This window comes from Eupeodes corollae, chromosome 1 (genome assembly GCF_945859685.1).
Source record: "Eupeodes corollae chromosome 1, idEupCoro1.1, whole genome shotgun sequence".
In the NCBI taxonomy this organism is placed as follows: domain Eukaryota; kingdom Metazoa; phylum Arthropoda; class Insecta; order Diptera; family Syrphidae; genus Eupeodes; species Eupeodes corollae.
The window spans coordinates 74,550,005-74,622,093 of NC_079147.1; the positions used below are offsets into that span (position 1 = coordinate 74,550,005).

Sequence of the window (72,089 nt, forward strand, 5' to 3'; positions counted from 1 at the left end):
ACCTTACCTCGTTGTAAGTGACATGTGACATATTTATGAATGAATGATTTTACAAGTACCCGGCCTCCTATGATCCAATGCGTTTGTCGAATGATCTGCAACATTAAATGCACACCTTCATGTAAAGTTGTGCTATGTACTTCAGCAAACAATCATATACGATAGTTCGGCTTCTATCGATAGGATAATTGGAAACTTTTGACTCGCATCCAATGTCGACCGTTTGATCCGGCCACCAAATCGCAAAATGATGCCTTCATCGAGAAATGCATTCAATGAACTGAGTGTGCTGGAGCCTGGTAAGTTCTTCACCTGATTGCATGATTCTATATCACGTTTGTACCATTGCCTTTGATCTAAACGTGTCAATACTTGCATTGCCTGATGTAATCGTTCCACGCTGCAAATGTCGGAACCGTATGTTATTCGCTTCTTGCAGCCAGCATAAAGTGCGTTAAGAATATGAACCATCCTCCGTTTTATCTTCGTGAGGGAATTCGTTCGATCCAGAAAATTGATCGCCAGACCATCTCGGCGTCGGGTCATGAACAAGCCGTATGTTCTATGCGTGTATGAGTCACAACCGGTAACCTCTCTTCGTGTGGTAAGTGTTGAAGACCATCTTGTGAGTATAATGACTTGACGTATAATCACTTGACGTACTTTATAGATTACATTGTTGAAGAAAACCAGGGCCCGTCCACCAGAGTGTATGAGCCTGAAGCTGCGAAGGTGTTGACCCTCGACTAGCACAATCTGCTGGATTATGTGCCGTAGTAATATGATGCCCTCTAGACGGTTCACTATGCGTTGTTGTGTTGTGCGTTACTCACCCTGTAGCCATGCCAAAACGATTGTTGAATCAGTCCACCGAAAATATTCCACATTCATCATTTCCATCGCCTCTCGTGTTTATTGTTGTCACCAATAATTGAGCACCACAAAGCTCGAGCCTAGGAATTGATATCGTCTTAACCGGGGCTACTCGGGTTTTGGATGCGAGCAACCGGACTGTCACCTGGCCAAACTCAACGATGGTACGAACATAGATAGCTGCCCTGGATGGATTCCCATATGTCGTGGTATTGCCAGATTTACCAACTGGAACAAGTCGTGCCGAAAAACTGACCACTCTTGGAGGAGCTCATTTGGAATCTCTTGGTCCCAACCAACGCCTGCCGACCATAGCCTCTGCATAAATATTTTTGCTTTAATGACAACTGGTGCTTACAATCCCGTCGGGTCATAGAGCTTCGCAATGTCGCTGAGACACGTTCGTTTTATGCGTGTCGTATCCTCGTCTAAACTGATGTCGAATGACAACTTGTCAAACTCACTATCCCATTGACAGCCTAAAATAGAGGATTCTTTTTGCGTTAATTATTAATGGGTTCTTACCTGAGTCGCTTTGACTAATGATTGCTTGAACGACTGCTTTGTTGTTACATTGCCAATTTTGAAGATGCATGCGGCCTTGTTGTAGAAGCTGGAGTGGGAGCACTAGAAAGTTAGTCATCAACATACAAATCTTTCTCGATGCTATACCTTGCTTCATTTGCCTCTACTTCTTGCTTAATAATAATGTCATAGTTGTCTTGAGCACATTGGTGTAGAGTGCGCAATGCCAAGTATGGTCCAGCGCGGGTGCCATATGTCACCGTTCGTCAATCGATTAGTGTCGAGTTGATCATTCGGATTCTCTCACCATAATATAAGCTGCCACTTTGGTTGATTTGGATTCGCAAAAACTTGACGGATCCATCTAAGTGGGAGGCTTAGATGGTATCAAAAATGTTTATTTGAAAAACCTATAGCAGAACGGAACTAGGTACTTAACATTTATACTCAATTTATGTCTTAAACTTCAATATTAAGTTTATAAGTTATGCCTATTTTGGAAGCTGGTAAGCCTCCAGATGTTTCTTTAAGCTACAGACCTATTATGTTACTAATTACAGCATAAGCAAAATATATGAAAAAGTCACAAAAAATCAAATTTCAAAGTTTGTTCCAAATTTAAACCTCCTTTCTGACGAGCAATTTGGTTTTAGAAGTTGTTACAGCACATCAAATCAAATACAAAGAATTTGTAACGATGTTAAAGAACATCGTTTACATGGGCAGTCAACAGGAATGACAACAATGATAACAATCAATTGCTGCACATACCCCAGGCAGCATAATCGTTCAAAACGATGCTTTTTCGGTCAGTAGCACGTTGCTCTTCAGCTCGTTAACTTTCCCCCTAATGATTGACTTTGCCAAATAGCTTACATGGTTATGGCCACAGTTTGGCGCCAAACAGGAAGTGATCCGAGCCAATGTCGGTTGATCTGTAGGTACGTACGTTTCAAGATATGATAATGTACAGATTAAGTTTTTCGGTATCCAAAATATATTTTCTGGAAGTATTTTAAAATTCTTGCTTGATAGTGTCAACCAGCGCTGATAAAGCTTAGGTTGTGGAATTTGCCCTTGATACGGAACGTCGTCATCCTCTCGTTAACCTCTTGGAAACTTAAAACTCTTAAATTTGCACCGTCACTTGTGTTGCTTAAATTCCTGACAACATTACTCGCACACAGGAATGGTTGAGAGTTGTAACTCACTAGGCCCCATTTCTCAACGGACTGTTGCACCACCAATTTTATATATACTGTTTCATTTTTTAATGGTCAATCTAACTGATATGCCCCAAAGTTGGATAAAAAGGGTTCGACCTTCAACACATGAGTGGTATCGTAGAGCTTTGAGTTTTATGGACCACAGATGACCTTTTGTTAGGATCTTAAATATTTTATTTCGATTATAACGACGCTTTTTTTGGATCAAATGTAAGAATTTTTCACACTTTTCTAACCTGGCTTTAATTTAAAGGGTGTTTAAATTTTAAGGACAGATGTTAGTTTTGAAGAAAACACAAATTTTCAAGGAAATTACTGTCATTTATTTTTATTATTGTAATATTGGTATGGTTCAATTTTTTATGGAAAAAAATATTGTCCAAATGGCCTCCAACTGATGGTCTAAACGTACATGGTCTTGGCGGCCAATTAACATCGCCACCACGTGAGATAAAACGGCCATTGAATTTATCCTGCAAAACCACCATTGTTATCCGAGTGGTAAGTGGCACCGTCAGGTTGAAACCACATATCGTTCACATCCATACCCAACTCGGGCCATAAAAAGATCGTTATCATCCCTCGATAGTGAACACCATTCATAGAAACTGCGATGATGCTGCCAGCCCATAAACCACATCAAACAGTCACTCTTAGATTTTCGACAATCAGTCTTGGATTTTTATTCTTATTTACCAATCCACTGAGGTGAAAATGTGCCTTATCACTGAAAATGATTTTCTTCAAACATTGATCATTTCTTGAGCCAAGTGCAACTTGTATGCAAGTAAACATAGGTTCTTATACTTAGTGGTTAATCAACGACGAGTGTGAGAGGTTGGGTTCGAGGACGCGACGATGTGGACGGCTATCCAACCAAACTATCACGAAGTGTATGTTTTATTTGAACGCTCATTTTCATAAGAAGCCTGGAAAACTTTAACGCAATGATCGATTGTGTATCTTTTCATTGTTCAAATTAAGTGAGTCTGAAATGGAGAAATGTCAAATGAAATGGAGAGAAAAAACGTGACGTTTAAGTGTTGTTCAAATTCAACATCGGCCCTTCAAATTTAACCACCCTTTTAACTCAAAAATTCGTACAGACTTGGAGAAAACTCTCAAACACCCGGCGGCGGTACCAGAGTGCTCCTGCTTCTATTATTATCATTTCGAGGGTGTCTAAATCATCTTAATCCTCCATGGAAACATGCATAACTTTGGACAAGTAGATTATATGGAAGCCATCTATTTGCCTAAGTTCATAAACCAAATCTCTAAATTGCAATCAAACATTTACTTTCTATCTGTATCCGTATTAGAATCAACAAAGATCGAATAATTCCGCTGCACATAACACAACGTCCGGGCTATTAATCTTCAAACTATCTACACTCCATATCTATAGCACCGCTGATTATTTCTGATCACTGCACAGAGCAAACAAATCCCAATTCAGACTTTCAGTGTGCGTCGATTCGAGCAATTGAATCCCCAAACAAAATGCCTAAGCGTTGTTCATAAGAACGCCACCACATCAACCGCACGTGCAAGGATAGAATAGTTACTATAAATAGAATCTAACAAATGATATCAAATGTTTTGGTCATTTCTCAGGAAAAATGTTTGCTCCCTCCCTTGGGGCTATTTAAAGAGTGTGCGCTGCACGCCATCATACCTCACTAATCCTGAACTGCTTGCTATAGCCTCATCTATTACGGCCGTAAACTATTGTTAATCAAATCTCTCATTTGTCCAGTTGTCCAGCTTGACTCCACCATTCTAACAAACATCCAACACCGAAGACCGAACGATGAACACTGAACACCACCTGGAGGTTGGAACTCACCACCCTGCCGTTTGAATGGTGTACTCAGTTGGGGATTCATGGCGTTATTTGCTGACCTTCTGATCGACCCTCGAGGAATTTTCCAAACGTAAATGCGCTGTAATGAATGCTACAAATCAAGGCTTCCATATTGGCCAAGCTCGGTTCCACAGATATTCTTTAGCGTCCTTACGTCTTGGTTGATCAATCCGAAACAAACAAAACTAACAAAAACAACGACAAAGCTTTGCTGTGTTGTGTTGATTTTTCGATCAGCGAACAGATCAAGAACCACGTTGATGTTCTTGGCCATTGAATCTCCAGCCAGTCAACCAGCCAGCCAGTTAGGCTTATGTGCGCTTGAAGATCACATCGAGTTCTGGCAGAGTCATCCAACGAGAAGTAGAAGACGAAAAAGTAAGTATTGCAGAAGATTTATCATTTTCCGCGTGGGCATTGGAACACTGCCAACTGCCATTGAGCATAGTGAAGGAACAAAGTGCCAGGTAATGGCATCAAAATCAATAACCACAAATCATAGTTTGATTATCGTGATTTGCCAGACTGATAATAATAGTTCGGTCTTCAGTTTCGGTATAGAATGAAATGAAGATGATGATGTGTGATAGATATGCCATTGAATCTTTCGACGCATTTGTCTGACTGGCTGAGTTTACCATAGTTGAGTTGAGTCAAGTCGAATCGTCAAGAATCGTCTGGTTGTTTGCACGTTGTGTCGGCAATTGATGATGGGACGTGCTGTGGATTTATTTATATTCGATTGAAAGATTTCTTGAAAATTATTTCTACGAAGCTGGTCAGTCCTTAATAGACATCAGAGTTGAATAAGGTGGAAGATAGAGAATTGAGAAAATTAAGTGGTTTATGAATATATCGGGTTTAAATTTCGTTTCTTACACACTGCAGGATAATTTGTAGAGAAAGAAATAAAAGGATATTGAAAGTGATCAATTATCTAAAAAGCGAGTTAAGTACGAAAACAATCGGTTCGAATACGAGTAAGTCTGTTTCAAAAGAAAGATATAACGCTCAATTTATAATGCTCTGCCTTGTTATTGGAGAAAATAATTGTCTTAAAAAAAAAAACAAAAAGTCAGAGCTGGCAAAATTTTTTTCTTTAAAAGGAAGTGCCATTTTTGAAATACTTATATTTGATTCCAACTTTTAGCCTTCTTCATAATATACGCCTCAGGACAATCACTACCGGTGTTTCTTTAAATATAAAGGGAAATGAAATCTTGCTGTGGATAGAGATTTGTCTTTTTAAAGTATTGAAAACAATTTTCGAGGTTTTATTCTTAGACTTTGGTTCATGTGACGCTTTTTTGTACGAAGCTGAGGTTGGCTCGTCATCGGTGTCCAAGTTTTTTCCCAAAGAAGACAAAAACCTTGTGTTTAGTTTTCGAACTCCGATTTGTAACCATATCGTTATCGTTAGATTCTTAAAAGTTAAAACTAAGATGACAAGGCATTTCAAACACTTTGTTTTGCTTAATGTGCATACACTCTTCATCTCTTTCACTCTAATATCGTGTTATATTAGAATAAGTACGTGGCAATAGTTATAATTGTATTAATAAACACTTGTGTAGGTCATTTAGAATAAGGGGCAACATCTAGTGGTTAAGAGGAGAATTCGCTTCGTTAAGTATAGAGAACATTCAGAGCCTACAAGAACCTAGTAGTTTCCGAATCAATTTGAGGGATATAACACTAACAAAGGTTAGGGAATGATAAGCAGTGCTCTCAGACAGAAACCCCGGAATGATCGGTTGGGATTTCGTTCCCTGTCCCTAACAACAAACAAGTGAATTACCGGTAAGCCTAAGACTTGTCCGTCATGCACTTAAAAAAAGTGAACTGTGGAATAAACAGGGCTGAATTCCCGTCGTCCACTTGATACCAAACCTTAAGATAATCGATGTTTTGTTTTGGGATAACTAGATATGTCCGTGACAGTTGGGACAAAAGACCCGGTCCCTAGCTGCAAACTAGAGAATAAACGGATGGTCTAAGCCTGTACGTTATACATTTAGAAGCAAAAATACTCCATTTACCATGATGGAAATCTTTCGTACGTTTCACTCCCAAAACCTGATTGTTAAAATTTTTGTATTTGTAATTTTGACAATTAGTCCATGAATAGATTTGAAAACAAACAACAAAATAATGCGGTGGCCTAGCTGCACTTTGCAAAGCAACAACAAAATGGGGAGGTGAAAAAGTTGTTTATTTTTCAGATTTTTCTTTTTATGTTTTTCGATGAAAAAGAGAGTTTTAAGCTTTACTTTTGTAATAATTTTGTTGATAGCGAACCAATGTACATTTTTGTCTTAAGAAAAGCATGTTCAACATCAGTTTATTATAATTAATTCACTGATTATCAATAACCACCACTAAATTCTTTAAATTTCAGAATTCACCTCGGATTATTGTATCAAAGGGTAAATTCACAAACGTCAAACTTTTTGGTAGTGATTAGGCATCACTGCTTTTTTGCGATGCTGATCGTTGCTCAGCTGATTACGATGCAGTGATGATTGGCAAAAAGTTTTACGTTTAAAAACAATTCTTTTGCTTTGTGATGGATGTTTTACTAATAAAAACTCTCATTGATAATAATGAATCGAAAAATATTACATTTCTTCAAAAAATGCGGATTTCGAGGGTAAAACGTCTCAAGAGAATGCAAACATTCATACAAATTTCATCCAGGAGGAATATTCCAAAGATAAAAAACTTTTTCAAAGTAATTGAAAAATACCCGAATGAAGTCTTCCAAAGCCATTTTCGGATGGATCGCTCAATTTTTAATGTAAGTTCAAACACGTTTTAAATTTACTTAACTATTTTATTTATAATTTATTATAAATTTGGACGATCTGTGCAGAGCATTAAATCATTTTTGGAATTAATCTCGCACTGGCCAAATCGGATTTTCTTTAGAAAAATGTTTACGCATAACTTTATGGAAGCTTTGCAATAGCAGGGTTAGTTTTCGAGCACTTTCAGATAGATTTGGGATTGGAAAAGGAACTTCCTATAACATTGAAAACCATTTCGTCAATCGGTCTAATGAAAAAGGAGATAACCTGGCCTTCCGCTGCAGAACAAAATATCACTATGGATAGTTTTGCAAGGAGCAGAGTAAACCCATTCCCGTTTGTTATTAGATGTGTGGACAGAACGCATTTCAACATTCCCCCTCCCAAAAGTGACACATCCAGCTACTATGACCGTAAAGGAAACTATACAATTACCATGCAGGTATAATCACTTCTAACATCTTGTGGACAATGTTTTAAAATAATAATGTTGTTAAAGGCTATCTGCGACAGCAACTTTCGATTCTTAGACGTATACGTATTCATTGGGTTTCCAGGAAGTGTGGGTAAATAGCCGAATATACAAATCACTTTTGAACAACACAATCGAGTTAGAAGAAGGTTCTCATATATTAGGAGACAGTGCATACCCACTATCCAAATACCTTATCGTCCCATATAAGGATAATGGATAGTGAAATTCATCAAATTAATTAATTTATAAACAATTTAAAATTCCATTCCATACTTTCCATTCTCCTTTTCCGCCATACTCGGCATCAAGTTATTAAGAAAATTCTTGATGCTTTTTTTTTAATATTTGCGCATCAGTTTATCCAACTTTGCAATAATGAACATTTGACATTTTAAGTGATGCCAATTATTTGCGTTTATGAACGTGATACAGGGATGATCGCAAATCATCTCTGCAGTGATGCGTTTGTGAATTTACTAAAAGATGCGATCAAAGAATCATCAAGCTAAGGGTGCGATCGCAATTTATTGAATTCCACTTAATTTTCGTTAATGAACGGCCGAAATATTTGTTTTGCAAGTAATGGGTCCGATTTGTCAAATTGAAAATTTTACATTTCTCGACGTTTCAAGCTTCCTAGAGTCGAAACAAAAGATTTTTAGAAAGATGTCTGCGCGTGCGTGTGTACGTACGTTCGTACGTTCGAACGTTCGCGACGTTTTTTTCGTCGTCCATAGCTCAAGAACCAAAAGAAATTTCAAATAAATTTTGTTAAACAGATAATAAGGCAAAAAGGAGCAGAAAGGGCTCTCAAGTAAATTGCGTGGGTGGTTTTTTTTACCATAGCAGTTTGAAAAAAAGGTGAAAATAATGGTAAACCCTAAATATCTTACGAACCAAAAACGCTAGAGATTTGAATTAAATTGTATATAATATATTGTAACGTGATATCAAAGAAGTATATGTTTTGAACAAAATAGTACATACAGACAAACTTTTAAGCAAGACATATCGACAGACGGGATGGGAAGTTATTAGGGTGGGTTGACATTTCTCGACGTTTCAAGGTCCCTAGAGTCGAAATAAAAGATTTTTAGAAAGATGTCTGTGCGTGCGTGTGTACGTACGTTTGTACGTCCGTACGTTCGCGACATTTTTTTCGTCGTCCATAGCTCAAGAACCAGAAGAGAAATCGACTTCAAATAAATTTTTTTATACAGATAATAAGGCAGAAAGATGCAGAAAGGGCTCTCAAGAAAATTGCGTGGGTGGTTTTTTTACCATAGCAGTTTGAAAAAAAGGTGAACATTTTGGTTAACCCTAAATATCTTACGAACCAAAAACGCTAGAGACTTGAATTAAATTTTATATAATATATTATAATGTGATACCAAACAGGAATATTTTTTGAAAAAAAAATCAATATAACGGTTTTTTTATAAACCAATAAAACTGAAAAAAAAAATTTTTCACCTCCAAAATTTTATGACTGAAATATGATTTCATCTTTAAAACAATTTTGTGCAACGAAGAACAATGTTTTTGACATCTGATAAAATTTTGAGAAAAATCTAATTGACGGTTTTTTTTACAAAAAATAAAAACCTAAAAAAAAATGTATAAAAGTTGGTAAAAATTGATTTTCGACTCAAATTTCTTTTCAAAACTTTGAGATATTGGCTTTAATTTACTTTTATCTTTCAAAACATCTTGTTGTTAACATTCAGTTAAAGTTTGAAAAAAATCGATTTGACAGATTTTGTACAAAAAATTAAAAACCGAAAAAAAAATTAACAAAAGTTGGTAAAAAATGATTTTCGACTCAAATATCTCTTAAAAACTTTGAGATAATAGGTTCTAACTAATTTTTTCTTATAAGAAATATTGTTTTCAACATAAGGATAAATTTTGAGAAAAATCGAATCAACAGTTTTTTTACAAAAAATAAAAACCTGAAAAAAATTTATAAAAGTTGGTAAAAATTGATTTTCGACTCAAATATCTCTTCAAACATTTTAAATACTAATTTTATCTTGTAAGAAATATTGTTTTCAACAGTTGGTAAAATTTTTAAAAAATTCAAATTGACAGTTTTTTTACAAAAAATAAAACTCTAAAAAAAAAAACAATACTAAAACTTGGTAAAAATTTACTTGACAGTTTTTTTACAAAAAATAAAAATCTAAAAAAAAAACAATACTAAAACTAAAAATTTACTTTCGGCTCAAATAGCTTTTCAAAAATTTAAAATATTGGCTTCAAACTTATTTTATTTCAGAGAAAATATTGTTTTCAATATTCAGTAATTTTTATATAAAAATCCAACAGTCCGTTTTTTCATAAAAAATAAAATCTACAAAAAATAGTGCGCAAATTTGGTAAAAATATATATAGACAAACTTTTAAGCAAGATAAATCGACAGACGGGATGGGAAGTTATCAGTGTGGGTCGCATCCCAGCCTCTTTTTGTTGTTTAAATTTCAACCCCGTTTATGAAATATTTTGTGAAAGTCACTGTGAATTAAAATTAAGTGAATGGCTAAAGCTATACCATATATCGCACCTTTAAAGAAAGTGACCTAAGCCAAACATTTTTTGAAATAAAGTGACTTTATTTAAAACTGTTTATATTTATAGTTTTTTTTTATTTAATATCAATTTTTCCAATTTTCTAGTAAGGTCACTTTCATTCTAAGGGTGCGATATATTCCTTTGACATCTTAATTATGTGTATGCAAAGTGGTGCTGTGTGTTTCTCCAATGAGTAGTAGAATCAACGTATATTTAACTTTTTTTGTATGCAACGGATTTTCTAACAGGGGCTTGACAAATTTAAATTTAATTTGTGAACACACCCTCTTAAGAACTTTTCCAACTGTCATTGTCAATTTATTCAGTAAATTCACCATTTTAATCATACTGAAGTACACGACGAGCAATTTCTGCAATTTATTAGCTGACCGCAATTAAAGATCTTTAACTCGTATTTCTCGCCTCATAGACAGCCAATAAAAAGTTAAGTGCAAAAGATGTAGTTTTCAGATATATTTTGTGATTTTTCTGTGTCAATTGGACAACGGGTTCATCAAGTTTCGAAAATATCGCTGCCGTAGCAAGCGATCCAAATAAGTCAATTCAATGGCATTCTCAAGAATTTGGCATCGCTAGACCACATAATGGCGTATTTTGAGTAGAGCCTTGGCTTTCACGCATGATTCAATGGATGGACGTAAATTGTATTATTGTGTAAATTCACAAAAGAATCACTACAGAGATGATTTGCGATCATCCCTGTAGCACGTTCATAAACTCAAATAACTGGCATCACTTGAAATGTAAATTGTTCATTATTGCAAAGTTCGATAAACTGATGCGCAAATATAACAAAAAAAAGTATCAATAAAAGCGCAAAAGTTGTTTTTAAATGTAAAACTTTTTGTCAATCAGCATCGCATCGTAATCAAAACAGTGATGCCAGATCACTACCAACAGATTTGACGTTTGTGGGTAAATTCATTGTTTTATACTTGCAAACAGTTACTGTCAACAAAAGTCACAACAGTTTACCGCCGGTAGCGCAATCTTTTGAACGTGAAAATGTACCATTTTACTTAGACTGTAATCTACGAACAAACCCATTTGCTTAAATTCTTATTCAAACTAACTGCTTACCCATTCATCCAAAAACAGGCCTCATGGCTAAAGATTTTTGCAATAAACTTGAGATCAAGTTCCAACTGCTCCAAAATGATAGTGTGCGAATGTAAATAATTCGTGCAAATGCAAGCACAACTTTAAAAATATTTGAATATTCATTTTGTTTTTAAATTCATTTAGTTCATTTTAATAATAATAAATACGTTCAACAAATTGTTAAATAAGATGAAAATGTCATTTGAATGTCAAGATTATATAAAGAAATTAATGGATTGTATATATGTTGTATTGTACACTAGGTCATATGATAAAATTAAAGATCATTCTAAGTACAAATTTGAACAAGACAACGTCTTTTCTTTATAATATTTTTAACCAGTCTAATTTATAAAACTTTGCTAAGTCTTTAGTTGAGAACATTTGGTCCTTCGAGCCGGATTTGCAGATTTCCCATGTTGGGGACAGACAACAGACTGATGCTGGGCAGAGACAGACGCCCGTGTAAGCATTTACGAGTCAGGGTTGCGGTTCATGAGGGGCTGGATAAGTTCCTCCTCTAGAATGACAGACAATGAGACATATTTAGGCACTGAAATATTCGTACACCCAATGCAATGCAGTGTTTAAACTTGCATGTAACTTGCCATGATAATTTGTCTTTAGTGATAGATTAAAAGAAAAGATTTTTTTTTTGATAGAAAGTAAAAGAAACAATATGGCCGTCACGAGCTGTCACAATCTACCCGACCCTATTGGAAAACCTTTATATTTTATTAATTAAACAATCTTGTTTCTATGTTACAACTCTAAAAAACGTAAAATATATTTAAAGAACCAATTTTTATTTAATGTCAAAAATATTTAAAATTTAGGAAAACACTTTTACCGAAGTTAAAATCAGCTAAAGTATTATTGCAACTGCATTTCTTTGTCGCATCATAGCGCACCTTCCTCATTTTTACTTCAATGTAGAAAATTGTACTTTCCTCTCAGTAGTTGCAACAATCAAACTCCTACGCAAACAAAAAGAATGAATATACCTTTTGCTAACTTACAATTTACAAACTCTTCAGCACTTCTTTGATGAGGATAGACGCCATGGCTTTTACCTTCAGCATTTGCTGGCGGCGACATCTATCCATGCTCAAAGGCAAAAGACAAAGCAGCACAAAACGGATGCAGAGTAGGTATAAAGTAGATCTGCGCCTTGGTGAAGGCGATATCTTGGAATCCGCACAGTGCAGTGCAGCCCTCGTGCTACATCAAAGGGGGAATCGGGAATGTGTGCCTACATAGCTCTCGTAGTTGCACAAAAGACCATCACCTGGTGATATGTGTTGCACATTCATTTCAGGTGTTAATTGTAATCTTGTTAGCGATGAACCATTTTGAGATTAATCGCAACTCGATTTGTGTGTCTAAGCTTTAGCTTAGGATTGGCAGAGGAGCTGGTGGTCCAGGTCGGTGGAGAGCCAAGCGATGGAATAGTTTGGCGTGTGTTTCTATCCTCTATGTGGGGGTTTGCTCTGTGGAGTCTGGAGAGTGTTCAGTCAGAACATGATGGTGCTACTACTGACAAACAATTGTGCGCATTGATCATGTCCTACGCGATTTGTAAGGAGCCGCATTTTCCACGTTACGTATTATATCTATATATGTAGGTGTAGAGGGCTGCATGCAGCACAGCATTTTGCTTAGCATCAAACGCAGAGTACACTGCAGGTGGATGTTGCTTTGGGGTCGTTATGTAAGACTTATCCGATGTTGCATGATGTTCTACGTGGGCGGCAGAGCAGTGTTGCAGCAGCAGCGACCCGACTGGAGCACTGGTTGTAAAAACAGCAAGGAAGAGATTATTGAATTAGATGCATCTTCATTGCAAGATTTAGATCGCCATGTAGCTTCTATAAAAACTCACTGGCTGCGATGTAATTATATACTGATGCATCAGTACATCAGTATGGCTGGAGTTTCTCGTTCTCTTAATAGCCCCCATGAATTTACACATTATATGTGTATTTACTTCCTGCTTAAGGACGTAGACGGACTTTTATTTCGAACAAAGTAAGAAGTAATTATTTCAAGTGTAGAATGACTTTTAATTTTGACATACAACCTAAGAGTGTCTCATGTGAAAATCAATCCGATTGTTTGACAACAACTAAATCTCTAAAAATATTAATCTTAGTGATAAACTTTGAACATGTTGTCTCTCGAGATAACCTTCTATTCTGGTAAGACTTGTCTTAACTTTGACCCAGCTATGTGTACCACAAATATCTACACATGACTTGATCACTATTCACATGATCACGCATTCCCAAGAATACCAATCAGTTCATTTCGGAAGCAGTACTGGGAGCTTTTTTTAAAAGGCTTTGCCCAATCTTGTTTTCTTTATAATTTCGTTATTCAAAACTCTAAAACCAATATGCGAGGAGGTAGCCTTTCTTAAATCCTTATCTATTTTTCTGACTGTCCGTGAAGGAGTAGGACCTGAGGAATTGTGAGAGCATAATTATGTTTGTGTATTTGAGATCGTTATAAAAGAATTCTCCTAGGTAGATTTTACGTTTTTGTTTCCCACTCTTCCTTGTTCATACAGTTTCTGCAAAAGTCATTCAAAAATATACTAAGATATCAAGCACTTTGCCTGAACGATAACACTTCCGACAACAGATTCAGCTTCAAAGATTTTGCTGGGGGGCGAAACGTTAAGGTGACCAGTGCGCGTACCTCAACATCCACAAAAGAACTTGGAGTTCTCCAGATAAATCTACCGTCAATCAGATTGACTCTATTCTAATCAACGCCAGACACGCTTCCAGTATCATGGATGTCCGAGCTTTCCGAGGAGCTAACATCGACTCGGACCACTACCTTGTTATACCAAAGGTAGAACTTCGGGTTTCCAGACCCAAAGCAAAACAGGGAGGTGCTGGGAGAAGGTACAACGCCGAACGGCTACAATCGCCAGAGATCGCCAAATCCTTTTCCGACCGAGTTACAAGTAACCTCTCTCGAAGTTCTTTGCTGCCAACACAATGTTTCGAAAACCAGTGGCAACATTGCCAAAATGCAATCAGAAAAGCGGCCTCTGATGTGCTGGGTTTTAAGAAGCCACCAACAAGGAACCTCTGGTTTGAAGAGGAATGTCGGCAGTCAAATGCAGCCAAACAACAGACACGAAAAGTGGCGCTGCGTAGAAGGACGAGAGCGGTTCATGAGCTGTATGAGTGAGAAGAACAACGACTTCTCAGATGGAAAAAGAGAGAACATGAGAATCGTGCAGTTGAAGATGCTGAGAGGTTTAAAAGCAGGAATGAAGTTCGAAAGTTTTTTGAACAGGTGATATACGTGAAAGACGAAAATGGAAACATTCTAGTGGAACCGCAGTCAATGATGGATATATGGAAGGACCACAGACTGTTAAAAGGCGATGACAAACTAAATTCCGGTGGCAGGCAGGATGATTCATTCAACATAGACAATGAAAGCCAACAATCCCCGTGCCCGTCCTCCCTACTTAGACGAAGTAAAGATTCCCATATCTAAGCTGAAGTCTAATAAAGCCTGAAAAAAAGGAGACTCTCTAAACTGCACCAACTATAGACTATAGTGTGGTTTTAGACTATAGAGTGGTTTTAGACCAGGAACATTCGATCAAATATTCACACTACGGTAGATCCTGGAAAAAACCCAAGAACACCAAATCGATGGACTCACCATCTTTTCATCGATTTCAAGGCCGCATATTACAGCATCTTCAGGGACGAGCTGTATAGAGCCATGTCAAGTTTTGGCATCCCTGCTAAACTGGTCCCTTTGTCTCCGTTGCTCTTTAAAAGTTGGAAACAACTTAACAGAACCTTTGGATGTTAAAGACAAGGTGATGCCCTGTCATGCGATTCTTTTAACGTCGAACTTGAAAGAATAGTACACAGCTACCACGTCAACACTAGAGGCACTCTGTTTCAAAAATCTGTACAATTACTAGCATAATGCTGATGAAATTGACATAGTCGGGAGAACTCAGCGTGATGTGAATGGGGCTTTTGTGAGTTTAATGGTTAATGAGGCCAAAACAAAGTACATGCTATCGTCAAGAAAGGATCAACAACACCGACGTCTTGGTCAAAACGTCACAATCGACAGACGTAACTTTAAGGTAGTCAAGGACTTTGTCTACCTAGGCTCCGCTGTAAACGCAAAAAACAACACCAGCGCTGAGATCAAAGGAAGAATAACTCTTGCTTATCGCTGTTTCTTTGGACTAAAAAAGCAATTGAGTGGCAAAGTCCTCTCTCGAGGGACCAAAGTGTTGCTATAGAGGACCCTTATCATCCCCGTCGTGCTATACGGTGCAGAAGCATGGACTATGACAAAAGCGGATGAAAGCACCTTGGGTCGGTTCGAGAGAAAAGTTCTTCGTGTCTTCTACGGTCCCGTATGCATCGAAGGGGAGTGGAGGAGAAGATGGAACGACGAGGTGTACGGGCTGTACAGGGACGTAGACTTAGCCAGAAGGGTAAAAGTCCAACGACTAAGATGGCTGGGTCACGTAGAGCGTATGGAAACCAATGCTCCGGCCGGAAAGGCTTTGAATCCACACCCACAGGACAGCGCAGTAGAGGAAGACCGCGGATCAGGTGACGCGCACAAGTGGAAAGTGACCTCACCCAACTTGGAGCGTGAAACTGGAGACATCCAGCTAGGGACTGAGCTAGATGGAGAAGTTTGTTGGGTGAGGCCCTAGTGCACATACGACTGGAGCTCCACCTTAAGTAAGTAAGTTAGTATCAAGCACTTTGGTTGCTTTAAATCTAGAGTAGGCCAAAACATCCAGCGAAAGTGAATGTTTAACTGCTGTGCCACTGACTGACAGTTTGTAGAGACAAAATCAAAAGATTTTAGGACAGCTTGACTGTCTGGTAAAATCTAGATATTCGTTCTGCCCGAAATCTGTTGCAATGGTTGGGAAGGTGGAATTAGAGATTTAATTTTAGTCGTTCAGATTACACTCTCCCACCAACCCTCTCACTAGTTTTTGATTCATCTGAATTTAAGTGGATTGATTCGTCTTCCAGATATTCCCTATACTTCCAAAAGGATCTGAAAGGTATAAGGGTTTGAAAGTTGCTATCGAACTTTAGTAGGATGATGGTGTAGTCTCTGTGATTTGGAAGCTATTCTAAATTTTTAGAAATTAGGGAGTGGTCAATGGTTTTATTAGTCTACTGTGATGAAGCTCTGAGGTGAATACAAAAGTTTGCAGAATTGTAGCTATTTGTTTGTTGAGTATATTTAGAAGTGTCAGATGGAGCAATGTGTACAGTACAGTAGATGGAGTCTGTTGTGATCAAGATAGTTCTTGACATAAGTCTGAACAGACCTACTGCACCGACAGGCCATTTTATATCATCATCATCTGTCATCTTCTTTTGATTCTTTTATTCTTGAATCATCTGGCAAATAATTAAAACGTTTTTTATATGATCTTTTTTATTTTTCTTTAGTTTATACGCGGCATTTTGAGGACGAGGCTGAACGCCCCTGAACATAAATACATACTATGGACGCCGCCAAATTTAGTCAATTTCTCCAGGCAATGAAGGAACTGCTACCCCAACCTGCTGCTGCTACTGCTTCCGCCACAACAACTACCATCATGGCTGCAAATTTTGAAGTTTTCAACGCCGAGGAAGAAAATTTCCAGCAATACGTCGAGAGATTCGATAGCTATTGTCCATTAAAATGCATAACCGACGAGGCAATTCGGAAAAGAACGTTCCTCCTCAATTGGTCCTAACCTGTACGCCAAATGCAAATTCTTAATTGCTCCAAGAACCATCGACTTACGGCGATATTGTGAAGGCATAGCAAGTTCACATTGCTCCTTCAGTAAACCAACTGGTGGGTCATCATCGACTTCTCATGAGATGAGGATACAATATTCAAATGAGAATTGCGCAGGATACAGTGCTGCTCTACAAAATATTGTGGTTAACTGCAAACAAAATTGTGCTTGTGATAAATCTTTAGCAAATTTGTTCTTATAGAGGCCTCAAAGACGAGCATTAGAGAACAAATGTTACAGGACGATTTAGAGTTGAATGCCATCGACCAAAAAGCTATTGCATCAGAAACCGCCAAGCTAAATGCGCGGGAAGTAGCTGCGCCTCCAGCTCAACCAGTGCATTGCATACGTATATTAATAAAATTTCAAGATCCAGACATCACACAGATACAAAGAAGTCAGCCAGAGGTCGTTCATTTTCAAAAAGCAAAAGTGCGTCCCACGGCAGGAAGTCCAGTGTGGATTTCCGAGACATCAGCATCACCGATCTGTGCATCAAGTGCGGTAAAAACAATCGTACATCCTCAGAAGGCAAAATTGATTCCCACAAACTTAAATGATTGTCGTGTCAGAAACAAGGACATGTGTCAACAGTTTGCATTTCGGCTCTAGTACAAAACAAAAATGCTTCGTCATCGTCAAGCCAGTCAATTTCCAGAAAAATTTCAAATGTGACAATTTTTTAAGATTTCAAATCAATATCAAAAATTTTAAGAAGACTCTGGATCCGGATACACTTTGCTGCCCAACAACGAGTTCAAACTCTTAAATTTAAAAGTTAAGTCACATGATTCAGGACTCGTGTCATCTCTAGGAGTTGTCAATGTACCGGTGAGATACAACAATACGGAGTCCATTCAACAACTTTACATCGTGTCTGATGGATTTTCAACTTTATTTAACAGAACGTGTATTCGTCATCTAAAAATCAGCCTTCAAGAAATCGACAAAACCAGCCTAGTCCAAATGAACTCCAAAGTCAGTGGATCACTTTGAGAAATTGTTTCCGAAAATATTCGAACAATCCGTAGGGAAAATTCCAGGCGTCAAATGCTCCTTACAATTGAGAAGCAATTTCAGTATTTATTAAAACACGTACGATCCCTTTTGCCATTAGAGATAAGGTCAAACATGAGCTGTCTATGCCTTAAAAATACGGAATAATAACACCTATTGACAAAAGTTGATGAGGTTCACCGTGCCCAAAGCAGATGAGAATGTGAGGGGGAATATACCCTACAAGGTAATATTTTGTTTAGAGATTCTAGAGCTTGCATCCCAAGGGCACTGCGACAAAATATATTAGAAGAACTTCACGTATCACACCCGGGAATCGTCCGAATGAAGAGAGACGATATTGCTACTGGCCGAACATCGACTACTCGGACATCGAACAAACTGTCCGCTGTTGTCAATCCTGTCAATTGAACCAGAAGTCTCCAGCCAAGGCACCTGCACACCATGGGAGGAGCGCAAAGAGAATTTTTCAAGAGTGCATATAGATTATTCTGTCCCAAAAATGGTATCTTTAACTTCTATCTGATAATAGTAGAGGCGAAATCAAAGTGGCCAGAGATAATAGTAGTTTCAAAAGCCCCGGACACATCAACTACCTTGAAGCTTTTGGAAGAAATATTTTCTCTCCACGGATACAAAAATACAATGTTCAAAAGGTTTTGCAAGGAACGGGGAATTTTAAAAATCTTCACTGCACCAGGTCACCCTGCAACTAATAGTCTCGCAGAACGGTACGTACAAACCCTAAAGTTGAAATTGAAAAAGATGCATATTGATAATTAACCAGTTCATATTGATAAAGTTCAACAGATATTACAATTGTTATGAGCGACATCTTTAGCTTGTGGAAAGAGCCCAGCAGAGTTATACCTACACGTACCATAAGAATTACAAAGTATAAGGAATTGCGAAAGGCTGTTCCACAACATGGGGTTCTTGGAAATCTCAATGTGGGTGAACGCGTAACAGCTTGGGTGTATCGAAACAACAAACCAACATGGGAGTTTGGCTCAGTCGTCGACAAGCTTGGTTCAAACGACACATTGATCAACGTAGACATGTAACTATTCCAGCCCCTAAGCAAATAGACCGCATAGTTCCACCAATTCCGAAGCCAATTGTACACAAACCTAGCACTGTATCATTCGTTGATCATGACGTGATCGTGAGTCAACCCGTTGATGAACCAGGTGTTTAAGTACCAAATCAGTTTTGTATCGGTTGACATCTAATCCATACCGATCAGCCAATTTTGTGAGCTGTTTGTAAGAGTTCTTCAAAGGTATTAAAATCAGCATTAACACTCACTCTAAACCCTCCATATCCAAACTAGTCAGAATTTCGTTGAGGTTAGAGAGAAGAGGGAACAGCATCGTGCCTCCGCTGACAATTCTTCTGGCTTCCCTTGGTTTTGAGTTATATATTCTGCTAGTCAGCATTTCAAGAATTAATTCCCTGAGAAAACTCTTTAAGTTTAGAGTTCTTAGTGCGGATGTTATTGCGAATGTGTCCACGTTTTTAAAGGTGCCTTCAATGTTAGGGAAAGCAATCATGGTATATTCCTTATGATCAAGAGAGTATTCGATGATGCGGACTCGGGTTTTACCGATTAACCCTTACAATAGGCATGTTGTGACTTAGAGAGAAATCTTTTATCAACCTTTGCTCTAAATTGGATATCAATCAATCTTTCTAAGGTCTTCAGAAGTAATGCTGGTAGACTTTTAGGTCTTTGATCTTTCGGTTAACTTGCAAGCATTTACCCGCTTTGGATGACACATGTTATAACTGTCTATTAACTGTCAAACAAAAATGCACATTAGCGACTTAACATCACAAATGCTTTATAGGTTCATTTAATTTTGTTTTGAAACCAGCATATCTTCATTTTTATCACGCTAACAATTTGATATGAAATCATCATATTTTAGTTACTACTCGTATAATTGTCTTAAAGATAAATAAATAAAAATCATTTTCCCCGAACTGATTTTACTTTTACCAACTGTCTGCTATTTTTATCCAATACACTGATGATATCCAATGCAGTTTATGCATTTATATTGTTATTTTCTGCTAAAAACAAAAACTCGATTAAGTTGTTAAACATTTTTCCACCTTCTTCCAACACCTGGCTGAACTGAAAGTGAAAACATCACTTTCCAAAACAAAATCAAGGCACAACCAAACGTGTCAACACGCCTGCTAACATACAACAAACCACATCGACTCACCATTGCAGCAGTGTCGCGTAATTTACAATCAAGATTCCAAAAGCCAAAGTCCCAGACATCCCCATTCAATGCAGGGTCCGAAATGTTTTGAAATATGTATTTTTGTTCGTAATTGAACTCTTCGACCTTTGCCACTTTCAGTGGCAGTCATTTCCAACAACCGTCGTCGCGGACGCCATCACTGACCAACACCGTTATAATTCACCAAATGGGAATTACCTACAGCTCTGTATCAATACCTTCCTTTGTAAACGCACGCCATCGACAAATTTATGGGTTTTTGTGGCGTTGCGTAAAGGGCGCACGAATTCATTCAAGTTATGGTTTTATGGTAATTTTTACCAATCATATACTTTCGTTATACCGCTCCACAACTTTGATTGAGATTTACGGGTGATACTTTTGCTGTAAGTTGAAAATCCAAAGTAGAGTGTGGAAAACTCCCGTTTTAATGTCAATTAATTGCACATTTTGGATATGTCAACGATTTATATAAAAACATAAAAAGACTACATCAACATGAAGATCCCTCGGGAGCGTTATTTCTTACATAATCTAGCCTAAAGACACAATGGCATCATATCCAAAGAACGTGAAAAAAGAAAAACACAAAAGAGAGAAGAAAAGAAACGATCGAAAAAATTCACATTACGAATTCCGCGACATCTCGAAGATAGTTTCACCGCATGTTTAGCGATTGTGCCGAACATGTAACCTAACAAATTTCCTTCAATTGTTTTATCTCAAGAGTACCTACATACCTTACCTTTTACAACTTTTCCCATTCACCCTGATCATTCCCAAAATACATAAAAGACTGATATCTTTGCTCTAGTGTTGTTTAATCGATTCCTTATAGCATCACACTTTTGTGATCAACACGGCATGATTTGAGGGAAAAATCAATTCCCAAGAGATGGAGAATTCAGATAAGACAAGAGGTGTATTTTGCCAAGACTTACAAATCGTATTTCCTAGAAGTTGCAAAAACAGAATTTGACAACTTATTTTATTTGACAGAAAGTAGACGCCATATTGTCTATCCTTCTAACAGTTGGCTTAAAATTAAAAAAGTAAGCAAACTTTATTTTAACTTTGACACTTATGAATTAAAACAAATTCAAGATAAACATTAAGAACCGCGAAGTAATTTGAAGTTATACCAGATTTATCAAACATTCTCATCAGTTTTACAACTATGTACTTTTGGAAGACAGGATGAAGTATTTTTTAAGCTGTTTTTTTTGTACTTCTTCTGTAGAAGTTTTAAGTTTTTTTATGATAACGTTCTTATAAGCCTTCGCATTATGAACGCTTCATAAACTGTCAAACTCAAAATTGCCTTTTTCGTTCAGAGGCCGTGTTGAAAAGTACTAAGCGCTAAAAATAATAAGTGGCCACCTTGCCAATCTGCATACATGATCTGTCATTTTATTATATATATTCATTTTGTGAATTCATCAGAATGAATTGACATACTTGTCATTCCGAAATAAAACGTGGTGCAATCCAGTTGGATTCTTCTTTTCATTTTCTTTTTTAACTCTTTTACAAAGTATTTTAACATTTGGCATCCCTTGCGGGGAACTTTAATCCTCCGCGTTATTAAATTAATTTGTAAAGAGTTTAATTTTGATACTAATGGCGCTGGCCAAAGAAGAATCTCTTGCAAAACTAATTTTTAACTTCTCAGCTAACACACAGAAGGCAGGGAAAGCGAAACAGACTAAAGGATACCTCGTGGGCAGAAGGAAATTGCTAGAAGAGTACTGGACCAAATTCAATGAGGCTCACGACATCATCTCATCAATGGATTCAACAGAAATCAACGAGAAAGATCTGCAAAGGCTTCTCTCGGATGAGCGTTTTGCCGAAATTGAATCTGCGTACTGCGAAGCCCTTGGAGATCTCAATGAGATAATAGACGAGCTGTCTACAACTACACATGAGCCGATGTCTCATTCAACTCCGACTCGTCTTGTCGTGAACGAAGGCATCAGCACAGTTAAGTCGACGCTACCACCACTGCAACTACCCACTTTCGATGGATCGTTTGAAGAGTGGCTGAACTTTAAGGATATGTTCACCAGCTGTGTCATCAATGACAAAATGCTGTCTGATATACAACGCTTACACTACCTTAACTGTAGTCTCCGTGGTAGTGCTACAAGTGTCCTCAAAAACATTCGGGTTAGCGAGGATAACTTTCAGACTGCATGGGACATCTTAAAAGGCCGCTATGACAACAAGCGAAAATTGATTAAGCATTACCTTTACGACATTGTTAATTTGCCAACCTTGGCGAACGAATCACATGTTGTCTTACGTCAAATACTTGATGGAATTACTGAAGCTGTTCGTGCTCTACAGCATCTAGGACGGCCAACAAACCAGTGGGACGACTGGCTGATTCTACATGTGACTCAAAAACTCGACCCTGTCACAATCAAAGATTGGGAAACGTCACTTGACAGTCCGAACTCCATCCCCACCTACCTGCAGCTAGAAAAGTTTTTGAAAAACAAACTACAAGGCCTGGATGCTATGGCGGCATGCTCTAGACCAAAACAAAATGAGCCCAACCAACAAAAGGCAATTAAGGCACAGCCAGTTCGAAGTCATCAAGCAAATGTCAATCGGTGCCCTAAGTGTTCTGGTAAGCATGTTCTAATGTTTTGTTCTGATTTCAGAAAAGCAACACCAGCACAGAGAATGACATTCGTGGCGAAAGCAAAATTGTGCAAAAATTGCCTTAAGGCTGATCATGCACAACAACAATGTCGGTCAGACTACACCTGTTTAGTATGTCACCAAAATCATCACACGATGCTGCACAATAGCATTCAGTCTCAAGAACCCCTCGTCAACATCAACACAAATCATCTGCGAACGAACTCCACTTGTAATCCAGCTCACCCTGCAAATTCAAGGTGTGAAAATTCCGATGGCGAATCATTGGTACAACTAGAACCGGTTCTGCTGGCCACAGCTCAAGTTGGAGTGCAATCTGCCACTGGGCACAAACTTAAACTCCGAGCGCTTTTGGACATCGGATCGCAGGCTACGTTTATTAGTGAGTATGCGGTGCAACAACTTCACCTTCGACGAACCCGGCTATTTATGCCGGTGACTGGGGTAGGAGGCATAAGTGTTGGAAAGTCAACAGGTCTGGTTGACATCCCTGTGAGCTCTCTCAGAGACCCAGACTTTAATATTAACTGCAGAGCTTTAATTTTGCCACGTTTGGGTCCTCTTATGCCCACTCTTCGTCTTGATACTAAAGGGCTTGGTGAATTTATGGATTTGGAGCTGGCCGATCCAGACTTTTGCGAACCGGGATCTATAGACGTAATTCTGGGAGCCGATGTTTATGGCTCTCTCCTATATGGTGAAATTTTGCAATCGTCTGCTGGTGCACCTGTTGCACAACACACCCATCTAGGATGGATAATCTTCGGGCGCTTACCCGAGTCTACAACTAGAACGCTCTCAACAAACTTTTGTGCATTTTCACAGTCTGAGCTAGCAGATTTGGTTCAGTCTATGTGGAAATTTAATGAGAACGAAGACGTGGAATCTTCTTCTAAGATGACACAAGATGAACTCTACTGCGAAGAATTCTTTAGGCAAACGGTACAACGGACCTGTTCTGGACGCTATGTCATCAAGTACCCGTTTAAGAATTCCATCGACCAAACAACCTTGGCGGATTCGAAAGAAGATGCCTACAAGCTCTTTCACCATCAACTCAATCGCCTAGAGAAGGACCCAAAAATGAAGACGATGTATGATGAATTCATGTCCGAATATCTAGAACTCGGGCATATGGAACTTGTTCATGAAGTCTCATCTCAACCGACTTGCTACATTCCCCGCCATGGCGTATACAAGGAGTCCAGTTCGACAACGAAATTGAGAATTGTCTTCAACGCATCCAGGAAGTATAAATCAGGTAAAACACTAAATGATTGTCTTCATGTAGGTCCCAAACTGCAGAGTGAATTGTCGGCGATTATCCTGAAATGGCGTACTCATCGAATTGGATTTATGGCAGATATTGAGAAATGCTATAGACAAATACTGGTGCAAAGAGACGATGCGGATATGCAGAGAATCATATGGAAAGATGAAGAAGGACGACCAGCTGTCTACAGATTGCTTACTGTCACTTATGGTTTAAACTGCTCTCCGTATGTCACCATCAAAGTTCTCCATACTCTGGCCAACGATGAAGAGGCTAATTTTCCTCAAGCTGCTAAGGTACTTCGTGAGTCATTTTATATGGATGACTGTCTCCACGGTGCCGACTCTGTTGAGGCAGCTCAACAATTACAGCTGGAACTGCAGAACTTACTACAACGGGGAGGTTTCCTGCTCCGAAAATGGAACTCAAATTCTACCGAGTTTCTACAAGGAATAAGCGTATACGATAAGTTGAGTGAACAGTGTTGCGATCTTAATTTGGACCGTGAAACCAAGGCGCTTGGGATCTATTGGTTTTGTCAAACTGACTGCATTGGTTACAAAGTGAACGTCACGAAACTCTCAACACCAATCACCAAACGCCAACAGCTCTCCGATGTGGCCAAAATCTATGATCCAACTTGTCTACTGGCTCCAGTCGTGATTACAGGGAAAATTATGTCACAACAACTTTGGCTTTCTGGTATATCTTGGGATGATCCACTTCCAGAACCTCATCAAAAGAACTGGATCCAATTTCGAGAAGAGCTTCCATTGATAGAGAACATCAAGGTTTCAACTACATGTTTTTTCCGATGCTTCTACTTCTGCTTATGCTGCTGTCTCTTACCTGCGAGTGAAAACATCTGATGGTGAATATAGAGTGTCACTTCTTATGGCAAAAACTAAAGTGGCACCTTTGAAGAAAATTACCGTTCCCTGCTTGGAACTCAATGGTGCACTTCTTGCTTCAAAAGTTGCGTCCAAAGTTCTCGACACCTTACAGTTACCATCCATCACCATCTATTGCTGGTCAGACTCGAAGACAACTCTGAGCTGGATTCGATCAAACCCAGGAAAACATAAACAGTATGTGGCGAACCGAATCACCAAAATCCAAGAGCTGACAACTATCGACTGCTGGAGGTATGTGCCAACTAAAAGTAATCCAGCTGACATAGCTTCTCGAGGCGTCTACCCTTCTCAGCTACATAGTCTTGACTTATGGTGGTCTGGTCCAACATGGCTACAAAAAGATGAAGGAGAATGGCCTGAACAAAAATTTGTCGTCAGTGATGTACAGGAGGTGACAACACTTTTTGCTACTCATAGCCCGTCGAAGTTAACAGAGGATAAGATGGCACTGGGTCTTCTCTACAAATATTCTGACATCAACACATTAATTGGTGTAACATGCTGGTGCTATCGTTATATTGCCATCAAACTAAAACAACCACATGCTACCTCATCCTGGTGCACAGCTTCTGAGCGACAAGCTGCCTTACAGTTTTGGATAAGGTATGTTCAAAGAATACATTTTACTAATGAAATTTCTTGTCTCTTACAGGGTAAACCTGTCAGCTCAAAGAGCAAGCTAATGAAACTCAATCCAATGATTGACGATACTGGCATCGTACGATTGAATGGCAGATTAAAAAATGCCCTATTGCCTGTGTCTGAACGGTTTCCTATCATTTTGCCTAAGGAAAGTAAACTTACGTCTTTGCTTATTGATCAAGCACATAACGCCACTATGCATGGTGGCAAGCAAACGACAATTAACTTTCTTCGAAGGCGCTATTGGATTATCGACTGTTTAAGCATTCCGGACTAGACTATGCCGGACCCTATGCGATTCGTACAACAAAAGGCCGAGGTCATCGAAGTTACAAGGGATGGGTCGCTCTTTTTGTCTGTCTGAGCACTAGAGCTATTCATCTACAACTCGTTAGTGACATGACAACTGAGACATTCCTTGCAGCCTTACGACGATTCTTTTCTCAACGAGGGTACAGCTCTAGCATCTATAGCGACTGTGCAACGACGTTTGCAAGTGCAAATGCAGTTCTGAAACAAGACTTTACGGCTTATCAAAAACAGTTGGAAGCAGGTGCACGATCCGTGTCTTGCCATGGTGTATCTTGGCACTTTATTCCACCAGGCTCCCCAAACTTTGGAGGCATATGGGAGGCTGGAGTCAAGAGCATGAAACACCATCTAAAGCGGACAATCGGGGAAGCAACGTTAACCTTCGAGGAGTTTTACACAGTCATCAAGCAAATTGAAGCTGTGCTGAACTCAAGGCCGATTTCAGCCCTTTCAGATGATCCTGGAGATTTTGCTGCCTTGACCCCTGGGCACTTTTTGGTGGGCGGTCCCATCACTGCCACTCCGGAACCGGACTTAATTGACATCAAGACAGGTAGACTCTCACGTTGGAAACAACTCCAACAAATGCAGCAGGATTTCTGGAAAAGGTGGAGCTGTGAATATTTGCATGATCTACAAGTAAGAAGCAAGTGGCAAAAATCGAAGGCCAACATTAAAGTGGGTGATCTGGTCCTAGTGAAAGATGAACGGGCACCGCCGACCCAATGGCTATTGGGCCGTGTTTTGGAAGTTCATACTGGAGAGGACGATCTAGTGCGGGTTGCAACCATCCGTACACAGTCATCAATAATAAAACGAGCTATTTCAAAGCTGGTCGTGCTTCCTGTCGACAACGACTCTGCGGATGAACACGGTGGGCGGCCAGATGTTTCGTCGCAATAACTGGACGAGGTGGGCGGAATGTTGAAAAGTACTAAGCGCTAAAAATAATAAGTGGCCACCTTGCCAATCTGCATACATGATCTGTCATTTTATTATATATTCATTTTGTGAATTCATCAGAATGAATTGACATACTTGTCATTCCGAAATAAAACGTGGTGCAATCCAGTTGGATTCTTCTTTTCATTTTCTTTTTTAACTCTTTTACAAAGTATTTTAACAGGCCGGCTTTCGAGTATTCACAGTGTGACAAAAAAATGAGCGTTCTTTTCAAACGGAAATCTAATAGCTGTTTCTATTAGATTTTCTTAAAACGTCTTTCTGAGGCCAATTGTTAATGTTCAATTATTACAATTACTCTTGGAGAACTCGTCAATTCCTAGCAGAGGCAGTACCCGTGAAAAAACTTTAGATGGCACACGAACAATCATGCCACGGGTACTACTACGTAAAAATTGTACGTATTCTTTGTAGACTGCAAGGCGGCTTTTAATTGCATAGACAGAAGATCTTTGTTTATCTTGGAGTCTCAACAAGAATGTTCCAAAAACTATACGAACAAAATTAGTTGGCAGTTTGGGATAAAAATAATATTTCAAATTGGCTAGAACTATTATTAAAAAGGGAGGTCTATTGAGTCCACTCTTCTTCTCAATTTATTAAATTTATTTAAATATGGCTCCTCTTGGAAGATTTCTTTTTGATTAAATGCCCATACAATTATAACTCTACGCTAATGACATTATTGTACTATCAAAACAACATTCTCCAGATTATGATAAATAAACTTCAACATTACTGCAAGCTGAAGAACCTACAAATAAATACACCAACATCAAAAATAATGGCGTTTCGAAACCGGGCCGTCGTTTCGTACGGAATAAATTTGAGAAAATAAAAATCTGGAAATTGTAAAGAAATATAAGCATTTCGGACTTAGAAAGTCCGTATATTTTTCATGATTTTTAATGTTGTCAGATCCGGATACTCCACCGTCGATCACATTTCAATGCTTCGTTCGGTTTCTAACTCGTTTCTTTCGAGGAATATGAAACTATTTGGATTTTTCGTTGATTTTAAAGCTGTTTTCGACAATGCCCTATTTTGCAAGCTATTCCAGATAGGAATATCGCTTAAGTTAGGAACAGTATTGTAAAATTTACACAAGGCTGCAAAGCTACAGAGTGGAATGGCCAATGTTTTGGTGTTTAGAGTGGTCCTAAAAAGAATCGGGAGTCAAACAGGGTTGTGCACTCAGTCCAAGTTTTTTTTAACTCTTCACTAAAGATATAGTCGAAGCATTACCAGCAGGAATCGAGTATGCAGGCGTTAACATTATAGCACTATAATGGTGAAAGAATAGAGTTGGTGAAAGACTTCAAATGAGCATGGAAAAACATCTCACTGACAAACTTGTTAAGGCGAAAACAGCTAAAAAAGTTCCATGGAAGCAATGTTTTAGTATTAATAATAAGGAAACTACGCATACCAGAAAGCTCAGGGTCTTCAAAGCTGTATCAGAATCGGTTATGTTTTATGCGGCGGTACGTCGCGTCGGAGACATTTCAACAAGTGGAAAAACTGCTGAAATTTTACATAAAACGGATTTTCTGCCTCCCTTCGAGTACGCCAAACTACATGATCATGTTGGAAACAGGTTTATCTTCTTCATTCATGAAAACACTTGAACTGCAAGTCGATTACATCATAAAAGCTCTTGATATGCAAAGTTATCGTCTTTCAAAGAAAGTAGTTCTTTAAACAATCCAATCCCGAAGGGGATGGTTGAAAGACTTGATGGAACTAGCCGAGCAGTGGATGTTGACCTGAACTTTATATCGCTTATTAGCTAGTCTGAATGAAGCCTCAAGAGAACAATACACGAATCAAGCCAAATGTTCACTCCACCGTATGATTTACAGCAGACTAGACTACGATCTCCGTTTTGGTAACTCAAACCCCATTATTTAAATAACATTTATAAGAAAAGCTTAAAGAATCCAAACGCACTATAAACTGCTTATATTAAAAAACTGTCTTCTGCAGCCAAAATGTAGCTCCAAGTAAAAAATACAGAATTTTTGATGCAGTCGTCAGATCAATTATGTGTTATTATGCAGTACAGGTCTGGGGTATTCTCGAGTTTGAAGAAGTAGGAAAACTCTTATGATTTTGTTAAAAAAGGATATACAGACTATTGGAAATCACACCAACGTACATGTTGCACCTAGAACCGACCGAATATTTTGAATCTACAGGAATGAATGAAGGTCGAAAAGCACAAGGATTAACACTTTTATCATATTTTCTTTTAAAAAGCTTTACTTCCGTCGAAGAAAAATTTCTTCTAGATTTTATGAATTTATTGTGCCCTTACAGTATTGAAACCTTATGTATCGATTACGTTTAAATCATTGATAAATGAAACTTAATTTAAGTCCATTTACATTTTATAAAAAAAAAGGTTTTACAATTTCAAACTTCTAAATACAAAATATGACAATTGCTATGTCAAAACGTATTTCAAAATAACTTTAAGTGACCTATAAACACCGTGGATGGCGTTTAAGTTCGAAAGCCCCTAACACAACATTCAAATACGCGCTCCTCGGCTTCTTACGGTGGCACAGATCCAAGTGATCCAATTTCCAATGACTTCTGCATAGATCCGACTAAATTTGAGCGATGGCCTGTGTTATTGTCACCTTTAGAGCATAGGTCGATTTATTTGCACAGACCTGCTACTTCAAGAAAACTCACACTAAAAAGTCTAATCGCAAGACCTTGGTAGCGAATTCACATTACGCCTGCGAAAGATAAACTCTAAACCGTTCGTGCAAAATGTCAATCGCGGCGTACGCACCAATTGCGCCGCCGCCGGCCCAAAATCCACATCAAACGGTAACTTTTTGAGGATGTCGTCCCATGTAGGGCAATTTGGCTTCTTAATATAGCCAATCATTCAAATATGTGCCCAGTCAGCGAACAAACGGTGTTGGTATGGTCATGAACTTTTAACTCCTGGGTCAGTTGGATCTTTTACGGGTGCAGGTTTAAGTAACGACGCAAAATTCGCCAAGTTGAAGTATGCAAAAGGCTGAGTGCACGGCGAAGAATAGATTGCCTCGGGTTCTGCTGTAAACTTTCAATAATCGCTGCTATGTTCTCGGCCGATCTTGCATTCCTTGAACGTACTGGTGTAGCTTAATTCTTTACTGAACTAGTAGTCTCAAATTAGGCCACCAAACGTTGAAAAGTCGACTGTGAAGGGCCACATAACGTCTGCCGTAAAATGAGCGCAATGCGCGCAACGTTTGCGTTAACCAACACTCATTTCGTTAATAAAGTTTTATCATTTTAACTCGCATTAAGCATGAACAACTAAATAATAATAAATTAAAGATTTGACAGATGTCATGTAAAGAAAATGTCCCCAACGGGGCACCAAAATCTACCAGCGTCAATTGAAGAACCCTTTAGATACTGGGTTTGCACATAAGAGCTACCTATAGGTATTTTAAAGTTGGGATGACTTTATATATACGGATGTAAGTGTTCAAAAAACTTTCAGTGTACACTTTGAGCACAGCGTGTTCTGTATGTTCTTAACACTGAGAGTTTGAATCTCTGAAAACAACTACCATCCAGATGATTGAAATATAAAACTAGATATAGGATCAGCCATCCTCCTCTTCCGGAATGTGTCGTATTTCAAAAAGTCTTTGGAGGAAATTATCATTTAAAGCTCCCTGAAGGATTGTCTTTTACTTTCTTAAATAAAATTTTAAAAAAATATATATTTTTTACCGGTGAAATTCTTCCAAAACCTCCAAGAACTACATTTTTACCACAAAGACAAGGAAACAAGAGCACGATGAAGACAGAGGACAATAATGAGGACGACACACAGAGAGTTGCTCCTGCGCTAACTTCTTGGTGGAGGTGAAATTGAATGTCAGCGAACTCCTTGCGAATAGCATGTTCAAAACCCCTTTGACCTCTTCATTTTTAAATGCAATGTTTCTGGTGTTGGGCTAGAGAGAAAAAAGATAACCATCTTCTAAAGAGAGGCTTGATTGTACTTTTTGTTGCTGTTGTTATTGTTGCAGTGCTATTACCAACGTTATAGTTGTTGCATGATCTTAAAACTAAGAATGGGAAGTCTATTTTCGGTGGCAGGAGTAAGTTACATGGTCTAAGATTGAACAGGGACATGTTATTAGTCTGCAAAGAATGAGCTTTGTACATTTTACGTCTGTCCAAATAACAACATGACTGGCGAGAATTGTTTGTTTTGTCTTCAAGTCTGTTTGTGTTGTTTTTAATTTGCTCCAAAGGTGATCGAATAAATTATTGTGGAACAAATGGCACCTGTGCTGCTGGTTGGTGCTTGTTGAGATTTACAACATAGTGGTATGTTGTAGTAAAAATAGTCACCAAGATCTCTAAAATGTAAAGTATTTTTATGCGCTTAGACAATCTTAAGGTTTCTTTTATTTGTTTTTGTTTATTTGTTAACAAAAATACATACAATTGTTAACATTGTACGAGTATATTTATTTTCGCCTTTGATTTTGCTTATGTTATAAGAACGTAAATTAGAAGAAATGATAAAGTGGTTCGGTGATCGTCAATACTGTAACTTTGAAAGTTCCTGACAATTTTACTACTATTCTTTTAAATTCTTTGTGATATATGTAGCTCCAAAAATGAGAGTTAAAATTGTGTGCGAATTGGATACATTTTGACACTAGCGTGGTGAATAAAATGTGTTGATATGCATTCTGCTGTTAAGATTGTTAAATGTTTACAATAGTGAAGTTTCTGAAGATGGAGCGAGTGGCCAGTTTAAATTTGTTTAGAATTTCTAAGAATTTGTTTAGATAGATTGACAGAGCAGGAGAATGAATCATAACAATTCTGTTCTCAGATTTCTAACAGCAAAAGTGAGAAATTTGTAGAAGAAAAATTGTTGCAAATGTTAGAAAATGTTAGAATTTCAAGTAAATTTTCTTAAACTATTTTTATGAAAATTAAATGTATTATTATTATTATTATTATTATTATTAAATTATTATCGTTCCTATAAAATACCTTATCGTCAGTTTGCCGGAATCCTACTCTTGGATCGTCACCGCACCCGAAGATCGAGATGATGCCGATTTGACGATTGGAAACGTCACTGACAAGATTCAAGATGAAAACTAAAGAAGTTTTAAAAGCAAAGAAGATTAAGTATTCAATGTGGTCTAAACAAAGAAGAAATCCGAAGCCTACAAAACCGAAGAAGACGGATGTAAAAGAAGCAAGGATGTGCAACAAACTAGGCATCAAACTTAGATTTTCTCTCGTCTGACGTTTGTGATAAAGTAAGACCTGAGTGTGGTGCTTCGTACATTGACTCTGGAACTACAATCCATATGACGAACAATACAAATGTCTTGGAATCGGATATGGTTGATTGAACTGCCTAGTACCTAATGGCGATAGCCAAAAGATACTTCTGAAAGAAGTGAAATATGTTCCTGAGCTTTCGGTTGTTTTCGAATAATATGCCTAGTCTACACTGGGACTGGATCCCGAGTTATTGCTTAAGCAAAGCGAACTTACAGCTTTTACAAGTTGTAAACTGGAAAATCTAGTAACTGTCCTGTAAAAATGATATTTCATTGTGCATTCATTAATGGCATCGTCAACTTGGTTATAGTCGTTATCAAGAGGCTTGTGAAAGAAGTTCTTTCAACTGGCGTTTATCTAGGAAGTGCTCTGAGAAGATCATTTGGGAATATTACATTAAAGGCAAGCTGGTACAGTCAAGGTTTCTTTTAGGCAAAATAGGGAAAAGCAATCTAACAATTAATTAATTCTGTTCTATGCGGTCCTCTTCAAACATCAACTCCAAAAGGTAACCGATATTTCCTAACATTAAATGACGATTTTTCTAGTACATTTGCTGAAATCGAAAGATGAAGTACCTAGTGCTATAAAAGGCTTTGTCAGACCTATGTTCAACAAATTTGGTAGAAAACCTGCCATTCTACGAACCGACTATTAAAAGGAATGTACATCTAAAGACTTGGAACAGTTCTTTTAGACAGAAAGCATTCATTATAAGTATACTATTCCATACACACCACTGCAAAATGGTGTAGCAGAAAGCAAAAAACCGAAATTTAACAGAAGCAACGAGAATATGATACTTCATGCCAAACTTCCAAATCGTTTTTGGGGAAAGCCGTAATAACATTAGCCTATTTGCAGAAAAGGTTACCCAGTAACAGTCTTGAGAAGACATCAGTTGGGTTGAGTCACAGGAGAAAACCTGAGATACATAAATGTGCTTGGATCAAAATAATTTAGAATTATCGAAAATGAACCTATGAATCCAAAGCTACCCAAAAATATCCAAGAATCTAGAACTATAAACTAATATGAAAAGCAAGATGCTTCTCTAAAAAGAAATTCAGAATACGTTTCAGTAAGAATGGGAACATTTGATAAGCCGATTGTCATCGAAGAAGAGCAAGTAATTCAAGAAGATGAGCCTTTCTTTATAGAAGAGCAGTCAGTAGCCCAGTAGCCTTTTCACATCGAACCTAAAACCTGGTTTTTGCATTTTCAATTTTGACTGGAAACCTACATCAAAAACTCAAGTCTTTCTATACATTGTTGGTAAGCCACAAGTTTTGTATAAAACCTCTCGAAAACTAGTAGCAATTTAAAGTTGAACTAAACGAACAAACCTTTAGAAACATTCAAACAAAACAGCTGACGGCTGCTGTAAAAACAAATATTTCATTTTGAAAAAAAATTGGTCGATGTAATCAATATTATTTATACAATTTTCCTACAAAATAAGAATAATTGATTTTTTGTTTTTTATTAACAACATTTGGATGAGAAAAAAAAAACTAAAAAAAAGAAACTTTAATGGAGCAGCGTGGCAACAGACAAAATTGCCAACGTCGAGAATAAAATTCCCGGTGACTATTCGTGGCACTGGTGGTTCTTTTATGATCCTCCAGAGTTTCAAACGGTCTTTGTTAAGCGAGGAACTAGAATTCATTATGGCTACTGGCATGACGACCCCAAGGACAAGGAAGACTTGTTCATAGTTCGTAATGATGTTTCCAATGGATGCGTCTTCGAACACGTTGCCACAAATATGTTCGACGCTTGCGCTTACTACCTGGAGAAAGACTTTCCGGTAACTCCGTGCAATTGTAAGGAGAATAAGTGTGAAAGAAGGCTAAGGTGAAGGCTAATTCGCAGTGGGCTAGGAAAATTTGCGCCAAAACATTCCACAATGTGGGAATCGTTGATCCAGTGAATAAAACCGTAACAGTGGGCTATAGTCCCTCGATGGACTACGATGCCAACATCAAGAAAATCCTCAGTGCTTTGGCAAACCAGGCTAGTCCTTAAGGGAAGAAGCCAAATAGATAGTCATGGAGAAATTGCATCCCATCATAACAGCCTCAGTGATCGTTTTAGATGAGTGTGATTTTGGTACGAACGTTGAACTAGGAATTGACCTTTTCCACTCCGGCCATAAGAACCTACACGAAATCGTTCAGAATTTTCTCAACCCCACCTATAAGTTGCTCAGACGGCCACAATATATGTATTATGTATATATATAAAATTAATTTATATAGAATTCATTTTTATTCTAACAGTTTTGTTGTTGATTCTATGATATACAGTTCATCACAAAAGTCATGGGACAAGAGCAATTACATTATGTATCCAGCAATCTTATTAAAATTAGTACAAAATCAAAGACTATAGGCAATCGATTTACTGCTAAGAAGTAGCTAAGAAAGGCAAACAAAGAAAATTGGCAATTTATTAACTAACGGGAAAGTTTCAGCATGTAATATAAACAAGTACAAATTGTTATCTCACAAAAGTCATGGGACAAGACTAGAAATAGCGGCATTTTTTGTTTGTCTTAGATTGTTCATTATGGTTACTGCATTTTGCTAAACCCATATTGGCTAGCTAGTTGTAAAAGAATAATCCGGTGCTCAAAAATCAATTTAATAGTGCAGTTTTTAATAAGCAACATGTTGCGAAAAGAAACATTGGAAGAAATTCAAAATATAATTGTTTTAAATTACGAGGACATTAAAATTGTTAGAGAAATAGCAAGTTTAGTTAAAAAAAGTCATTCGACAGTTTTCAATATAATAAAATGATATAGGGAAGAAAATAGATTTGAAAACAAATCGCGTAGTGGCTGACCAAAACTGTAAGATGTTCGTGATGAAGGGAAGAATCTAAGAGAAATTAGACAAAAAGCAAGAATAAGTGCAACGAAACTAGCAGCGAACTTAGAGGAAACAACGGGAATAAACGTGAATCCGGAGACTATAAGAAAAACTATAAGAAAGGCAGGTTACAACGGTATAGAGCAGCAGGAAAGATATTGTATGTCACCGAAATAAATAGGAAGAAAAGATTGCAATTCGCTCAAACGCATACAAATTTCGATTTTACCTATTGGCAGAATGTCATATACGCAGACGAAAGTAAATTTAACATTTTCGGCAATGATGGGCGCATTACAGTATGGAGAAAGCCAAACGAAGAATTTAAAAAGAAGAACCTAGTTCCAAGTCAAACATGGAAGAGGTGGAGTTATGGTCTGGGGGTGTATGTCGGCTGGTGGTGTTAACGAATTGTTTTTTTTTTTGAAGAGACAATGACTCAGTGGGTGTATCTAAACGTAATGAAAAACCATTTGCACCAAATCGCTGAAAAATGGGACTTCGAAATACATTGATTTATTACCAGGATAACAATCCTAAACACAAATCGTTTTCTGTTCGGTCCTGGCTTCTATGCAATTGTGCTAAGGTCAGCTAAACACCACCTTAATGCTCAATCCCCGAAACTTAACCCCATTGAACATCTCTGGGATATTCTTGAGCGAAAAGTAAGGAAACATACGATTAATTCTTAGGCCGAGTTTAATGGAGGAATGGTCCCTTATTACCACCGAAGAGAGAACCAATTTAGTAAAATCGGCCAAGGGAATCCCCACGAAGTATTAAATAAAACCATTGATCATTATACTTGTCCCATGACTTTTGTAAAATAAGATTTTGTACTTGTTTATATTATATGCTGATACTTTCCCGTTAGTTAATAAATTGTCAATTTTCTTTGTTTGGCTTTCTTAGCTACTTCTTAGCAGTAAATAGATTGCCTATAGTCTTTGCTTTTGTATTAATTTTTAATTAGATTGATGGATACATTATGTAATTGCTCTTGTCCCATGACTTTTGGGATGCACTGTACTTTGTAGACAATTAGCTTCTCCTTAGTGAACTGTTTGGACAGGTTGAATTGAACAAAAAGGATAGCTGCAGTCAAGTGGTTGGTTCATGTCGTGAGCCCATTCCACCCGTCCCCAGAACTTCAGTTGAAACTCTTCTTCGAGACAAGCTAGTGTAACGGCCTTTTCTGCGCTGATATGCTGCATAGGAAGGATCATCGACTTATGGGTGTGGACGGCAAAGACAAATCCTTATAGGAGAATCTTTGCACTTCAAGAAATTTCAAAAAACTAAATCTTCACTGTGTGATATGAAGTACTTGCATATTTTCATTTTATTCGCATCCGAGATGGAAAAAAGTCCTGGTACGTATCTGCATAAATTATTTAGATATACAGTCCCCGGCCATATTATTCGAAGCACTGCAAAATTTTTATAATTATTAAACTATTTGCAATATTTTTAACGTTGAAGAATGTATGGCTACATGTTTTTGCACGATGGAGCTCCATGCCACACAGCCCGGTCCATACAAACATGTTTGAGGAAAGAAAACATCCCTCTGTTGGACTGCCCGGGAAACAGCCTTGATATCAACCCAATTAAAAACGTGGGGGAGCTGATGAAGAGGGAAGTAGCTAAAGCTGCGGTCACTTATTGAAAGAGTAATTCACGTGTGGAATCACCACCCATCTATCTATCAAATGCATTGACAGTATACTTACTTACTTACTTACTTAAGGCTACAGTCCTGTGTGAACTAGGGCCTCACCCAACAAACTTCTCCATCTAGCTCGGTCCCTAGCTAGATGTCTCCAGTTTCGCGCTCAAAGTTGGGTGAAGTCACCTTCCACTCGTGCGCGCCACCTGATCCGCGGTCTTCCTCTACTGCGCTGTCCTGTGGGTGTGGATTCGAAGCCTTTCCGGGCCGGAGCATTGGTTTCCATACGCTCTACGTGACCCAGCCATCTTAGTCGTTGGACTTTTACCCTTCTGGCTAAGTCTACGTCCCTGTACAGCCCGTACAGCTCGTTGTTCCATCTTCTCCTCCACTCCCCTTCGATGCATACGGGACCGTAGAAGACACGAAGAACTTTTCTCTCAAACGGACCCAAGGTGCTTTCATCCGCTTTTGTCATAGTCCATGCTTCTGCACCGTATAGCAGGACGGGGATGATAAGGGTCTTATATAGCAACACTTTGGTCCCTCGAGAGAGGACTTTACCACTCAATTGCTTTCTAAGTCCAAAGAAACAGCGGTTAGCAAGAGTTATTCTGCGTTTGATCTCAGCGCTGGTGTTGTTTTCTGCGTTTACAGCAGGACCTATAGGTAGACGAAGTCCTTGACTACCTCAAAGTTACGTCTGTCGATTTGAAGTTTTGACCAAGGCGTCGGTGTTGTATTTCCTTTCTAGACGACAGCATGTACTTTGTTTTGCACTTAACCCATTTTTGCCGCCTCTGCTTCAATACTCACAAAATCCCCATTGATATCACGCTGTGTTCTTCCGATTATGTCAATGTCATCAGCATATGCCAGTAATTGGACAGACCTTTGAAATATAGTGCCTCTAGTGTTGACGTATGAGCTCTGCACTATTCTTTCAAGCATGATGTTAAAAAAATCAATTGACAGCGCATCAACTTGTCTAAAACCTTTTTGATATCGAAAAGTTCTGTTAAAATGTTTCCAACCTTTTTGGCAGCGTGAATTCTATATGGTCAGCGATGCCAAAACTAGACATGGCTCTATACAGCTCGTCCCTGTAGATGCTGTCATCTGCGGCCTTCAAATCGACGAAAAGATGTTGGGTGTCGATTTGGTGTTCTAAGGTTTTTCAAACATCCGTCATGTGAATATTTGATCGACTGTGGACTTTCCTGGTCTAAAACCACACTGAAAAGACCTATCAGTTTGTTGACGATGGGCCTTAGAATTTCATATATTACAGCAGAGAAGATTTTATAGGCCATGTTAAGTAAACTGATTAGTCTATAGTTAGTGCAGTTTAGAGGGTCTCCTTTTTTCAGGATCGGGCAAACAATACTGAGGTTCCATTCATCGGGCATGCTTTCTTCCGACCATATCTTACAGATAAGTTGGTACATGCTCCTAACCAACTTATCTCCAGCTGCTATAAAGAGCTCTGCATTCAATCCGTCCGCTCCAGCGGCTTTATTAGACTTCAACATAGATATGACAATCTTTACTTCGTCTAAGTCGGGAGGACGGGGTTGTTGGCTTTCGTCGTCTATATTGAATTTATCATCCTGCCTGACAGCGGAATTCAGTTCTTCGTCGCGGTTATACAGTCTGCAGTTATACAGTTATACAGGTTCTTCCATATCCTCAGCATTGACATTCCACTATGATGTTTCCACTTTCGTCTTGCAGCCTTCGGTTCTAGGTTTATGTACCTGTGAATTTCGTTTCACCTGTTCATAAAACTTTCGAACCTCATTCCTGCTTTTATACCTCTCAACATCTTCGAGTGCACGCTTCTCATGCCCTCTCTTTTTCCTTCTGAGAAGTCGGCGTTCCTCTCGCCTCTTCTGCTCATAGAGCTCACGAGCAGCTCTCGTCCTTACAATATTCGAAAACCTGATTAAAATAGCTGGAGATTAAGATTTTGCATAAAATCTAAAGTGCGTCTAATAATATGGCCAGGGACTGTATAAGTGTATATTAGAGTGACCGCAATAAATCGATTTTCGGAATTGGGTCGGGGGAACCCCATAAAATGATCAGTCCTTGCAGATTTTTAGATAGCCAAAATTTCAGCTCGATTGGATAACGGTAAATGGTGCCGACACACGCCCAAAGTTTCAAAAAACTCTCTCTTTTCTCTGTTTTTCGAAGTAAACTAGCCCTAGCTCCCAAACAACTGTCCCTATTTAAGTTAGTACTGTTACACATAATTCACATGCTAAATGTTTTTACCGTCACTTACAACAATGTAGTTAGTAACCAAAAAGCTTTCAAGTCGTTGATATTGTTTAATTAGCAAAAGTGCAAGTTCGTATATTTCAATAAAAAACAAACGCGCTTTTTATTCGCTTATTATTTTTAATATACAATAAATTGACTGATTAAAAATTGTGAGTGTTATTTCTGTTGTGTTTTCTACAATATTTTTAGTCATTTTAAGGATTTTACAGATATTTATTCCGTTCTTTGATATGGCATCCACATCAAATATAAAAAGCCGAACCCGTGCAAAAATATTTCTTATAGGCTATGCGTCTCATCAAATAACAGGTTGTAAATTACCCTCAAATCGTCAAGTTTTGGCAACTTTGTTGTTTAATTTGCGGACTGTGAAGTTAAATCTGAAAGAATCAGCAAAACTTGTCATTCGAGAGGTACTTATTTTTTGGAAAAAAGCAAGAATTCCATCAAAATACGAAAAAGATGCAATTAAAAAATTAGAGAAACTATACTATGAGTGGAGAAATCACCAACGAAATAAAAATAAATCATTTGAAGCCACAAAAAACAAAATTAGAGAATTTGCCTTAAAATTAGACGATCTCTTTGATGTAGCCCATCGCGATGCCTTGATCATGATGGAGCCAGAAGATAAGGTTTTTCTTTTGAAACAGAGAGAAAAAGGTCGTCAAGGTTGTCTGATTGGAGTCGATCTGCGGTTCAGTCGAGCTGAAGAGGAAAAGGCTAAAAAGGATGCAGAGAAAATGAAACGCAGAATTAAAGAATTCAGTTTTGATATCGGTAGGCTTTCCTTTCATTATTTTTAGACCTTTTGCTACTCTTGCTCTGATTTTAAAAGATACTGACGATGAGGAGGAAGCACAGGCGGAAGAGGAGGAGGGAGCTCAAGAAGATGAATATTACCAGCATTCTGCGCATTGGGATGGAATGGGCGTTTCTAAATCTCAGGAAACCACAGAAGTTTCTGGACCGTCGGGTAGCAAAAGAATGAGATACAGTCGTGGGGTGAAAGAGCTGTTAACAATGAAACTTTCAATGTTATTAGATCGATGTAAGGTATCTGACAGAAATGCTTCTCGCATAATTATAGCTACAATAGAAGCACTAGGGCAGAATCCAATTGAGTTTGTAGTTTCAAAATCAGCCTTACATTCGAGAAGAAGAAACTTTAGGGAAAAATACACAGCGGACATCCGAAAACGAGTACAAATATCAGAAAATGAAGCAGTGGTTGTTCATTGGGATGGGAAACTGCTACCAGGTGTTCTAAAGAGAGAGCAGAATAAACGAATTGCTATATCTATATCCTATGGTAAAAATGAACAACTCCTTGGAGTGCCAGTTATAGAAAATAGCACTGGTGAAGAGCAGGCCGCTGCTGTGTATGAAATTCTGGAGCAATGGGGAGTTTCACACGCTGTGAAAGCAATGTGTTTTGACACCACTGCTTCAAACACTGGAAGGCTAAAAGGAGCTTGCAAAATTTTGCAGCAAATGTTGGATGAGGAGTTGCTTCACCTGGCGTGTCGTCACCACATTCTTGAAGTTTTACTAAGAGATATTTTTGACTGTAAATTGGGTTCAACCACTGGACCTCAACCTGATATTTTCAAAAGATTTCAAAATGAATGGTCAAAAATAGACCCTAAACGATATAACACAGGCATCAGTGATAAAAATGTTAAAAAACACCTAACCAATGATGTTATAACTCAGATTGCAGATGAATTAAAGATAAAACTCAACGAATGTCAGCCTAGAGATGACTACAAAGAATTCCTGCAGTTGGTTTTAGTGTTTGTTGGGGTGCTAGATGGAAACGTAGTTGGATTTAGAACACCAGGTGCTACTCATCATGCCAGATGGATGGCTAAAGCTATTTATAGTTTGAAAATATTTATGTTTCGAAGCCAGTTTAGCATGAGTAATGAAGAACGAAATGCTCTGGGGGATATATGCGTTTTCATTGTTAAAATTTACTGCAAAGTTTGGTTTAATGCTCCAAGGGCTTATATGGCTCCTAAACAAGATTTTGATCTTTTGCGTAGTTTTATCGAGTACCAGAAAATAGACAAGGACATTTCTGAGAAAGCTCTTGCAAAATTTTCAAACCATTTATGGTATTTGAGTTCAGAGTTGGTAGGTCTGGCGTTTTTTGACCCAACTTTATCCGACAGCGAAAAATCTGAAATGGTCAACATACTTTTGATAAGCAACGAGGCAGAAGATAACAGAGTTGTAAATCCAAGGCTTCAGAAACATCAACTTGAACAATTTTTAACAGCTGGGTTAAAAAACATTGTCAACAAGGAGACATTGAACTTTTTTAACCGTTTAAAAATAAACGTAGATTTTCTGAAAGAACCTCCAAATCTTTGGCCCGAAAACCCCCATTTTAAGGATGGTTTCAAAATAGTAAAATCACTTAAGGTCGTAAATGACATGGCAGAAAGAGGAGTCAAATTAATAACAGATTTGAATGACCTTTTAACAAAAGATGAGGATCAAAAGCAATATGTTCTTCAAATAGTCAGTGAGTGCCGAAAATTGTATCCAAACGTTTCAAAATCCACTTTATGTAAACCTCTAGATTAAATTATAATCTTTGTTTAGTATTTATTTCATTTATTATGTATCAGTAAAGAAAACTGTTTTATGTTTCGTTCTCCAAAATAAAAAAAATAAAATAAAATTCCTTTAAAAAATACGATATCTATCATTTTTATCAAAATTTTCTTTTTTTTACGTAAATTTATTCATGATATTTGTATTGAGTATTGACAAAAGTACTACCTTTAATTAAGTACATAAACAGTGACAATACGGTCAGCTGTTTGGGAGCTCGATCTAATTTTATTCGTAAAACAGGGAAAAATCGGAGATTTTTGAAACTTTGAGCGCGTGTCGGCAGCATTTACCGTTATCCAATCGAGCTGAAATTTTGGCTAGCTAAAAATCTGCAAAGGCTGATCATTTTATGGGGTTCCCCCGTAACGAATTCGACAAAACAAAATTTATTCGGGTGTTGCGGTCACCCTAGTGTATATGTATAAAGCTTCCTATTAATTGAATTCTTATAAAAAGTTAACCTTTTTCCCCATATTTCTTTGTCGATTACGAATTTCAATTGTATCAATTAAAGCTTTTCTTTTCTTTCGAAGTTCCAAGATTTGGAAAAGAAAATGACATTTATTTTTTATGATAGAGGCATTAGAGAGGCATTATGTACAAAAAAAAAGTTTAACAAAATCTTTATATTTTGTTCAACATTTTATTTTTTGTATTAAAATCAATTTCAATTAGTTAGAATTCATTGTATTTTTACAAATAATTTGAGGAGAAAACATTTTTTATTCACAAATTTTTAAATCAATACAAAATTTGACAGTGGGTGTTAAACAAATTTTAATGTCAAATGAAAACGTGTAAATGTTCGGTGTGAACGATTTTCGGGTTGAAAATGTTGTAGGAATAGATAAGTTTTAATTTGCTGCTTTTATATTAAGCTCCAAGGGAGTTATTGAACTCGAAGAAATGCCTGGTCGAACAAAATTGTTTAAGTACATTGTACAGAAAAACCTTGAAAATTCCTTCCTCAGAAACATGTTCATATAAATATAATATTGCTATCCACAACAGAACCGAATTCAGTTCGATATTCTTTAAATTCAAGGAAACTTAACGGCTTCATTAACTTCCATTATGCTCAATATTATCGCCCTTACACTCCGGGACACCACACTCGAATTCATTTTTATTCTCGGGGCAATGTTAAATGATTTATGATTTGGCCAAACATGGATGAGGAGAATAGTCTCATTAAACTTTTATAAAAAAAAAAAAACAACATTTCCAATATCATCCTATCCCTCATTTTTTAATGAAGTCCAGTTCTGTGTTGTCCCTGTCAAAAATACAACATTCTTGTGAGCTATGATAATTAAATCGGCGGTCCTTGCACCACCATCAGAAGCTGCAATACCACCTTGACGCGTCGCAGCACCATAGGAACCCTCTCAGGAAATCTTGATTTATTTAAGATTAAAAATCGGTTTCGCATTGCTGCACGGCTGGCATCGCACCGTTGCGTTTGGTTATCAATTTTGTTTCGGAACGCTAAAGTCCTCCAGCATTCGACGTTTTTCAATTTATCTTAATTACGACTCCAACACCGGAACATGGACAACGCAACGTATTAATTCCCACCATTTCCAACTAAATGTTGTTGAGCTTGAGATTCCACTCCACAGACCAAATGATGTGGAACCTTTCCTTTATTTCACGTATTTTTCTGGCTCCGTCACGATGCCTAAGATCGAGGCCGACATGACACGACGACGACGCGACGAAGATGCTGGATAATGTGTTTTAGTTAGCAAATATTTTCATTTCGTTTATCGTATTCTTGCATCAGGATAGCTTAATGTATTTAAAAGGAACTTCTCCGATTCTGTTTGATCAGCCAACTCTCTTCCGAAGCACCTGTTACAATATTTCGAATTCGATTTCACTTTTGTTTGCTCAAAAAGTGATCCAGGACTGCACGCGCCTGATAATGACTTTCAAAATTGTAATTTAATTTTTAGCTACATTTCTTTTTTTTGGGTCATTATGTCAGGAGGCTGACGTGAAATAATTTGATTACTTTATTTACTTTTCTCTCTACAAAGAAAATAATACCGAAATGTAGCTGAAGCATGATGTCGAAGCCGATGCCGTATTATACCAAGAAGAGATTTATTTATTTGCTTATGAGGTGAAGTGTTACATTTCGAAATGAAAGTGAAGATTCCTTTAGAAGTTTTAACGTGAATATGAGAAATCTTATTACATATGTGAACAAAACAAATAAAGATGGGTTAAATTTTAAAGTCTAATAGTGAATGTAAACTACACCTTAACTTCAAGTTTTTTTCTGCATTTCATTTGACGTTTTACAATTTCAGTCTAATTCAATTATTTGAATCACGGAAAGATACACAATCGAGCAATGCTTTTGAGTTATTCAGGCTTATTATGAAAATCGGAGAGCACTTTGTGAATTTTTCGGTCAATTTAATCGTTGAAATGTTAGCACCATCGGGAAAATCGTGCAAAAATTGGAACAAACCAGGTCAAAAATTATTGCTGCTGTTCGCGAAGAGGCTTCCTTAACTCGTCGTCGTGCCCAAAAATTGCACCTCTCACGCTCGTCGTTGATGAACATAATGCATGAAGACTTGCATTTACCCGTTTACAAGCTGCAAATGACTCAAGAACTAAAGCTTGACCATTTCAAGCGACGTATGTAAGTATTGTGAAATGACAACAGCAACAATTCAAGAGCTAAAGGATCAGACAATTCGGAACATTAACGACATAGAAAATTTGGACCATCGGATGGAAGTGTGCCGCCGAGGTCAATAATTTCCTAAATAATTTCTGTTTTATTAAAAATTAACATCAGCTCTAAAATTTAGCCATCCTTTGTTTAGGATATTCATACAACACCTTAAAACATCTTACAACTTGGATAATTTTATATTGTGACGAATAAACTGTCAAATTTAATATTGGGAAATGTTTACGCAAATTGAATCAAGATCTACAAAAATGTTGGATTACACAAATGTTAAATTTACATATGTATAATGTATATGGAGTTATTTAAACGACAGTTCGAATATAGAACCGAGAAAACTGTTGGAAGCAAATGTCTGCAATGAATAAAAGGTACATACCTTACATTCTTCAATTCATAGTTTCCCAAGCAATATAAGGAATCATCTAAATAACTTATCAAACAACTTGATGTGTAATTGAATCAGCTGTTAGTTAAATGTCAAAGAATAAGCATAAAATATTAAACGTCAACTTCTTGGCCTATGTTATGCTTTATTTATAAACGGTGATTTTTTAAGTGCTTGAAAACTTAAAAAAAAAAAAACGCATAAAATTTGCAAAATCTCATCGATTCTTTATTTGAAACGTTAGATTGGTCCATGACATTTACTTTTTGAAGATAATTTCATTTAAATGTTGACCGCGGCTGCGTCTTAGGTGGTCCATTCGGAAAGTCCAATTTTGGGTAACTTTTTCGAGCATTTCGGCCGGAATAGCCCGAATTTCATCGGAAATGTTGTCTTCCAAAGGTGGAATAGTTGCTGGTTTATTTGTGTAGACTTTAGACTTGACGTAGCCCCACAAAAAATAGTCTAAAGGCGTCAAATCGCATGATCTTGGTGGCCAACTTACCGGTCCATTCCTTGAGATGAATTGTTCTCCGAAGTTTTCCCTCAAAATGGCCATAGAATCGCGAGCTGTGTGGCATGTAGCGCCATCTTGTTGAAACTACATGTCAACCAAGTTCAGTTCTTCCATTTTTGGCAACAAAAAGTTTGTTAGCATTGAACGATAGCGATCGCCATTCACCGTAACGTTGCGTCCAACAGCATCTTTGAAAAAATACGGTCCAATGATTCCACCAGCGTACAAACCACACCAAACAGTGCATTTTTCGGGATGCATGGGCAGTTCTTGAACGGCTTCTGGTTGCTCTTCACTCCAAATGCGGCAATTTTGCTTATTTACGTAGCCATTCAACCAGAAATAAGCCTCATCGCTGAACAAAATTTGTCGATAAAAAAGCGGATTTTCTGCCAACTTTTCTAGGGCCCATTCACTGAAAATTCGACGTTGTGGCAGATCGTTCGGCTTCAGTTCTTGCACGAGCTGTATTTTATACGGTTTTACACCAAGATCTTTGCGTAAAATCTTCCATGTGGTCGAATAACACAAACCCAATTGCTGCGAACGGCGACGAATCGACATTTCACGGTCTTCAGCAACACTCTCAGAAACAGACGCAATATTCTCTTCTGTACGCACTGTACGCCAGAGAGAAAAAACTAAATGAGAGAGCCAAATTTCCTCGTCTCCGTCCCTTTGGAACCTCTTACTCTCATTTTTTATAGCGTGTTGAATTCGTATCGGTGTATACATGTTTTCACCTCGAAGAGCAGAGAGAATCGAGACATTTCTTTCATTTTGAATTTGAAAAAGCTAAAAAAATAACTGCAGGGTTACCATTCTTCTTTTTTACATTGAAATTTCATTTTGTTCATAATTATATATGAAAATGAAATAAAAATTATCTTTTTCCACACCACCAAGAGGTAAGATAAATGGCGCGTTTTTGAAGGGTATCCCCAGTAGGCCTAATCCCTTTTTGATAAAAAACAAACCAAACAAAATTTATTCATAAATATTAAGATAACAAAAAAATAAAATAAACAAGCATAACAAAAATAAATAACAATTCATGTTTCATAATATTTACATATACATATATACATTTTAATCCGAAGAGTAGTTACTGCTGCTGCTCTCTTCATCTAAATTTATGATGAGGCTTTCCACAGCATCTTCCGAAAAAACGTCCATTTCCCACATTTTTGGCTCAACCACCTGCTCAACGTGTTGGACACACCAATGCCATTTTTCAGCGTCCACGTTTTGTATTGCACTTTCGAAAAGGCCTTTTAGTTCTGTCATCTTAAACGACTTGTTTCGACTTGCCACGAATCCTTTTACTTGAGCCCAAACCAATTCTATTGGATTCAGCTCACAGTGGTAAGGAGGCAAGCGAAGCACTTCGTGTCCTGCAGCTTGGGCCATATCGTCAACGACGTATGTTTCATACCTGGTTTTATGGTGCTTAACAATGCTCAACAACTCTGCCTTCACCATATCATCCTCGAAAGAAATAACGTTTGACCGGAGCCAAATCTTTATGTCGTTTTTTTTTGTTGCTGTAGTTGGAGCTTTGTTTTTCTTTCGTGAATGATATGATGCGTTATCCAGGACAATAACTGAGTTGGGATCCAGGCACGTAAGTGTTTCCTTAAACCACTTTTCATAAACGTCGGCGTTCATATCTTCGTGATAATCACCACTGCTTCCAGAAACGAAACATAGGAGTCCGCCATCTACGAAACCTGTAGAGCTTCCTATGTGCGTTATTATAAGCCTCTTCCCTTTTCCCGATGGTGCACGCAAACCTGTTGATGAACCTTCCGTGAAAGCTTGCCGAGGTGTTAATATGGACGGATCTTGCCAAACTTTTTCTTTTGTGTGCCCTTCGTTTAGCCAAGTTTTATCAGTGTAATATATTTTGCGGTTTTGTTCCCTAAGTTTTTTATTTCACGAAAGTATCGCCTTCTCCAGGCGATAATGTCATTTCTTTCTAATAATACACTTTTTCGCTGGCGACTGGCAAACTTAAAGCCAAGATTTTTTGTCAAAATCGTGTGCAAGTAAGACCTGCTGATTTTGTTGATGTTGACATTAAGTTTTACCTCATTCAGGATTTTGTCAAGCGTCGGTAATTCATTATTTGAAAAAAATTGGTGAACTATTTGTCTAATTGCACATTTATCAAAATCATCAATTTTAATTTTGCGACCAGATTGGTTTTTCTTTTTTGGTGGTGAGTTGTGGCCTTTGGTGCTGTTTTCCTTCAGAAGTCTGTATACTGTTCGTTCAGATACAGAAAAAATATCAAAAACCTGCTTTACAGCCTCGGTTTTGCTTTGCAGGTTCTTACAAATAGCTTTTGTCGCCTCAACTATTTCTTTTTTTTTGTCGGCACTCAAGTCCTTTGAGCCTGTTGATGTTGAAGCCATTTTTAATTTGCACAACACAACAAAAACACAACAATAAAATACAAACAACACCACAAAATCATAAAGATAATATATAAACAAAACAACAAAGGCACAACACTAAAAAACAAACCACACAACAATAGAACAACAACAGCACAACAAAATTATTACAATAATGCACAAAAATAACTCGCAAAATGAACAAACCTACCGCCCGGCACAAGAATCTACGCAAATAATATACTTCCTCAAATAAAATGGCTTTGATTTTTATAACTGCATTTTAACTGATTTCCAGAACTTTAAAAGAAATGCAAAAGTCAAAACACAACACGATAACACTCATCGTTAAGAACTTTTAAAAAAGCTCTCAAAGCAAAAGCTCCTCAACAGAAACCCATTGAAAAAGTAAGAAAAAAATACGAAGTGAGTTAAGAAATTGAAAAAGGCAACTCTGAATGTGTGTGATTTAATGAGGGTTGAAAAGCAGCAGAGAACGATCAGTGCATGCTCAATTGCTCAAGTGTGTGCCAGGTAGGTCGTTGTGGGATCTACGTTGGATGCCATCGAAAATTCATGGGTGTTTTATTAAACTTTTTAAAGGAGTTTCCTTCAATTGGGTATGGTGTAGAAAATAGCGCGCCACTGATTTTTAAAAAGCTCTCCCATAAGGCCTGTACTGCCAATTTTTATCGGACAGACTATAGCAAACAATTTTCGTTTGTCAATGAATTACGGTTAACGTTAAAACGGAAGATTGTGGTGAATTTGTTTTCCTTTTCTCTTTCTTTGAGTTATAGATAGATGGCATTAACAACCAAAACGAGAAAAGATGTGTTCATAAAGAGTGTATAACAAGGTTAAGGTTTTTTAGACTAGACTTTATTTGTTATGAACAAGTTCATGTTTTTCAATAGTAATACCTATACTAATAACTTAACTGCTGTTTTATCTAAAATATACTGCATTGAATTATTTAACATCGATTTAATTATAATAGGTGGAAATAATAAAGGTCTACAGTTTACCGGGAATATTAATATAAAATATCCATATCTTCTGTAATTGCGGTATCAATCGATATTTTCTGGAACTTAGTGTTAACGTAACATTTATTTGTCATGAATTAGTCTCTGTCATGAATTAGAACTGAAAATTGAACTAAATCTGATTTTTTTTTGCATTTTTCAACGGTATGAGCAAAAATTAAACGCATAAACGCAGCTAATAATAAAACAAATAGGGCTTTCAGAGTTTTATGTTTCTAGGTCCTAATTCTCATTGCACCGTTTATTTTACTTACTTAATAATTAAAACTGGCTTCAAATAACTAACTAATATTTCTCTAAATGCGTAATTTACAATTGTTGCTAAATCTTCATTGTTCTGGCACCTAACAAGAGTAATTAATTTCACTTCATATTCGAATGATATTACTCCCAAAGTAACACAATGAGAATACCAAAAAATTGTTCATCCACAATTTTGAATTTTCTTTGAACACCTCTAAACAGCATATCATCCGCCATTTTTCAAAGGTGGACGCCATTTTTTTTTAATGTGGGGAGTATGCACATCTTCTTGCATAAGTATTCGTTCCCCACATTTTTTTTATATGGAGTTAATACATATGCAAGTTTATGTGCAACTCGCAGCTTGTAGGCAAAAAGAGAGCAACCGTCGAAGTTGGTTCTCTCGTTTAGTTTTTTTCTCTCTGCTGTACGCATTCGTGTGGTTGGTTTAATGTCCAATAAAGTAAACTGAGTGCGAAACTTGGTCACAATCGCATTAATTGTTTGCTCACTTGGTCGATTATGTAGACCATAAATCGGACGTAAAGCGCGAAACACATTTCGAACCGAACACTGATTTTGGTAATAAAATTCAATGATTTGCAAGCGTTGCTCAATAGTAAGTCTATTCATGATGAAATGTCAAAGCATACTGAGCATCTTTCTCTTTGACACCATGTCTGAAATCCCGCGTGATCTGTCAAATACTAATGCATGAAAATCCTAACCTCAAAAAAATCACCCTTTACATATAACGACCGATTCAAGGAGATGATGTTTGGATAATTTCATTAAGTCATTTTCCCAAGCAAATTCATTTGCGAATTTGATTCCAATTTCTGTAAATCATTTCCCATAGAAATGTTGACAGTTCATTTGTCAAATGTTAAACTAAAATGGAGGTTCAATATGTTTTTCGTGGACTTTAAATCCGCATTTGATACAAGTTCTACAGTAACGGTATGTCATAGGAACTTGGAAGAGTTATTTAAAATATATACGCAGACACAATGGCTAAGGTAAGAAATAAAAAAAGAAAAGTCGACAGTGTTTAGATTTGGGAGTCGGGCAGAGATGTACATACATTAAGACTCGTAGTCTGCTTACCTTGTTTATTAAAGAACTTGTAAACTTCTTGCCAGGTGGTATCAAATGATTCAAGCATTGCTATTTTTTCCCGGAATTCAAATACCTTGGATTTTACTTAGGGAAAAATGTAAGTATGGAAATTCATTTAAGGGAAACCAAGGCTAAACGTGCAATTAGTGCAACTTGGAATAATGTTTTCATAACAAAAGTATAGAAGATAGCAGCACAATTTTCTTTAATCAATTTATTTAAAAAGAAAGTCATAGCGTTGGTCCATTTGACGCCTGAAATAAATTTGATTCATAAAAATGCTACATGCAATTAGTTTTTTTTTAAATTATCTTTCCTTCTACACTAGAGCGTCCAACCTCTTCCGCCATTTTTATTGTGTTGACAATGATTGTTTTTAATTTCCCGGCTTTCAAATATTAAATCGTTTGTGTACAGCATTTTACTCCGTTTACTCTGTTATTTTATTCTGAGCTCACAGAGCGCGCTCTGAACTGGACTAAAAAAGAAACACGAATTTTTAGCTCTGAACAATCAGAGCCCAAAAAGAAACACGATTAATTTTTTGACAGTTCGAGCTCTGCTCTGAACTAAAAAAGAAAAACGCCAATTATTACACTCGAATGTTTTTCATTTGCGTGTTTTTGACACTTCTTTTTTCTCAATTTATAAAACACCAAAGCTTGGGCTCGTGTAAGTCATCCGTGCCCACTCCACTTTTTTTTGAAGATTCAATTTCGCGAAAATCTGTACCGAATTGGCCTCGTAGTGTGTGCCATTTTTTGTTTTAAATAGTTTCCAAAATTATGTTCGAACAAAACCATAGCTTCCAACACTTTGTCGTATGTATCCCTCTTTTTTACCCTGTTAATGTGGTCCGGATGGTGGGGATCGTACAAAATAGGATACATTTCGAAATTCAAAATAAGCTCGCTTAGCTCGCTTATAAGTTCTTTGTTCCACTTAATATTGTCTGGCGGCATATTTCTTTGTCTACTCAGTAAAACTAGAAACACCAAGAAACAAAAGCAAAAGAAACGTCAAAAACCATCCAAGACAATCCTGAACCAAGAACCATATAAAGACCGGAAACCAATCTGTCATTCTGGTTTGCCTACAAGCCGAAACGTCAATTTTCACGCACCCTTAATTCTATTATCAATTCCCCCACTGCTAAAGTCTATTCACCACTGCTAAAATCAATTCACCAAAAAGTGATGAGAAGTTCTTAAGGGTAGGCACGTAGTGGCTACGGCGACATTAGCTATTTCATGTTTTGGGAAGAGTACGATAACTCAGGCGACAAAGTTTACATATTTAGATCGCAATAAAAAAAATCTAGTACATTTTATATTATCAAATTTATTTTTTTAATTAGTTCACAATATTAGTCTTGAGAAAAAAAGTTTTACTAAAAATGGCCGCCTTTAGCCTTAACGCAGGCTTTCAAACGTTATGGCCATTGGTCGGTAACGGCACGCACTGTGACAATAGGTATCGATGAAGCTCGTGTTAACAAAGCAGCTTAAAGGCTATCAAAATTTCGATGAGGAATCTTACAGGCCATGTTTTCCAGTTCGGACCACAAATTGTAATCCAATAGATTCAAATCTGGACTCACCGACGGCCAATCTGCAGGGAATATTTGTGTCGTTTTGACCTTGTTTGCTGCAGCAGTGTCTTGCCTGTTGAAGAGAGTATTTGTTTATCTCTTAACAACACCCTCGAGTGTCCACGCTGAACCCTTGGAACAACTTTTTTGGCTTCTTTGGATGACGTCGCATGAATTTTATCATTTTGTTTATTATAAACTTCTTCTATTCTAAAGATTTTTTCATCCGTAAACAAGATATTTGTATGGCCATTCACCGCGTGCCACTGCAAAAGTTTTTTGCTTCTTTCAAGCCTTATTTTTTTAAGACTTGGAATTAAAAGATGTCCTGTTGCTCAACAATAGGCTTTCATGTGAAGATCATCTCGGATCAGCCTTCAAATGGATCTGTGTGGATATATCCAATTCTCTGGACAAAACTTTCTGCTTTCGAAGAGGATTTCTACGAATTCGTTCACGCACAGCTTTTACTTTGTGCTCGTTTGTGCCACGCGTTTACGACCACTTCTTGGTCTGTCCTCTACTCTTGACAGTTCATCAAAACGTTTTATAGTACGGTACACAAACATTCGCGATAGACCAAGTGTCTTTAAATGTTCGAAAATTTGATTTTAATTTTTCCACACTTATGTAACGCGATTATCGCGACTCGATTTTCTTTAACGCCCCGCTCCATGATTTCCGATAAAAAGCTGAAACCAAACAAGCTTCCATTCTTAACTTATAAGATGACGTGTTTCAAAAAAATAGTTAACGGTACTATCCCTAGTAAAAGTTATAAGCAATGCGCTCTTAAAATCGTATAACAGAACTTCTGGCTAGACTAGGTAAATAAAATTGTTTCAATTCTGCAGACTAGCTTTTTTATTTACCAAATAGAAAAAAATATTTCATAGCTTTCACACTCGATTTTATCCATTTTTTTGACAGCTGCTTGTCAATTGTAAATTTGTACATCCAGAGTGCGTTACTATTCTATCTTTGGGGAGAAAGAAATAAATATGTATATATCTGAATTTATAACAGGTAGCTGAATTCTTCCATTTCCATGTTTTTGGTTGTCAAAATTTGTATCAAGTTTTAAAAAAATCACCACAGTGCCTTGTCTCGGTGTAAAATGGTTGTTGCTCTTATCTATCAAACCAGAAACTGAACCAGTTCTGTCAATTTTGGGTTATTGTTGTGGTTTATAAAACAAGAACTTATCATATTTGTTAATGCAAAATAACGCCAAACTGTTAATTTATTTTATTGGTTAAAAAAGTTAAGAAGTTGCTTCTAAGTTTTTAATATCATTTCGAACAAAATACATAAATTATGCCTTCGTTATCGCACGATAAGCAAATAAAAAAAGAACAATATTTTCAAAATTTACAGCCATTAATTAAGGATTAAAATATATAGTTCTAGTATCATATTAAAACAAAACAATCCTATCAGTTATAGCCAATGCCATACATTTCAAAACCATGTAACTTATGCAAATCAAAAAACAACATTCAGAAAAGTATTGGCCTTGGGAAGACTGGCTTCGCCAACCGCCACCCGCAGTCCACCGCCGCCACGGACTGGACGCTGCCACCGACGCTTGACGCCATTACATTATGGTTAAAACTTATTACAATTTACTCAAGCCCAATCCATTAGAGGAAGGATTTACGAGCGCAACAAATGCCGTAAAATATTAATTACTCCCGTAACGACCGATGGTTATTTATAACACTCGAAGTGCATTAAAATAGCGCTCTACCAGAGCAAAACAGCACAGCACTTCAACAGCAGCAGGAGCGCAGAGCGCTGATGCCTTGCCAAACCAAATCATGCAGTAATCCGATAGGAATCGCGCAGCTACTTCCCGGAGGCAGCACTGGTGGAAGCTTATAGCCCACAACTTGATTGCGCTCCAAGACATCAGAATTTTTTTATTTAGCGTCACTAACACCGCATAATGGTGTCTCTGGTTGCGATCAATGTGTCACAATTTCTCGCATGGGACAGGTGCAGGCAGCACAAATTTATATGAGGTGCCTCCACTCTATACGCGATGCGAGGACCAAGCTATAAACCCAACATGCATTTCCAAGTTACATACAACCGTATGCTCCGTCACGGTCGTAGTCGTCGTCGTTGTGGCCATTAAACACCCGCACCTTCCTTCTTCCGAGCGAGCGCTAGAGAGCACCTCAGCAAAATTAATAGATACAAACATTATCGGGCTCCACGATCTTAATGACTATTACAAGTTGTCAAGATGGTTATCGGCCAAGCTAACGTGCTGGATATGGACGACCGGTGGCGTTGTTGTTTTGGTTTGGTCTTTGATGGTGTTCCCAACAAGCTCAACATTGGCGTTCGATGCATCCATATGCGACATTGCTGTGACAAAATCCCATGCTGCATGGTCTTTTTTCTATAGCTGTTGTTGTTGTTTTCTTGTTGTTGTTATTGTTGGTTCACTTGGCTGCTTCTGGCCAAAATGGAAAGGACTCATGTTGAACATTATGTCTAATTATGAGACATTAATTACAGCGCCGTTTAATCGACGCGCCCCTCTCTATTTGGTGTCGTGTTGTTGGAAATTGGCTGTTTTGTATATTAGCTGATGCTCGACGGATCGGACGACAGATGGCGGTACGGTGCATGCCAGTGGCAAGACAAGGAGCGGTAGGGAAGAGCAAAAGTCTTGAACTTGTCTTCCATGTATACCTAAGTCAAATGACAAAACCGTTTTGGGTACCTCGCAACATGGGTTTTTGGCCGAGTCGAGTCGAGCCGAACCGAGCACATATGAAAAATGTCTACATTTGACTGTTAGGTTAGGTGCAGTGGTTAGCATATATGAAGTATCTCGTGGGATAGATGAGGACATTTTTCGGAATGCTGCGGCCTTAGAGGTCCTCTCTCGGTTGAAGGATGTTGGAACTTATCTCTAAACTGCATCTCTTCCGCCTTTAGAGGGTTTTTGTTTTGCTGATGGTTGCTTTCAAGATGTTGTTCTGTGATAGTTGAATATTAGTTTATGCGGCATGATTGAGTGGTGCAATGATGTTTTGAGGGTGCGCGCATGTTTTGATAGATGAGAAACATTTTGATGTGAACCTGTGCCTCTTGGGATATGATAAGGATATGATTTTGTTAATTAAACATGTAGCATGGATATAAATAGCTGACTCTTCAGAAACTGAAAATTGTTTATAATTACGTAAATGAGACCCTCAACCAACCGGTAAGCGTTGGTCGCTTGAGTTTTAACCTATGAACTTAAATAATCCTCATATTGGAACTACATTATGATTGATGGCTACATTACGGGGGGACATTTCTAAGGGCTTTTGATTGAGTCGAGCCGATTTTAATATGGTTCTCCACTCTTGAAGTTAGCTTAAGAGTCTGGTGCTGGTTTTCCAGGGTAAGATTAATTCTATTAATCATATTTCTGCATTATTATAGACAGTTTGTTGTAAGACATTCATATTAAAAGAATTCGGATTGTTTATACCTTGCCAAGAAAACGGTACGCATACTGAGCTTCGATAAAATTCCCCGAAAGATGATTGACAGTTCAACCTATCGCATTCCAATGGGTATTCCAATCAGAATAGTTTGGGAGTTGAAACTATCGGGTTTAGTTACAGTTTCCTGGGGCGATAACTGAGTAATGAATTGTTTCATTTTTTAAAATATGCGAAAAGTTTTGGCTATGAAACGAAATGCTTTTAGGGCCAAGTTCACCAATTTAAAGATAAGGCATGCTTAAGGTGATGCTATCATTGAGTTTTATACTTACTTACTTAAGGTGGAGCTACAGTCCGGGGCTGCTGTCTCCAGTTTCGCACGCCAAGTTGGTTGAGGTTTTCCTCTACTGCGCCGTCCCTCGGGATTGGATTCGAAGACCTTCCGGGCTGGAGCGTTGATGTCCATTCGTTTTACATGATCTAGCCATCTAAGCCGTTGGACTTTAATTCTGTTAACTAGTTCATTGTCGCTGTACAGCCCTTACAGTTCGTCATTATATCTCCTCCTCCATTCTCCATCAATTCATACGGGACCAAAAATCTCCCGGAGAATTTTTCTCGAAGCATACTACGCTCTCATCTTTCTTTGGCTGGGTCCAGGCCTCAGCGCCATAAATGAGAACCGGGATGATGAGTGTCTTTAAGATGGTGATTTTAGATGCTCGGGAAAGGACTTTACTTCTAAATCCAAAGAAGCAGCGATTTGCAAGAGTTATTCTTTGTTTGATTTCAGCGCTGGTGTCGTTGTCTGAGTTTATAGCGGTACCCAGGTGGACAAAGTCCTTAACTACCACGAAGTTAAAGCTGTCCATGGTGACGTCTCAACCAAAACTTCGTTGTTTAATGTCCTTTTTTGATGACAGCATATATTTACTTGGTCTTGTTCTCATTGACCACTAAACCCATCTTCTTCGCTTCTGTCGCTATGCTCAAAAACGCTCTACCGACATGATGTCAAAATATATATGTCAATATCATCTGCGTATTAGAGTAATTGGATTGTATTGTGCCTCAAGTGTTGACGGCTGAGTTTTATACTTATTTTCCTTGTAAAATTAAAAATTCTTAAGGCCTGGTCAAAACAAAACGTCCTTTGTGACGGTCAGAATGCACGGCTGCTCTTTTTTTAGTTCTGATACATCAAACAGAACGCGGTCAGCTAACGGAGTTTCATTGGTCTAAAATATTGAGCAATGGCTTATATTAATTGAAAACGGATTAAAGGAAACAGAATTTTGGAATTGGTGGTGTGCAGTTATTTGGAAAACAATGCGGAAATCCGAGCCGAAGCCGGAGTCGGAATAGCTGTCGCTGCTTATCGTACGTTAACAGATATGACGTTTGATATTTATTTATTTATTTATTTATTTATTTATTTATCTACAAGCTTAAAGCTAACAGATTTGATCTTAAAAATTAAAATATTACAAAATTATATTAAAAGTAAATAATAAAAGTAAATTGGCCTTAAACAAATCCCTAGAATTACTTAATTCAATAAATTGACAAACTTCATTGAATTGCCTTATCGATCTACAAATCGGCTCATTAATACCGTAGCTTGTTCTGTGAAAAGATTCAAACAGAAATTTTCTACCACGCAAAGGTCTTGACGGAACATAAATTGGTACAATTAAAAGCAAAGATGGACAACGTACGTGGTAACATAAAATATCCCTCACAAGCATTATACCATGAATTTTTCTTCTTGATTCAAGAGACTTGATGCCAAGAAAAAGGCATCTTGCTTTATAATCTGGGATAGAAATCCACTTCATCTTATAAAATATGAATCTAGTAAACCGCCTCTGAACCTTTTCTAAACGATCAGAGCAGGTCTTAAAACCCGGATTCCAAATGACATCTGCATATTCCAATATAGATCTCACAAGAGATATATATAAGCATAGTAATGCGTAAGGATCACTGAAATCAACACAATTACGTTTTATAAATCCTACAGTTGAGTTAGCTCTTCCAATTACATAATCGATGTGACTTTTAAAGGAATAATTTTTGTCCAATATAACACCTAAATCTTTTATGTTTTTTACACAAGATAATACATTAGAATCGATCGTGTAGTCAAAGCTAGTGTGGATATAGGACCTATAGAAGGAGATAGCATTGCATTTTTTTATATTTAATTTTAAACAATTTAATTTACACCATTCGGAGACATGGTTAAGGTCGTCCTGTAGCAGCTTGCAATCATGGAGGCAATTGATTTTTAAGAAGAGTTTCAAATCATCAGCGTAAAGGAGGTATTGAGAATATTTTATCACTGTAGTTATATCATTTATAAAAATATTAAAGAGGAGCGGACCCAAATGACTTCCTTGAGGAACACCTGAGCTGCATTGAATAGATCTCGAAAAAGTGTTATTTATTATGACTTGTTGAGATCTTCCCATTAGATAAGAAGACAGCCAATCAAGAAGGGTAGAATGTAAACCATAAAGTTTTAATTTGTGTATTAAAGTGGAATGATCCACCGAATCAAAAGCTTTACTGAAATCGGTATATATCGCATCTACTTGATTCCTACTTTCAAACGAATTTAACACATAATTTGAGAAAAGAGCTAAATTAGTTATTGTAGAACGACCGGAAACAAAGCCATGTTGTCGGTCAGAAATACGCTCTCGGGTTATGAATTCCAATTTATTTTTTACCAGGTTCTCAAACAATTTAGGGATGGCAGACAAATTGGAAATACCACGATAGTTCTCAATTTTATTTTTAGATCCAGATTTATGAATTGGCACAAGATAAGATATTTTCCATTCACTTAGAAATATACCCTGAGATAGAGATTGATTAAATATGCAATACAATGGATAGCATAGTGACTTAGCACAATTTTTTAAGAAAAAAGCGGGTATACCATCAGCTCCAGTTATAGTTTTGGGCTTTATAGACTGGAGTCCTGAATATATTTCTTCTAAACTGAGTTGTAATCCTCCGATATCAACGCTACAGGTTGAATTATCTAAGAGTGTACTGTAATTTCTAGCAGGTGAATAAACGGATTGAAAAAAGTCAGCAAATAGACAAAGTATTGATGATGTGTCTGATGCTTCAGTGTCTCCAAATGTCATTTGCTTTGGGTAGCCTGACGTATTTCTTTTCACATTTATGTATGTCCAAAACGAAGAAGTATTTGTCTTAATGTTAGTTTCAATATTCATTATATAACTCTTGTGAAGGAATTTATTAAGAACAAAAAAATCTTTGCGCAGTTTGCTAAAATTAGCGTAGTCTAAATTATCATTCGTTCGCTTAAATTTGTTAAAAGCTTTACGTTTTAAATTTTTCAGATTAATTATTTGCTTGTTGTACCACGGGAGCTTTTGTTGAATATGTTTGGATCTTCTCGAAGACGGAACGAATCTACGAAAACTGTCGAAAATAATAGACACGAAACGCGAATACTTTTGTTGAAGATCCAGATTGACAAAATTAATTGACCAATCATAATTTTCAAGAAAATTGTTAAGTTCAATGAAGTTTGCCTTTTTAAAGTTAAAGAAGCTAGAACATTGCATTGATTCATTTGATAAATACGTGTACAGTTTAAATTCAATAAATAGTTCCTTATGATGAAGAGATTCATTAAGTAAAGAAAAGGGAACAATTGTGACTTTTGAATTAAGAAAGTCATTACATACAAAAATTAAGTCTAACAAATTATTTACAGAATTATGAATACAATTAATTTGGTTGAGATTAAGTGAATAAAGAGAATCAATTAAATAGAATTCATAATCTTTCATCAAATTACATGCAATGAATACATTATCATCTTCAGACCACTTCCATACAATGTTAGATAAATTAAAATCACCAAAACAACAAACATTATCAAAATCAGAACATAAATTATTAATATTTTCAATATTCATAACATGTTTTTCATAAATTTCAAAATCACTCTTAGGTGGAATGTAACTTACTATAAAAAATAAGGTAACATTTTTTGTTGAACATAAATTGATCGATATACATAATTGCTCAACATCCAAATGATGTAGTGAAACTTCTTTACAACGTAGCTTGGTACTCACGGCAACCAAAATACCTCCTCCACGTTCAGAGAGGGTGTCACACCTGTCACGTCGGTAGGCAATGAAATATTTTGAATCGAAAAGTTCATACGAAGATATACCAGGATGGAGCCAGGTTTCAACAATTATGATTATATCATAATCAAGGTGACTTGAGTTGATAAAAAGCTCTGAAACTTTCGTTCGGATGCCACTAGCATTGTGATAGTACACTTTAAGCGATGAGTTACAGGATATTTTTTCCATGCAATTAGGTTTTGGCAGATTTGATCGTGAGGAAATCAACGATTCCTCAATCCTACTTAGTTTTTTGAAATGAATTTAAAAGGACGAATTTTCACCCCACGAGGCCAGAAAGTATCAACATATATTTTTTTTGCGCATTCGGCAGAAATCCCAATTTTAAAATTTACAAACTTTAAGTTTATATTGGATTCATTGTGTTTAATGAGCTTGAAGCAAGAGATTTCATCTGGATTGATAGGAAGATTAGTAGACACAAAATTTATAATTTCATCAGCTGTAGTGGACCTGTGAAAGCTTCCAATATGAAACCATTTTGTGTTTCTTACGATCTTAAGATCACTGGATTGTGGTTTAGTACCCAAAATAATTTTACTACTTACAAGGGACGTAGCAGTAGGCGCCGCCAAGGTCTCATCGCTCATATCAACAGCAACAGTAGTAAGATCATTAGAAACAGACATAGCAGCAACATGTTCAGCAACAGCAGCATGAATATCGGCAGCAACTTTTGAGGAATCAGGAACAACTTGTTTCAATTCCATACCAACATCAGCACCAGCAGCATCATTAGGGGCAAAAATAACATTTATATCCACGGGAGCAGCAATATCCGAAACTTCAGCATCATGAACCGCAATATCTCCAACAGCAACATTTTTATCAACAATAGCTACAGCAGCATTGATATCACCAATGGCAATAATCTCATTAGCATCAAATGCAGCAGAAAGAGAATTTCCATTAATCGCAATCGCAACATCTTTATTTATTGTGCTCACTGGAGTATTAGTTGAAATTGATTTTGTCTGTTTGGGAGTGCGATAAGGTTGACCAGCAGAAAGAGATTTTTTATAGATTAAGTTGTATTTTAAAATTATTGATTTGATACTTATCATTTGGTTTAAGTTTGGCTGAGTTTTATGCCGCTTTTTGAAATGTCGTATATTTATTTAAAATACTATAGTGAAGTTAATACGCGAAGGTGGTGGGTGCGGCTATTGTACTTCCTCATCATCGCATTCGGCTGCCTGTCCAGACACAGGTTTTTTGGAGATGGCTCTGGGGTAGGTGTCTCGCACACTTCTAAACTTTTTTTTAATGAATTCCAGTAAAAAACAAAACATAAAATATAAAAATTAAAACAAACAACATCGCACAAAACACACTTGGCATATTCAACTGTTGGGCAATTGCTTCCCATTCCTTTGCTTTGATTTGATTGTTTTTGTAGTGTCTGTATTCCAAATTCCAAAGGACGTCCCTTAAACTGACCGCTGTATAATTTTTTTTAGGTTCATAAATTCTGTATTCTTTAATTCAACATTTATTTGATTTAATCTTTTTTTTATTCGAACAACCGCAATGAAAAATATTTATTTAATGCACAAACACAAACCAAGAAATCAAATTTGATGTGCAAAAAGATAGACGTCAAAAGTGACGTACGTCAAAGTTAAAAGTTGGGCAACTCTGCCGACTAAGGCTGCGACTCTGATTCTAGTTCCGTCGCGTTGTGTTCGTGCATCTGCATTTGCGTACTTTTAATATTTTGACAGGTATTCCTTTTACAAATCCGACTCCGTCACCATTGTGTTCCACCAGTAAACCTTAATTGGTGACAGTAAAATTTGTTATTTTCTGTCGAAGAGTGCCAAAGTAAATGGACCACGATACGAAAATCTTTTCAGTATAATATTCGCTCCGCAAAAAAGTGTGCCGAGTGGTTCTGGAGCTACAACCCAGGTACAATGTATTCACTTTGAATCCTTTAAATGTTTAACATCGGAATCTGATAAATAGAGGATATAATTAAAAAAAAATTGGGTTGCGCAACAGTCCGTTGAGAACTAGGGCCTAGTGACTCACAACTCTCAACCATTTCTGTGTTCGAGTACTGTTGCCAGAAATCGAGGGGACCTACAGTATTTAGCCGAATCCGAACGGCAAATTTGAGAAAGCGCTTTTCATGACAAGAATTACTCTTGGAGAATGTGTCGATATCATTTTTTATTTTTACTTTAAAATTACTTAAAATAAGGTCCTTAATACAAAACTTAATGCTTCCTGAAACTACCAATTCTACCTATAAACTAGTTAAAACTAGAACAACCACAGCAGCAAATCTAACATTTTTTGTTTTTCATATTTCCTTTTTTTATGTTTTTTTTAAATTTTTTTTTGTTATATTCCATTTTTTTTTAAACTTTGTTTTGTATTTTTTTGTGTGCCACCATAACTATTCTACTTACAACTAAACCCTAAAACTCTAAAACAAGCCAAGGCTTAAGAACCCATCCCGACTACCCATTATGAAGTGCCGATTGAAGCCACCAAAACTGGTTCTCCTGCTTCACTCTAACAGTTTGGTCCTGTTCGGACACAGCCCTACTGAACCGAAGGAGCTCTGCTCCGCCTTTTGAAATGACGTCCCGATTGTACAGGAGTGGCTTATCCGCGGTTCGTCGTCTGACGTGGTAGATCAGCGGAATTGCAAATCTATCCTGTATCAGACCGCATCTACCTAAAAAGAGGAATGCCTCTGGAGGAATAACGCCGAAATTGTCAATTCTGTTGATTTGAGCCCAGTTGTCCTATACAACTCGTTGGAATAGTAATGCAAATAAGAAGATTATGCTGTTCCATATAATCCGGTACAGCGTCGTAAACACTGCCGCTCGAACATACAAAACTTCTCCATCTGAGAAGGGGCAACGTTGAAACACACAGGACAACCATAAACGATCATTGGCCGTATGAGGGTCAAGTAGCAAATTACCTTCACTCTGGGGTCAAGCCGACTTCTAAAAAACACCCGTTTCGTCAGAGCGAAGGCTCCTCTGGCTCTGGTCAGAGCAGCATTTATATGTCTGTCGAAATACAAATACTGATCTAACCAGATACCGAGGTACTTCACTACACTTTTGCTAGCTAATGGCAGTCCGTGAAGATCAACGATAACCATCTTGCGCCAATTCTTGCACGTATCCCTCGTGGCCCTAGCTAACGGAGTCCGAAACAGAATTGTCTCTGACTTCTGGACATTTATTTTCAGTTTCCTGTCGTCGCAATATCGCTGAATCTTGTCGAAATCACGCTGCAAGAGAATTCTAATAACCTCAACCTTTCGGGCCGTTCTGTACGCAATTAGATCGTCGGCGTAAGCAATTGCCTTTGTAAGGCTAACTATCAGATCGCTGGTGTAAATGCTGAAGAGAATCGGCGAATTCACCGCTCCCTGTTGAAGAGCATTTTTAATTGAGAATGTTGTGGTAGAAGTTACATTGCCACTTTTGACAATAAACTTTTTACCGTTAAGCATATCATAAAGCATATACAACAATGGCTTGCTTATGCCAAGCCTGCTCAGTTTTAGGTAAAGACCCTCTAACCATACGGTGTCAAAGGCCTTTTCCAAATCAACCAGAACAGCACCTGTGCATTGTTGTTTTGATTTATTCCATTGGATATCAGAAACGAGCTTAGACGCAGCATGAATTGTGTCATGACCCGCCTTGAACCTGAACTGTTTATCCGGAATTATTTTGCTGTCCGCAGCCCACTTAGTCAGTGCCCTATTGATGATTTTTTCCAAAACTTTCCTGATGCTCTGAAGAAAACATATCAACCGAAGATTTGACGGTTTGAAGTTGTCCTTTCCCTTTTTCGGGAGAGGATGAACCACAGCAGTCTTCCAATGCACTGGATAATATGCATTATTCAGTGCATTGTTGAAGAGTGTGGTGTAAATGTCAATTGCTTCCATCGGTAAATGTCTTAGTACAACGTTGGATATACCATCGACCCCTGCTGACTTTTTTTTTTATTGAATTGAAGATGAGCTAAACCTTCGTCACTAACAAGGGACTTGCTCCTGTTTGCTCGCCGATTATGGCATTTGCCAAGGGTCCGTCATTGAACCGCATGAAACCGCGGTTCTCAGTTCGCCATTGTGTGATATCTTTATGGAGGTAAGAAAAAACCCAAATCTATCGAAATCGGAATTCATTGAACAATTCATTAACAAGAACAGAACCCAAAAGAGGCTTTTTTAAGAGCCCCTCCACAGATTAATAAAAGTAATTGAAAATAAAGAGTAATAACATTTTCTGTATTGAAGTAATTTTTATGTTTTTTTATTTACAGTTTTTTTTTACTGAAGTGATGTTTTGTTTTTTTTTTATGAATTTATGTTTAGTTTAATAAATCTGTAAGTTTAGTAGCTGTGAAATCAAGATTGTTATTAGTTTAAGAAGTGTAGTATTAAGCAACGGTTTTTTATGAAGGATATTTTCATATTTATTTATCAAATAAAATTTTGAATAACAAACTTAATAATTTTGCTTTAAATTCTCTCCCACTGGTAATCAAGGTTTCCCTTCGTCACAAGACTATCAGAAAATGCGTTTCTGATATTAAAAGCCATAGATGCTACATCTGCATTTCTTGCCTCCTGATCCACCAATCCTTAAAAATGGGAAGGATTCTTTTGCATTGTGAAGTGAGTAACATAAAAGAATAAGGGATTTTGCCAGATCCATTTGAATTTCCAGAGGTTTTATCAGAACTCTCCAAGTGTAGACTTAAATACCAAATGTGGGAGTCTAATAAATAAAAAAATTGATGATTCGATAGTGTACATAGGTAAATGAATTATATGTTTTTCGTACCTGCAGTTCAAAACCGTTTGCTGGGTGGTCAGATGAGAACCTGGGAAGGGAGTCATCAAATTACATCGGAGGCTAAATGCTTCGTTTTCGACAAGAACGAAGGTTAGACAATTTTCTGTGCTTGGCAATTTTTTGTCAGCAAGAACGAATAATTACTTTGGGTTGCTTAGGCAAAAGTTTGATAAAGTAAAAACATCCGAAAGTACTCAAAAAACTTAATTGGGAACAACTGGAGTCTCTCAATCACTGACAAATTATTGGCCATGTATCTTCCGAGCATGAAAAGGCGGGTGTACTTGAAAGCTAAGTATTTTTTGAAAAGCTCTTTTATTTATTATACTTGGCGACCTTGTCAGTAGGAGATACACTGCTTTGGAAGAAAAGGTGGAAAATATCTCGGCTCCCTGTCAAAATGCAATGAATTATTTGGATGATATAATTGTTTTTGGACTCACTGAGGAGGAACATGACAGAGAATTATGGTTAGTGTTGAAAATTTTTAAAGATATGAATGTTTCCCTCAACAGGGACAAGTGCAGTTTCAAAGTTGATGAATTGAAGTTCTTGGGCCATGTTTTAACTACGGCTAGAATTAGTATAGACCCCAACAAAGTTAAAACGATCTTGAAATTTCGGTCTCCAAACACAAAAGAAGAAATAAGAAGTTTTTTGGGCCTTGTCACTTATTTAGTAAAGTTTATTCCAGATTTGGCAGATACAACTGAACCGTTATGGAAGCTTGTCAAAAAAGATATTCGATTTATCTGGGGTGAGAAAGAGGAATATGCGTTCAAGCGTTTAAAACAGTCTCTAGCGAAAATACCGATGCTGTCTTATTTTAACCCCAAGAACCGTACTCGTTTAGTTGCTGATACAAGCCCTGTTGCTTTAGGAGCAGTTCTTTTACAGTTTCATAATGATTGTCCTGAAGTAATTTCGTTTGCTAGCAAAAGTCTTTCTGCGGTGGAAAGGAGATATTCCCAGACTGAAAAAGAGAGTTTGAACTTGTAACGAATCACAAACCCTTAGAGGCTTTATTCAAGCCTACCTCGAAACCTCCTGCTAGAATCGAAAGATGGATTCTACGCCTTCAATCTTTTAAATTTAAGGTAATCTTTCAAGCAGGAAAATTGAATATTGCAGATTCATTGTCAAGATTGTGCAAGATTGAAGATACGGATTCTTTCGACAGGCATTACGAGTACAATGTATGTACACTGATAGAAAATGTGGTACCACGTGCACTTACAATAAGTGAAGTTGTCAAAGAAAACGCAAATGATCAAGAGATTATGGAAGCGGCAGAAAATACAAAGAAAGACGATTGGACAGCCAATAGTAAAAATAAGTTGTTTCCACTTCGATTTGAACTTTGTACTTTGGGAAACATTTTACTTCGTGGCTCCAGGCTTGTCATGCCAAAATCACTACGATCTAGAGTACTGGAACTGGGTCACGAAGGCCATCCAGGAGAGACAGCAATGAAGCGGAGACTGCGGTTAAAGGTCTGGTGGCCATTAATGGACAGGGAAGTGGAATCATTTGTAAAACTTTGTCGCGATTGTCTTTTAGTTTCAAGACCGACTCCATCTGTGCCAATACAGCGACATGCTTTTCCGGACTGACCCTGGCAATGTGTAGCAATGGATTTATTGGGTCCACCAAATTACGATTTTGGTTTTGTTATCATTGATTATTATTCAAGATACCAGGAGACTAAGTTTGTAAAAAATATTACATCTTCAGAAATAATTGGTATTTTGGAGGAAATTTTTTGTAGATTGGGATATCCTAAATCTATAAGAGAAGATAATGGTCGACAATTTGTAAGCAGTGAATTTAAGAGCTTTTGTGACAAGAACAACATTGATCTGATAACATCACCTCCTCACTGGCCACAGGCCAATGGCGAAGTTGAAAATATGAATAAATCTATTTTGAAGCGACTGCAAATAGCTCATGGAAAAGGGGCGGACTACAGAAAAGAAGTACAGAAATTTACTATTATGTACAACGTGACACCACATGGCTCAACGGGTAAATCGCCTTCAGAGCTTCTTTTTAATAGGACTATTAGAGACAAAATTCCCTCTGTACAAGATGTAAGTGAAACTATTTTAGATTCAGAGGCTAGAGATTTAGACAAGATTAACAAACAAAAAGGAAAGGAGAGAGAAGATAGAGTTCGTGGTGCAAAGGAAGCGGATATTTTCATTGGCGATTAGGTCTTAAAAAAAAATAAATAAATTGGGTGGCGCAACAGTCCGTTGAGAACTAGGACCTAGTGACTTACAACTCTCAACCATTCCTGTGTGCGAGTAATGTTGTCAGGAATAGAGGGGACCTACAGTTTATATGCCGAATCCGAACGGCTGATTTGAGAAAGCACTTTTTCATGACAAGAGTAACTCTCGGAGAATTTGTCAATTCCTCGCAAGAGGCAGTACCCGTAAAAAGACTTAAGATGGCATAGGCAGGGATCGAACCCAAGACCTCTGGCATGACAGTCCAACGCACTAACCATCATGCCACGGGTACTACTGGCGATAAAGTCTTACTTCGTAATTTAATTCCTCAAAATAAACTTACAACAGCTTTCGATTCAACTGAATTCAAGGTGATGGAACGGAATCGAAACAAAGTAGTACTACAAGGAGATGATGGCAGAATTTTTAGGCGAAATTTAAACCATGTGAAAAAAATACCAATGCTACATCAGACTGAAATCAAAGCAACAAATAATGAAGATATTTTGGAGCAGTCAAGCAAGAATCCAACAATGATGTTGAAAAGACCACCGAACCGAGAAATTCGGGGTTGAAGCTGAAGCTTAAACATATAGGAGGGATGTGGCGACCTTGTCAGTAAGAGATACACTGTATCATATTGATTAAAGTTGCAAAGCATTTAATTGTTGTTGAGATTGTTATTGAAGAAATAAAAAAATAAGTTTTAGTTTTGTTTTGATTATGGAATAGTTGTGTTGTGTTATTTAGAATCGGAAAATACAGGTTAGTACAATACTCAAAGCTGTTGCAATCAATAAATTTTGTTAATTTTTTGCACGGCCAGTGAAAAGATAAACTTAATTTCACAAAAGCACAAACGACAACAAAGAAATGAATAACAAAACAAACTCTTCAAATAGAAACTTCAAAGTGACATTTAATTTAATGACGTAAATTTACTGATTGCTATAAACACTCATCAGTAAAACATTTCAGATTCCTTCTGTTTTAAATTTTACTGATGATTTTTAATGATATCTACATCTAACCGGCAACTAAAGAAACAACTCTGTTTATTTTTCTTACTATTTTGACGTTTGTCGGCCGCGTTCCATTTTTAATATCGTTGGCCTTGATCGCGTTCTGTTTGAATAAAAATATAATCCTATAAGACATTGATAACGCAACGAGTTCTGTTGGATCTGGCCTTAACACTTTTTGATAGCTATTTGGCCTTAAAATTACGTTTTAAAATAAATGACTTATTATTAAATCACTAATATCATAATTTTCCCATCCTTTTGCCAAAACAAAATGACGGTAGCTCATAGCTGTCACTACTATAGTCTTTTTCGATCATAATGATCTTTAAAATAAGCTTTATATTTTGATAGTTAAAGAGAATAATTATTTAATTCTTCGAAAAAAAGTGAAAGCATTTCAATTCTCAAACCACGAATATAAGACTTCTAGTTGAATTTGAACTAGTTTTTACCTAACAATGAACTGCACTTATAATTTCATTCAATGTCACAATAACAAATAATTTTTCCTTTAGAGAGAAATCAAGTTCAAAAAGTCCAGCGCCATAAAACTTTGTCACATCCATATGACAAGCGACTGCCCTTCGGCGTTCGGCGCGCGTCCAGGCAGCCGGTCCCGTCCGGATCGGCGCGTTATCTAGGACAAATTTCATTTCACTCGTTATACACTATTTTACTAGATGCAACATAACATAACTAACGCATGTAGGCATATTATTATTTATGCTCATAAAACAATTCAACTAGACATTAAGTTACGGAAACAGGCGCCATAAATCATTTTGGCCTTTCTGAATTATTATTATACGAGTATACGTATTTACCTATAAGCTTAAACTCTATGGTCTGGTCATACAAATGTCCATAAATGTAGCCCCTATATCTATACTCGTAAGGCTATAGAGAGTTGGTATTCTGTATTCCAGAGTGAAAGGAGTTTATAAGAAACTTATCCCCGTAATAGAAAATTGTGTGTTAAATGTGCCTCTTGGATATTATTATGATTGGGACAATAATGTTCATCAATTCACTTACTTCAATGGAATAAAAAAATAACAATAAATAAATACGTTTGAACCTGGTTTACAACATCGAAGTCTCCTATAAATTTTTAAATTAGATTTTAATGTGAGTCCAAATTGATTTTAATATTAAAAACATGACACTTTTTTATGAGTCGAGTGTCTACCAAACACTTTAAATGCTCAATGACGTTAATTGTCATATGCAGTAATTCATTAATTGACAGGAAATGTGAATTTAATTTCAAGAACGCAGTTTTATAAACTTATTCACCCTAAGGGCAAATGAGCATGTTTTAAAATCGAGAGTGCCAATGCTATAACTTTTCTGTTTGGCAATCCAAAAGCCTTCGGGACACTTCCGACAGAGTTCACTTGGGTACAAGTGACATTTCTGAAATGCAAACAATCAACACGATCGCATATTTAAATGTCAAACTCAACAGGTGTCATTTTTTGATTCATAATCGTGGAGTGATTGAGAATGTCTTATAGTTAAGTCAAATTTTATTAGATCGAAGGTCAAATTGACGTTGAAGATAATCCGCATCAAAATTTATTTTTGGGATCTCCGCTCTGCTTTTCAAAATCCTTCTAAGCCCTATTTCTCGGACATTGTTTGGCTATCAGCTAACATAGCAAGTAAAATACTGGGATTGCAATTTCCGGATGAACAATGGCCTTAAGGTTGTTGGCTAGATATTTTAATTTTGAAAAAAACTAGGAAGTTTGTTACATTGGTAAACCTGGTTGAAAATTTGCTGCAAGTTGAGGATTTAAATGCCAGAATCGGCAACGAAGGAGGAACGGAAAATGATCGAATTGGTATGAGCAGGAGAACGAAAGATGCAACGAACAATGGAAGGGGTGCAAAGTTGTTGGATCTATGCAATTCTCCGGATCCAAAACGGTACCAGTGAGGGAGACAACCAAGGTGAATTCACATTTGTTGGGAAACAGGGTAGCTCTGTTATAGATTATAGCTTGGAAAGAGGTGAATGGAGCTCACTTATAACTGATTAAAAGAAACTATTCAGATCATATGCCAATTGTGGTAACATTTAAATGTGGCGAAATGGTACAAGAGGAAATTGTGGCCTTAGAACTTATGCCCAAACTCCAATGGAGGAGGTCTCAAATTACAGAACAAAACTGAATTCACTCCTACTGTCCGAGGAAAATTATATGTGTTTGAGCAAAATTTAATGTTTCATAAAGGAGGCGCATAAGGTGCCAACAAATTCTTATCGTCAAGAACCTTAGTTTGATTCAATTTGTGTGCGAGCGAGGATATCATTTGCTTGGCTTAATGAGTTAAGACGTAGTAACGAATGGTATGCAAAAAACCAATATATTGAACACAATCAAATTTATTAAGCGCTTTGCAAGGAAAAAGCTGAGGCAAAAAAGCTAGCAAGATCAGTAATCCCTCTGAATTTTGGACCTCTACTCTACGAAAGCATTTCAATCAACTGCTGAACCATGCCCAACCCTTTATTCATGACGAGATTTTAGATAGTCCAATTTTCCAGCATGAGTTTCGCGTATCGGTCAACGCACTAGCAGATGGAATTCTTAAGATATGGCACTGACGAATTGATTAAGAACCTGGCACACATATACAATAAAATTTTTGAAACTGGAATCATCCCTCAGCAGTTTAAAGATGCTTTGATTTTTCTGATACACAAAAAAGTCAACATTTCAGTATTTGGATGAAAAACATTTTTTGGTTGCCTTTTCTGTGTTGATGTTTTATTTGTTTGATATTGTTGGTCCATTTGCTGAGAATATGGAAAGATCACTTCTCCAAATTATATAACGGCGATGACGAACCGAATTCCGCTGTAAGGGAGATAGAACCACTCAACCTCGGCGACGCAGATCAACAATTCCGCCTACCCGACCTTGACGAAGTGAAGATAGCTATATCTAAACTTAAGTCAAACAAAGCTGCTGGAGCTGACGGCATCACCGCCGAACTATTCAAAGCAGCAGGCGATGACTTGGTAGGGAGCATGCACCAACTCATCTGCAAAATATGGTCGGAAGAAAGCATGCCCGATGAGTCGAATCTCAGCATAGTTTGCCCGATACATAAGAGAGGCATCAGTCTCCTTAACATTGCATTTAAGATATTCTCTGCCGTATTATGTGAACGTCTAAGACCGTTCGTCAACAGTGTGGCTTCAGACCAGGAAAGTCCACTATCGACCAAATATTCACACTTCGGCAGATCTTGGAAAGAACCCAGAAGCTTCAAATCGATACTCACCATCTCTTTATCGATTTTAAAGCCGCGTATGACAGCATCTATAGGGAAGAGCTCTACCGAGCAATGTCTAGTTTTGGCATCCCTGTCAAACTTATCCGTTTGTGCAGAATGACAATGGAGAATGCACGCTGCTCTATCAAGGTCCGAAAAGATCTTACCGATGCATTTGATGTCAAAAAAGGTTTTAGACAAGGCGATGCACTGTCATGCGACTTCTTCAACATCGTTCTGGAAAGAATTGTGCAAAACTCAACCGTCAACACTAGAGGCACAATCTTCCAAAGATCCATCCAATTAATCGGATACGCAGATGATATTGACATAATTGGAAGATCAAAGCGTGATGTCAGTGGAGCGTTTTTGAGCATTGCGACAGAAGCGAAGAAGATGGGTTTAGTGGTCAATGAGGGCAAGACCAAGTATATGCTGTCATCAAAAAAAGACACTGAACGACGACGTCTTGGACAGCTATAACTTTGAGGTAGTTAAGGACTTTGTCTACCTAGGCACCGCTATTAATGCAGACAACGACACCAGCGCTGAAATCAAACGAAGAATAACTCTTGCAAATCGCTGCTTCTTTGGACTTAGAAGGCAATTGAGAAGTAAAGTCCTCTCTCGAGCATGTAAAATCACAATCTATAAGACACTCATCATCCCGGTTCTCATTTATGGCGCTGAGGCCTGGACCCTGTCAAAGAAAGATGAGAGCATCTTAGGATGCTTCGAGAGAAAAATTCTTCGGGCGATTTTTGGTCCCATACGCATAGATGGAGAATGGAGGAGAAGATATAACGACGAGCTGTACGCGCTGTACAGCGACACTGACCTAGTTAGCAGAATCAAAGTCCAACGGCTTAGATTGCTAGGT

At 37.4% G+C, this 72,089-nt stretch overlaps 4 protein-coding genes and 1 pseudogene across 4 annotated transcripts; 4 read left to right on the forward strand and 1 right to left on the reverse strand.

Moving 5' to 3' along the window:
* Nucleotides 1–141: 141 nt before the first annotated feature.
* Nucleotides 142–546, reverse strand: LOC129940424 (uncharacterized). The gene has a single exon (XM_056048747.1). It carries the CDS (start codon nucleotides 544–546, stop codon nucleotides 142–144), a length of 405 nt encoding a protein of 134 aa, XP_055904722.1.
* Nucleotides 547–7,415: 6,869 nt separating this feature from the next.
* LOC129948389 (uncharacterized) lies at nucleotides 7,416–7,993 on the forward strand (annotated as a pseudogene).
* A 14,187-nt stretch (nucleotides 7,994–22,180) lies between these two features.
* Nucleotides 22,181–25,372, forward strand: LOC129940429 (uncharacterized). Its single transcript, XM_056048763.1, has one exon. It carries the CDS (start codon nucleotides 22,181–22,183, stop codon nucleotides 25,370–25,372), a length of 3,192 nt encoding a protein of 1,063 aa, XP_055904738.1.
* Nucleotides 25,373–25,397: 25 nt separating this feature from the next.
* On the forward strand, nucleotides 25,398–26,336 carry LOC129940431 (uncharacterized). Its single transcript, XM_056048777.1, has one exon. The coding sequence runs from the start codon at nucleotides 25,398–25,400 to the stop codon at nucleotides 26,334–26,336; it is 939 nt and encodes a 312-aa protein (XP_055904752.1).
* A 39,957-nt stretch (nucleotides 26,337–66,293) lies between these two features.
* LOC129940440 (uncharacterized protein K02A2.6-like) lies at nucleotides 66,294–66,875 on the forward strand. Its single transcript, XM_056048789.1, has one exon. The coding sequence runs from the start codon at nucleotides 66,294–66,296 to the stop codon at nucleotides 66,873–66,875; it is 582 nt and encodes a 193-aa protein (XP_055904764.1).
* The last annotated feature ends 5,214 nt before the right edge of the window (nucleotides 66,876–72,089 follow it).

What these genes read in the sequence shown, in the direction of transcription:
- LOC129940424 (XM_056048747.1), bottom strand. Translation starts at nt 546, where the DNA reads ATGACCCGACGCCGAGATGGTCTGGCGATCAATTTTCTGGATCGAACG.
- LOC129940429 (XM_056048763.1), top strand. Translation starts at nt 22,181, where the DNA reads ATGGCGCTGGCCAAAGAAGAATCTCTTGCAAAACTAATTTTTAACTTC.
- LOC129940431 (XM_056048777.1), top strand. Translation starts at nt 25,398, where the DNA reads ATGGCAAAAACTAAAGTGGCACCTTTGAAGAAAATTACCGTTCCCTGC.
- LOC129940440 (XM_056048789.1), top strand. Translation starts at nt 66,294, where the DNA reads ATGGATTTATTGGGTCCACCAAATTACGATTTTGGTTTTGTTATCATT.